We start from the raw sequence: 72,089 nt of genomic DNA on the forward strand, positions 1-72,089 counted from the left end.
AACCATAATCTATACATGAATCAAAAGCCCATAACAATCTACACATGAATTCATGAATATCAAAGCATAATCAATTCACCAATATTTTAGTGAAATTTAGAGATTTGAAAAGATCAAGGGATCATGGATAATTTCATTGTAAAACATCCATTATACATCAATTTCATCATATATAAATGTTTGGAAACCATTTGTGCAAGAACCCAAGACTTAGAGTAGAAATTGGACTTTTTCATCTTTTTGAAATCTTTGAAAATCATCTTCGAAATTGGCTCTAAGGTGATAGAAAGCCTTAGATGAAAAACTCTCATACCTTATTTGAATAATCCAAATCTAATTGAATACTAAACTCCATTGAAGATCGATCTTCAAGCTCCATCTTCACTTTGAAATCACATGGAGGTTTTTGGATTAACTTTGGAGGGAATGTGTTTTTATTAGGTGTTAGGGTTATAATGAGAGTTTAATCACTTATATACTCTTAAAATACCCATAAACACTCAAAAAACCCATCCTCCAATTTAATAAAACTTGGGGTGAATTTACAACTTTACCCCTCAACTTAATAGAAAGTAGGCAGAAAACAGACTGCCCCATCGACGAATGCATTTATGGTCCGTGGTGTCACCCACGTCCCATCGATTGGGATCTTGTGGATTGATTCAGAGACTCCTCAACCTGTAGGAAACTTGGCTACATCGACGAGACCCATCAACGGGTCGTTGCCTGGTCGACCGACCGTCATTTGGCCACTGCATGGTTGTGTTGAACTCCAATGTTGGGGTCCTCTTTTAGGGCCCCTTGCGGGTCATTCATGGAGTCGTACCCAGACATTTCCACCCAAATATGTTCATATACGAGTTAATGACCTACCACATAAGTTTCATCCAAAATGAACACGTAAAACTCAATGAAACATACATAGACACATAAGGTCGTCTCAAGGCAAGCTTTCGAACATCATGGACGTTCTTGGACGTTTGACCTTCAAACTTAATGAAACTCTACACACTGCCTATATACACTATAATAACCCCTTTAAAGACCTTAGAACCTCATGATCACACGTAAACACATAAAACCAAATATGAGGCACATAGGTGACTGAGTCGTCGAACTTCTTGGTTGTCCCTTGACGTTTGACTCCCAAAGAACCTAAACTCTTAGACACTACCTCAACCCCACATTATAAAAAAATTTAGGACCTTATACCATCATGACGAACATATTAGGGTCTAGATTCACCTAAGTCATTTTCAGGGTCTTACATCTACCCCTAAGTCCATCATTCACAAAAGAAGGATACCATTACAACTTTCAACTTCAAGGGTATCATATTCTTCTATCTAGGTTGAAGGTTCAACATAAATGACCCTCTTAATTATATTTAAGGTCATATTTCAATCATACATATACATACATGACAAAGGTGTTTTAGCCTACTAAGTCAAGGATTCATATTCATATGCTTCATGTATCAAGTAAGGGACATCGGTCTACCAAAACAAGACACACTTCATTATCATCTTATCACATATACATTATCACTCAAATAGCATACAGAGACAACCAAGTAATACTTCAAGTCACCCTATACGCTTCTATAGAATCATCAACATAAATCATCATAATGTTCATATAATTAACTAGGAAGATTCATACCTTAACTTCAAGTATACATATAGACCTTCACAATGATCACATATCAAGTTAAAACATGATAAAATCATAATTCATAAAGTAATGCTGACAAGGACGCATTCTTTCACAATTCATAAAGTAATGTCGACAAGGCCACATTTTTCACAAGTTTAACACATAAGCACCGCCACCATAGTGGACCATACCAAGCATCATAATTGAAATACCTATCCTACACAATATAGAGAAGGTTAGGTCAACATATCACCAATCCAATCTCAACAACTCCAATCCATAGTCAATTCAACCAACTCAATCCAAAAAGGCTCTTACCAATAGTCATAGTAACCAATTCAACCCAATACTCACAATATACAATGAACCAAGATAATACAATATGAATTCATCAATTTAGGACAGCCTACATACAGTCCTAACATGGTTCTTACAGAATTCAATAACCTAAATTAAACTACACAAGAAAGCAATACCATTAAGACAAGATCAAATCATCCACAATACAGTCAAAATAAGGAAATCGTGGTTTGCATGGTTCATGGAGTTTTTAGTCTAAAATCATCAAATTAACACCAATTCAATCACAATTCATTGATTCAAAACATTTTATGCAAGAACCCATGAACTTCAATTTAAAAAAAGGTCTTGGAAAAATACTTTTGAAGTTTGGCTCCTTAAAGAAAGAAGATTCAAGGATGAAAATCATACCTTAATTCATGATAAGCCACGAAATTGAATGAGAATTCATGGAGAAACCAAGCTCCAATCTCCCTTCAAGTTCAATGGAGTTCTAGAGAGTTGTTCTTTGGGTTTGGGGTTTGATTTTTGAATAATGACTTGACTTGGGGTTCTAGAATTATAAAACTACTTAAAATACCCAAAAAGCCCTTAAGGAACCTCGCAAATCATTTTTAGAACACTAGGTGAAATACCTAAAATACCCAAGGCTTGAGTTAGACACCTGCAGAAAATCTCATGTGCCAATCGAGGATCTACCTGCGACTGGCAACCGTCGATTGAGTCAGAGACTCAACAAATGGGAGATTAAGCTCCCTAGTCTAAGTGTAAACCTACGCCCCAATCGACGGGGCGTTGATGGACTTACGATCCGTTGACTGCCCCTCGTTGGTTGGGGCTGTTTTTGACAGCTTTTGCACACAAGTTGGGTCCTCCTCAAAGACCCTTAGGTTGGTACTTGGGGAGTCGTGCTTGGACGTTTCCAACTTAATACATTCGTATACAAGTTAGGAACATATCATATCAATTTCTACCAAAACGAACACGTAAAACATGCAAAGGCACACCTAAACATACACGCATGTCTCAAGGCAAATCTTTCGAACGTCATGGACGTTCTTGGGCGTTTGACCTCCAAACATCACCAAACTCTAGACACTGCCTCAAAACACCATTATAAACCATTTTAAGACTTCAAACCTCGTGACACACGTGTTAGGATCTAGCTTCACCTAAATCGTTTTAGAGGTGTTACATAGATCAACTTCTAATTAGACTCTTTCACAAGTAGGCCTAGTTTTATTCTACGTAGACAAATCCGCTTGCAAAAGATTGTCAACTGTCAATGCCAAAGAGAACATCGCTTCATTTCCAATAAAAATTGGTGGCATGATGGTAAGGATATTTAGGCTATTGTGGATCGAAACATGGATCCCACTTGTGTGTCAACATTGGATATGACCAATAATTATGTGTATGAAATTTCTGCTTGGATAAGAGATTCACATAATCATCCAATCTTGTTGCCCTAATTCGTAAATATCTATTGCTTAACTGCCCAATGTTTACCTCCCCATTTAGCTTGCATTGTTTCGGGATAAGTCGTCTCGAATCTTGAATATCAGGCACACATACGAAAATTTTCCTACTACAACATAGCAGATTTTCATTGATAATCATATTTACTTCTTCTTCTCTCACTATCCGCAGCTCCCCAATTGAACAAGCAATTTGTTTCGGTGGAATAGGTCTGTATTGGGGTTGAGTAGGTTTAATCTGTTTGCATAAGTCTTCTTCAAACCTCTGATCAATTGCAGTTGGCCGAGCCTCCACCGGAGGAGACTGACCAATGGCCAGCAGGGCAATGACTCCAGTGATTATGAATTCAAGAGGCAGTTTGAATAAGTCATTTTCATTGTTGATCCATTTCTGCTTACCTATTGAATGAATTATTTCGTGAAAAACATTTCACTTCATCCAAGACACACCCTAAATGAATTGTTAAATTCTTTTTTTTTAATGTTATTTTCCTTTTTAACCAGAACTGCACATTATAGTGCTCTTAGATCAGTTTGAAGTCTTAACCTTAACCTTGGAGGTAATCCAAATAAATTCTTTAGAACAGACTTAGTAAACTAACATTGACCCGCAGCTCCAGACTTGGAGCCTATATAGAATTTCAGTATTTAAAAGTGATTAGTTTGAAGGAATATTTCAAGTGAAAAACGAGTAAAAAAATCTTCAACTTTCAAGTGAAGTTCAAGTCGAACACAATTTCAGCTCTCACAATCATTCCTTTCAACTTCAAATATTTATTTTTTCCAAGTCCAACTCAAACATCAATCAAAAGCCTCTTAGCATGCATAAATCAAACATCTATATAGAATGCACAACAAATAAGAGAACACATGAAGAGATGATATTGCGTCCTATAATTATAATATAGAAAGATTAATGATCCATTTACAGCTGCATTCAAGGAATCTTGGAGGAAAAAAATTGGGGAGTGGGAAAGGACATGCAATCCTATTTAATCTTGTCAAGCTTCTTCCTCTTAGCTTTCTCTTCCTTTCTGATCTTTTCTTAAATTCATTTTTACAAACGTATATAAACCAAACATCTATATAGAATGCACAACAAATAAGAGAACACATGAAGAGATGATATTGCGTCCTATTATTATAATATAGAAAGATTAATGATCCATTTACAGCTGCATTCATGAAAACTTGGAGGAAAAAAATGGGGGAGGGGGAAAGGGCATGCAATCCTATTTAATCTAGTCAAGCTTCCTCCTCTTAGCTTTCTCTTCCTTTCTGATCTTTTCTTAAATTCATTTTTACGAACATGTGATAAAGCTGACCCGCAGCCAACAAAATGCACTTCATTCTCAACAGATCAGTCATCATCAGACACACAGACAACATCAGTTACATAAGTAGCTCCAGCTGAGGAAGTAGGAACTCCATGTACACTATCCAGTGTTTGAAAATCAGATAGGTCCAATAAATCAAAGTCAGGGTTCACATCTGGTAAAGGTGGCATAATGCTCGGCTTGTTTGCATGAGGTTGATTCTCCACATTAAAAAGCAATTCCTGAGCAGATATAGACGGATTTCGTGTAGCAGGCAATCCACCAATATCATGCTGCGGAGGCACATTCTGAGAACTAGAAAGATCTACAGCTAACTGTGGAACCAACGGTATAGGTATCTGATGTTGCGGACATTGGGATGGGGATGGTGATGATGTTTGTAGAGAAGGTAATTGGGGAACTGAGGGTGATGATGCAGCCATGTAAGGGGACTGCGGGTGATTTTGCATACTATGAGCAAGGGTTGAAGGACTGTTGCTAGAAGACATGGATGAAAGAGTCTTGAAAGGCTGAAGATGGGGGGCTGGAGCACGGATCTCGCTAGCTACCCTAAGATTCCCAGTGGAAGGGGTAATTGCACAGATGAGAGGTGGCCTGCCAGGAGTTCCTGCAGAATGTGTTGTTGAACGACTAACAGCAACTGTCTGCTGAGTAGGTGCAGGTTGGCCAGCTAAAGATAACCCAGTAACTGGTGTACATCTTACTGTAGGCTGAGAAATACAACCAGAATGAACTGAACGATTAGAGGGGACAGAAGTCTCCTGTCTAACCTTTGCTTGGCCAGCTGAAGGCAAACTGGTGATAGAGGAAGCTCTCAAAGAAACTGGGACAGAACTTTGTTGGCTAGCTGAAGATGAACCAGTCACAGGAGAAGACCTCAAATTAGGCTGCTGGGATACCTGATGGAGATGCTGCAAATAACTAGAAGGCACAACTACAAAGAACAATAATACTTCAGTACACAAGAAAAGATCTTTTTACTTGAGAAATTACTAGCCTGAATTGTATAACCTAGCAAAGTTGCAAATATTAGCACCATCTTTCTATCACCATGATGATATATGTAATGGGAGACCCCTATAAGGAAATTAAAAATGTACTCCAAGTAAAATCTGGACGCAACTGTCCGTTCAAAATTATGACAAGAAAAGTTGACTACTCTTTGGAAATGTATAACCAACATTAATTGCATACCTTGACGCATGCCTGAGAACCCCGAAGGTTTAAGATTCATGCATTTGCATCTAAAAGCATCTGCCAAGAGCTTATTCATGAGAACTTTGATCTGATTAACATCAAGTTCTTTCTTCTTCCTAAGAAATGCTGCCTCAGCTTCCTGAAGTTTATGATCATATTTCTTACGGATTTGGGCAATCATTTCCTCTATCTCCTTCTCGCAATCAGATCTCAGACGCAATTTCTGTTAAAAAAAGAGAACAACTTTAAGAAAGAAAGGACAAGGAGCAAAGAATCAAGAAAAACAAAATTGGAACTAACCATGTCCTCAAGTATCTTGGTGCTTTGTTCTCTTTCTTTATTTATCCTTTCCCAATCTTTGTGCAGAGGATCAGCATTGAAAGGAAGAGTAGAATTCCAAGTGGCCATCTGATGGTCAGGATGAACTGGTATATTCCTGGGTCCTTGAACAACAGCAGCATAACTGTTACGTTGCAGGACTGCTTGACTAGGAAGCTCAGTGGAACCTGGCACTTGAACTGGAGTTCCAATATTATGGGAAGATGCACCATGTTCTGAAATCGGTCGAGGATCCACTCTACTGACTTCTGAGAAATTCTCAACATCAACAGATTGATCCTCGTCCGAATTACCATCTGCCTGTAAAGGTTCCATCGTCTCCCCATCCAAATGATGAGAAGATCCAAGGTTTGGCATAAAGCTCCTTCCATCATTATGGGTATCATGCATAATGTCGCTCAGTGGATCGTGAGCAGCAAGCAGAAAACCATCAGAAGCTGGCTGCTGTTGCTCAGAACTACTAATTAACGCAGCATCAGAACTGATGGTTCCATACTGCCCGGCATCAACTTCCAATTGTGTTCCCCTCTGATTTTCTGGAAGTGGCATCTCATGAGAGAGATTATCTCCTGAAGACTGCAAACATTCAAACTGATTTAGCTGATCCAGTTTAAGTGCAAAATCATCATACAGAACACCCAATGTTTTTCCACAATATATCAGGAAAAAATCATGTGTTTTTTCGAGGGTAGAACTGCAAGTCACCGAACATATTGGTACAAGTTACCTAATCTACAGCTTGTAACAAAACTAAGAGACAACTTGTCAATTACTAGCTCAAAATGATCTAAACAGAGCATGTCTTTGCAATTTGAGACATTTTTTACTTTTCCTAGGAAGATCACATATACCTGTGCCCAGATTCTGCACCCAGATGTTCTACACAATAACACAATAATACAAACACCATATAAATTTCGAACAAAGGCCACTTACTTGATTTTGAGCTAAAGAACCATCATCAGAACAAAGAACTGCTTCTACCGAAGGCAAGTCAACTACCAATTTCAGAGGAGAAATTGGGTTTGTATCAGTGGATCGAACTGCATCTCTCGGGTCATCTTTATCACTTTGCATATGAGAATTATTTTCCAGACTATCATGTTCCGTATTCAATTCCTTAGTAACATTTACTTCTAAATTATCATTCCCCAGAACAACATCAAAACCCAGTCCAGATACCTCTGACAAATGTTCTCTAGGCGGATCCCCTAATAGAACCTCAGTATGTTCTTCATGAGGCAGAGGAAACACAGAAACAATTTCTGCTGAACTGCCACCTGAATCACCCACTTCATTAGGCCGCTTGGATCTAGCAACCAATGCTCCAGTGCTAGAAGTGATTTCAACTTGCTCCTCAGCTGCTGTCATAGTTAAAACATTTGAACCTTCAATGGGAAGAATATTCGACACATTGGAAGTAGATGCAGGTACATCTGGATCACCTACTTCAATAGCTTGCTTAGAACTAGCACTTAATGCTCCAATTTCCTCTGAACTACCACCAAAATCACCTACTTCATTGGGCTGGTTGGATTTAGCAACCAATGCACCAACTGTGGACGCGATCTCAAGTTGCTTTTCCATTGCTGGCGTTGTTAAAACATTTGATGTTTCAACAGGAAGAATATTTGACTCATTGGAAGTAGATGCTGGTAGATCTGGATAATCTACTTCATTGGGCTTCTTGGATCTAGCACCCAGTGCTCCAATTCCCTCTGAACTATAACATAAATCACCTCCTTCATTAGGCCCTAGCTGATTGGATTTAGCAACCAACACTTCAGCCGTGGACACAATCTCAACTTGCTCCTCCATTGCTGGCATTGTTAAAACATTTGTCGCTTCTATAGGAAGAATATTCAACTCATCATAAGTAGATGAAGGTACATCTGGATCACCCACTTCATAAGACCCCTTGGATATAGTAACCAATCCTCCATCGACAGACTTGACCCCAGATTGGTCCTCTGTTGCTGGAGTTGTTAAAACACTTGTAGAATCAATAGGAAGAATATCCGACTCATCAGAAGTAGATGGAGGTACATCAGACCGCGTGTTATCCAAAATTTTACCTGCATTCAGTTCCTTAACATGATGTCCAGTTACAGGGTGAACAGTCTTGGGAGAATTGAGTGAGACATTTACATTTTCCTGAGAGCACCCTATCCCATCTATCGGATGAGATCCAACACCCCTAAAGGAATTTGCTTCGGCCAACCACAAAGAAGCCTTTTGCCTTTCCTTGTTCTTCATAGCAGAGTGTTCTACCTCAAGCTCGTTAAGTTTCTGGTCCTTGTTGTATTTGAGCTCTTGCATTTTTCTTGAAAATTCAGTTTCTGCATCTTTTTTTTTATCCTTCATTACAGCAGTGTTACCACGTACAGTCCGAAGAACAGCAACCTGCAATCTGTAATCCTGCACAAGCTCTTCCTTCTTCTTTTCCCATATTTTCTGGAACTCCTCAATTTCCTCCTTTTGCTTTTGTACCAGGTTTGACATTCGCCTCTCACATCTACACTGGACTTCCTTAATGAAAGTTTCCCGTTCAATATCCACAAGTTCTTTTTTAGGTGTCACAATGCATTCCCCGTGTAACTTTTTACCTTGCAATCTTTCTTCCATTTCCTTTAGCACATTCAGCTGGGGAGATTCCACAACTTGTGACATGCTTCCTGTTGATGGCTTTTCTGCAACGGTTCTGGTAGCTAATAAAGAACACTTAGAAGAACTTGAAGCATTATTATTTTGATCCAACTGTTGCAGGAATAACTTTTTCAAGGAACGGATCTTCAGACAGACATTGTTTGTCTCTTCTTCAGTGCATCCAAATTGTAAGTACTGCTTGGCTAGCAAGAATGTCTCCTCTTTGTCAATCTTTTGCTTTAAGATTGAAGCTGCAACCCAACACTGAGAAATCACAGTAAATGTCAAACAACAAGAATCACAGCGACAGGAAGGATGATTTTTCTAGAAGCAAGAAGCACACTAAGCGTAGTTTGGTGTAGAGACAAGGTGCATAGATTAATAACGCAGGGATTGTGGATTAAGATGTGTACTGTTTTTTGTTATGCAGGTATTAAGATGTGTATTGCTTACTTATACAAAATGATGAAATATTTTAATACATGTTGCTTACTTTGGACATATAAGGAGTGTTTTAATAATTTAATCTGTGTAATACTAATCCTTGTATTCCTATTCCAACTTTTCTCCGACATAAAATAATAAAGGGAAAAAAGGCTCAAATATGTCATTGAACTTTCATAAAAAGCTCATTTAGGTCATCCATTAGAAATTTGGCTCATCTATGTCTTCGTTTGACAAAAGGCACATTAATGCCATTATTTGCTCACTGAAATAGCATAGATGAGCCAAACTTTTAACGAATGGCATAGATGAGCCTTTTCTCAAAGTTTGATGGCATATTTGAACCTTTTTCCTTTAAAAAAAAGATTAATTAATGATGTGGCCGAATCATAATGAACCACATGTCAAAAAAATGTCAGCAAAATCGATATATTTTTTCAGTTAACAAATAGTGGCATGGATGAGCCTTTTCTCAAATGGAAATGGCGTAGATGAGCCAAACTTTTAAAGGAAGGGCATAAAAGAGTCATTTCTCAAAGTTCGATGGCATGTTAGAGTCTTTTCCCAATACAATAATCCTACATATCTTAAGCATATAATTATGTAGGAAACAAAAACGCCAATCAAACAATATATTATTATTTACTGTTTTTCATAATCATGGTGACCTAGTCAGCTTGAGAACCTAGACTAATTCCATTGGCAGCTTGCTACCTCCCGCCCACATAGATATCGGGTCACTAAAGCTTGGATAGGTGGTAAGGATCCACCTAGTGTTTTTAGCTTGAGATTATTCACTTTCGGTGCCGCACCCGTGTCGACACATCATGGGTGTGGGATCCGTAACAATTTGGTCAACCAGTTTTGGATACTTTGACCAAATTCGAGGGAGAGATTTTGGACAGATTTAATGATTTCTGTAATCAAAACCTTCCTTTTATATATAAATTGAAATTGATGAAAATAGAATACCTTAAACATATAATATTTTGTTGTCAATCCCTTTCCTTTTATCTCTTCCAAGATTTTCCTCTTGATCATGATTTTCTCCTCCGAGTTCTCTTCATAATATCTCAAAATTTAGGTTGTATAACTCTGTTTTAGCCAAATCCCCGCACCCGTATCCAGACATGGATCCATATCACCAAATCTTAAAATTTAGTGCATAGAGGATCCGTCCTCTAGATCCACACCCATATCGGACACCAGCACCCGAGTCCAAGCAACTTAGCTTTTCTTATCAACTTTAAATTAATAAAAGGCTCTTAAATATAAGATATTGAGCTACATCAAATTTAAAAAATAATATCTTCTTTTTTTGGATTCCTAATTACTATGACTTGATAATTGTTTACTTGAACTATTATGATAGTCAATGAAGAGAAGAATTGATTCCACCAACAAATAATTTTTTAAAAAAAGATGCGAGCAGAAAGGATGAGCAGTGGAGACAAAAAGATACTGACCAGAGATAACTGGAAAGCTTGTAAAATTGTTGCAGGTTCCCTACTAACACGATGATTCTCCATCACATATTCCAGAAACTTACCCACTGTATGTTTGACAGCATCCTGCATTTAAATGTTGGTCAAATGGCCAGCAAGCCAAGAGCGAGACATAATACCTAGGCTAACATATTATTTAGGTATATTATAGTAGACAGTTCTCGCAAATAGGAAATGCCACAAGTATGTCAATCATTCCAGAAAAATCATTTTTTAAATTTACATAGAGGGTAATACCAAGTAGGGTTGAAGCCTGGTTCACACAAACAATTAGCAGTAAGAAATTTGGTAGGGATCAGAACCTGGTTATTACTATTAAAATTTGTAGATGCTAAAACAATTCCCAATAAACCACTGTTGTAACAATTGAATTACAGGATGAGATGGAGCATTAAAGCAAACAAGATGGCACACTATTAAATAAGAAAAAAAAAACAATTATGAATCAATAGCATACACAGAGAAAAGAACCAGGTTGAAAGGCCTCCAATAGAACGATGAGAAATCAAAGGCACTTTGTAAAACTAGCAGCAAACCATAAGAAATGTCTATAAAAGGTAAGGATGAAAGAGAAAATGCTCTCCCACATGAATTTCGAGGTCAGCCAACTTTCAACCTAAAGTCACGTCCAAGGGATCTGTTTCTGGCAACCATGGTCGGAACTGTATCAATGAGGGATAACACTATAACACGAGTTTCAAGTCTTATGAAATCATCAAACCTAAAGAAGGAGCAGATACATGATAGAGTGGACTGAACGCAGCAGGAATTTAACAAGGAGAGTGAAGATTAGCATTGAAGTGCTGAGATGGCTGAGATCAGTATTTATTGAGGCATCAAACATCCAAGGGAAGTCTGTTAAAAGATGAAATGTAAAGTACCTCTATTCAGAGTTCTTTTGTACCCTTAAATACAATTAAAATGGCAAATACGTCAGTTCTAATTGAAGGACAAAACAAAGCAGTCACTATTACACCGGAATCTTCATACAGAGGGGGATGGGGAAACATTGCTTATAAAATAGAAAAACACCTATGAGCCTACAACAGAGCAGAAAGTACAATTAAACAAAGGAAGCTGCTGGGAACATCCTTCAGCGAGGCAATACATAACAGTAGATGGACAACAGAATCCACAAAGAAGGTGCATTTACAGGCGGAAGGTGCTTGCATAAGAGTGAAGAATGGAACACCGACATCAGAGAGACCTTCTCAATAGATATGCTGTAGGCAAGTTCCAGAACCCACTTCGGGAGAATTGGCAATTCTCGATGATAGAAGGTCGGATTGCAACACTTGGAAGTCAGACATAGGGTCAGAGTCTTTGTAATGAATGACAGGCACTTTCTATCAAGTTTTCCCACAGAAGTGGCAACAGAGCATGTCATGCCCGGAACATGGGTTTGGAAGAAGATCAATCTAAACCTAGATCGGTGGAGGCCAACCACAGATTGCTGGCCAAAAGATAAAGAGAGAGACTGAGTGTGGATAAGAGTTTTAGGCTTACCCCTGAGACTATGGTCCCATAAGATTTCAAGGAAAACAGCAATCAGTGTGGGGGCTTCATTGAAACAGAGGAAGAAAGAACCCTCGAAATTCACCTACAGTGTGCAACGTCAAGGTGAAGGGACACAAGAAGACAGAATAGATTGAAGTCACCAGCGATGGCTTTGTGTACAAAGTATCGATCTGAAGTGAAGCGCTGGTGACTTTCAAAAAGGAGGAGAGAGGAACAATGCAATGGAATGATGGACAATAGGGGTTTCTTTTCTCCTTTAGGGGTCGTTTGGTAGAGTGTATTAGCAAATATAATGCATGCATAGTAATACCTTGTTTGGTACACTTTTTTATGCTATGTATAGCTATTGTGTATTAAGGTGTGTATTAGTATTTGCTAATACGATGGATTTCTAGGTATTAGTAATGTAAGGGAATTGAATGTATGCATTATCATAGTTAAAGACCCAATTACCCCTCAAAATTCTTTTTACATCTTTTCCATCATAATTGTGGAGGATATCATTGGAAATACACATTTTTATGCAATGCATGCTATTAATAATACACCAATCTAAACAATGCACAGGCAATAATCTATATATAATGAATGCAAGCATAAATAATACAAGCATAGTTAACGCAAGCATTACAAAAGGGATCAAGTGGATAGAGCATTGCATTAGCACAGTCAAATTCCCGTAGAGGTTTGAGACATGGCGATCCCTTGTCTCCATTTTTGTTCATAGTGGCACTGAAGGGCATGAGCAATCTACTGAATAAAGCACGAGGGGAAAGGTGAATTAGCATTTTCAAGTTGAGCGAGACAAATAGTATAGAAGTAACACACTTACAATATGCAGATGACACCTTAGTATTTTGTGAAACAAAAGAGGAACAAGTTCTGATACTGAGGGTCATCTTCATAATTTTTTGAAGCAGTATCAGGGTTACACAATCAGTGAGATAGATGCTCTAGCAAGCAAATTAGGAGGAAGAGTAGGGGAGCTTCCAACTACATATCTTGGAATGCCTTTGGGTGCTAAGTGTAAGTCCACAACAATTGGGGTGGTAGAAAAATGTACAAAGGCTTGCAAATTGGAAGAGTCAACAACTCTCCAGGGGAGGTAGACTAACCCTAGTAAACAGTGTATTAGACACATTGCCTTCTTACTTGATGTCCATTTTCCCAATGCCTGCTAGTGTTAGCAAGAAAATAGATGTCCAGAGAAGGAACTTTTTATGGTAGGGGAATGAAGATAACAAGAAGTACCACCTAGTCAAGTGGGACGAGTTGTTAGTGAACAAGAAAGCATGAGGTCTAAGTATCAGGAATATGAAAAAGCAGAAGCAAAGCAATATGAAAAAGCAGAATCAAAGCCTGATGATGAAATGGTAGTGGAAATTTGCTACTGAAGAAGGAATGTTGTGGAAAGAAGCCATTCTTGAAAAGTATGGTATGGAACATAATTGGATAACTAAGAATGTCACAACACCCTATGGATGTTCAATTTGGAGAGCTATTAGGAATCTTTGGCCAATGATGCAGATCAGAACTAACGTGAGGATAGGAAATGGGTAGAAAACCTTTTTTGGCATGACACGTGGGCAGGGCTTTTAACGACGTCCGAAGCTATACACTCTAAGCCAGCAACAAGAAGCCACAGTTGCCATGATGTGAACTGGACAAGGATGGAATTTATATCTAAGGAGAGATCTGGATGGTTGGGAGTTCGGGAGAATAACAAAATTCTATAACTCGGTAGCAAGATTCAACAATCTGACCGAAGAAGTGGACAAACTAGAACGGAACTGAAACAGTAAGGGAATTTTTTCAGTCAAATACAGTGAGTTAAATGTAAGAGTGGTGAATGAAAGAGATTGGCCTTGGAAGATGATATGGAAACCAAAAATTCCCTATAAAGTCAATTGTTTCATCTGGCTTTTTGGCCAAAGAAGCAATGTTAACTCATGATAATCTGAACAAAAGGGAGCACCAACTAACCGTTGGGTGCTTTTTATGTAGGGAACAAGCTGAGACAATCAACCATCTTTTTTTGCACTGCAAATGGACAGACCAGCTTTGGAGGATGTTCATCAGTTTGAAAGGGATTAGTTGGGTGAAACCTGTAAGCATTGCAGACGTTCTAAGATGCTAGAATATGGATGGTAATGTGAGCAAGAAGGAACAAAAATGGAAGATCATTCCGGCATGCATTTGGTGGTCAATTTGGATTGGTAGGAATAAAAGGTGCTTTGAGGGGACTCAGAACAACATTCAGAATCTTAAAATGAAGTGTTTAGGCCTTCTTTTATTTTTAGTGTGAGCAAAAACTATTAGCTCCAACAAAAGATATTTGTGATGTTTTACACTTTTTGTAAGGCACAGAATTCAATTACAATTTGTAAATTGTAATACTTTTGAAGGGGAACTACACTTTCGTTGTAGTATACATGTGGATATATAAAAGTAAAGTTACCATTATCAAAAAAAAATACTTGTGGATATATGGAGATAATTTATGTGTTTTGAGGAAAATCACTTGGGTGAAACCAACAAATATAGGAGTGTTAAAGTGTTGTATTAGAGTTTGTAATGCTACGGAACAGGCGAAGAGATGGAAGATTGTCCCATATCGTGGACAGTGTGGAAAGAAAGAAATCAAAGATGTTTTTAGGGCAAGCAGAGCAATTTATAGAATTTTAAGATGAATTGCCTAGCTTTGTATTACTTTGGTGTGAATAAAAGTGTTCGGACAGACAAGATATTTTTAATGTTTACACTATTTGTAACAAAAAATGCAAATAGGTTTCCCAGATTGTAACACTTTTGGAAGGGGACTACACTTAAATGTAGTATATATATGGATATTGTTAAAGAATGACAAAAGTCCCACATTGGAGGTCAATGAGATGGGTTACTTTTCCACATAATTCGGTGCCCTGAGGTATCAAGGAACGTGTGTTTCTTATTTGGCAAGCAACAAGAGTAATTTTGTTGGTGTTTTCTCTGTAAGGAAATGTAGAACAAGTCCTGATTCATTGTCGGTTGCTTTCGAGGTTATGGTGGTAAATCCTATGGTTTGGAATTTATTGTTGACGCCAGGCATTGTAAAAGGATTGATATTTAGCTTGAAATACAGAAGAAGGAAAAGCTGAAGGACTTGTAGTGTTGCCCCACTTGCACTGATGTGGGTTGTTTGGAGAGAAAGAAATAGGGAAGCTTTTGAGGTGGAGATGACTTTTGTAAAGTTAAGAAGTAGTCTCTTACCCCTTATTTCTTTTTGGTGCACCCATGAGGTTCCTTGTTGTATAGAAGATAGGGTATCGGTCATAAAAAACATAAAAAAATAGGGTGTCTTTCATAGAAAACCATCTCCTATTGTAGGTTTTCTATTTCTGCGGGTATACCTTGGGTTGCTTGCCCATTTTAATGAAATTTATTCACCATATACCAGAAAAACATGTTCTATACCATTTGTCAATGTGAATTGACTCTCTGCTTTTTGGTGAATTGACTAGCGCATTTCACCCTCGCCAAGGCAGAGGGATGGAGGTCTTATTAACCAAACTAGGTTTCCAAAGCTTGGAAAGGTTTGGATGTACAAGTACTGCAGCAAGGATGTTGTGGTGCTTACTGTTGTGCCAAAAACTGCAGAATAATATAGCCACTTGAAGAGAGTTTAAATAAAGGAAAAGATGCCAATTCAGGGGCAATCACAAGGCCAGGAACTCGTACATAAAAAGATTAAACCTTCAACAAGTTAATATCATACTTATTCACTAGAAGCTATCAACAAATGCATACAACTCTTTCATCATGAATATGAAAGGTATATTTTCCTAACATGAAGAACTTTATCTTTTAAACGTAACAGATATCATAGATTCAGAAGCCCTCACAAAACCAACGCATTATGATTAATCTGGGCAAGCGAAGATTGCCAATTTACCCTCACTGTTCATCAGAGCACCTGTATACTCTCAAAGACAACTACAACTTTGAAAAATTAAGCTTTTGAAAAAGAGCAGGCAGGAAATGGATACCGAAAGTTTTAGCACTTCAAACAGTTTTGCAAACTCAGCTTTCAGATGGACATGAAGGCTTTTCTGCTCATTGTACAGCATTCTCCCTTCTTCTGGCCTGACAGGTTTTGCCTCGTGCAACAGATGAGATGGAGACCTAGAAACGTGCTCCCCACCAATATCATCATTTTCATGAGCACCTGGATCCAACTAAGAATTAGCAGCTGATATTTCTCAACATATTTATATAAATGAGACAACTAAATCTAACAGGAAATGTATTGAAAATAGCTTATTGAAGGGATACCTCCTTTGGAGGCTGCAACTTCACCTCTTCCAGGTGAGGGGTGACCGGGGATTGCATCCACACTATGATTTACCACCTTCCTGCGCTTCTTTCCTGCTTCATCATCACCATTAGGTGGATCTGGTGATTCATCAAAGTATTGAACTCTCTTTCTGTTCCTTGGGGTTGCTCGGCTTAAATTTCTCCACTCTGGATTTCTTCCTTCGAACAGCCCTCTCCAAAAAACTTGAGGTTCTACTCCGATTTTCAACTCCATTTTTTTCTCACCAAGCAGCGGGATACTAGCACTGTAAGTTCCCGTGCTCATTTGAACTTTTGAAATAATGGAATGACATGTGTCCTTGTTGTCAGAGCTTTTAGAAATTATTGCAGAAAACTCACTAATAATGTCATTTAAAAGCAACTGCCCTGATGAGTTATTTGAAATTGTGGTTGGAATGCCTCCGGTGTGGTACTCATCCAATCTACTGAACAAATTTGAGGCTCCCCACATAAGGGAGTTATTGGGGCTCCGACTTACGCTATGCAAGTTACTATCATGATTTATGTCCTGTTTAGCAAGGACAAGGGCTCTTTCTTCTACAGTGAAACATGAATACAGTCGGAAAACGCTGATATACTTAGACTCTGAATCTATGGATAACTTCTGGAGTTGTCTCAAATCATTTGCAGGATTTGTCTCACTGTCATATATAATAACATTATCAACTGACGGTAGTTTAATGCTCGAATTGCAAACACGATTCTCTAGTAAAAGAACAAAGCGCCCACTTTCTTTGTTGTTAAACCTGTGAAGTGAAGCTTGTCTCTTGGACATAACAACACCTGTCTCAACTCTTTCATAAGAATCTTCACCAAACCTTTGACGCAGAAAATCGTCCAGAATATCACCAATAGATGCCCCCGAGCCAGAGCCAACAATAGACTGCATTCAAGGAGGAGGATTTTGACAATCAGGTGAAGAAATTGAAGATAAAGTGACGAAACACTTTCACAGAACTTCAGACATCATAATGATGTGTCCACTGTCCTTGTGTACGTCTATCAGTGTTATACACACACACACACACACACACATATATATACATATATGTATGTACATATATATATACATATATAGATATAGATATAGATATATGTACATACATATATGTGTGTGTATATATATATATATATATGTATATATATATGTAGATACATATATATGTATATACATATATATATGTGTATATATATGTACATACATATATATATGTGTATATATATGTACACATATATATATGTACATACATATATATATATATATGTATGTACATATATATATATCTATATCTATATATGTATATATATATGTACATACATATATATATATATATGTATGTACATATATATGTGTATATATATATATATATATATATGTATATACATATATGTATGTACATATATATACACACACATATATGTATGTACATATAATACATATACATATATATATAGAGAGAGAGAGAGAGGATGCTTGTGTCCTGATGTATGTTTGTCGGTGTGTGTGACACATATATTACATACTTTTCCACTTCTTCCCATCTATATAACCTTTGGCGGACACAGTTATGCTATACTTGAGTTGGTGGGAAGTAGAGGACTCAGAGGTGCAGCCATCTGGCCCAAACACCACCACCACCCCAAAAAAAACGCAAAAAAATCACTAGTGCAATAAAGCAACCACTATGCTTGACGGTACACATGGGATAGAAGCCCACTGTCATGCTTGTTCAAGTATGATAAGAATATAAACTTTAAGTTTACACAACCTAAAATCTGGCCCAAACACCACCACCACCCCAAAAAAAACGCAAAAAGAATCACTAGTGCAATAAAGCAACCACTATGCTTGACGGTACACATCGGATGGATGCCAACTGTCATGCCTGTTCAAGTATGATAAGAATATAAACTTTAGGTTTACACAACCTAAAAAGCTAACACGTGTGGTGAGAATTTACCAAGACCACATATGGAAACAACAACGCATCCCCTCAACCAATGAGGGACACTCTAACACAGCATACGCATGAAGAACTGGGTCAAAAGATTCCCAAAATCATAAATGAAACAATAATCCAATTCTCCCAACCAATGTAGGACATCCTAAACAAAGTGGACTTGTTCTTATTTAAGCCAGATTTTCAGATGGCATGTCTAAGACTTATAGGCTAGTAAGAAGGTCATTAAAGATGGAAGTAATCATAAAAAGACTCAAAAGAATCTAGCAGACAAATTTATAGGAGAATCAACTTGTTGATTCATGAAATTGCACAAAGGAGGACAGTCTACATTTTTCGTCCATAGGTAATTTACTAAGTTAATAATACTTTAGCATCTAAAGTCAAGTCCAGGCAGCAACCCTACAACTGCTTAAGGTATAACAAAAACATACCCGGTGTAATCCCACAAAGTGGGTTTGGGGAGGATAGAGTGTACACAAACCATATCCTACCTCAGAGGTAGAGAGGTTGTTTACGATAGACCCACGCCTCAAAAAAAAATCAATAAATAGTAGTGAAAGTACAAGAAAGAAAAGATAGAGACAAAAACAGTAGAAAGTTACAGTTACAGACGAGTACTACAACAAAATTCTACGACGGTATTAGTACAAGAAACAACACATAATAATAGAAACCAAAGACAAAAAACTACAAGAGTAATAATACGACTACTAGCATGGACAAACAACATGACAATGCACTCCTACCTAATAACCTTATATCACAATCTGTGTCTTCCACAACCTCCTATCTAAGGTCAAGGCCTCAATAAGCTAAAACTGCACCATGCCCAGTCTAATCACCTCTCCCAAAAACTTCCTCGGTCTACCTTAACCTTTTATGAACCATCCACAGCCAACTTTGCACTGAAGCCTCCATGCATCTCCTCATCTCATGCTCAAACCATCTCAACCTCACTTCCAGCATCTTGTCCTCCACTAAATTCACTCTCATCTTGTCTCGGCTATCCTCATCACTAATCATATCTCTCCTAAAAGTGCTTAAGATAGTCACTAGAATAGGAAAAGGTTTGAATATGCCATCATATGTAGAAAAGAATTGTAATATAGTGTCTATAAAACGGCACAGTGTAAAAGTGCAGATTCACATTTCAATAAAAAATTTATCCATTATTTCTAACATAATATCAGGGCCATTGTTGTACAATATAGCACCAAATTTAGGAGAAAAATTGTCACTATTTTTCCTCTCCGGATAATACGCCGACTTGTGTGTTGGAGTCTACGGGTCTCATGTGACCTCCTCACTCTTTAAAACAGTCGTCCAATCTAAGAGCTTCATAGTGCATCTCTAAAACATGAGAGTAATCCAAAATGATCTTCTCTTCACAAGCAATTACCATGGTCGATATTTCACTCCAAAATGATATAATAAAGATTGAACATTTATCCTCAATATTCACCTTTTTTGGGACACTTCTTTCATCTCCTTAAATATTGTCCATTTAAGGTGGTTTTTCATAGATGCTTCCCCTTTTGTTTCTAGTCGCCTCCACACTGCCCTCTGATTGCTTTGAAGATCCTATTTCTCCGTAGATGAAGGGTAAATATCATGGCTCTTACCCATGTCCACTCTCCTCATCTATTTGTAAAACATCCAACTACCGCAATCCACTATTCCAATGGAATCTTTCTTTTTTCCAACTCCATTCCCTTTTGGAGCACATGCTTCACCATGTATTTTGTTGGAAACTCAAATAAGAATTTATCATCCGCCATTTCATAAATGTTCACCCAAAAAGTACTCTTTCATGTTAATACGTCCATGCATCCTCTCATATTTGATAGTGTTCTCTTTGTCGAAATTGCCAAACAAACATCTTCCCAACACTCCATTCTCAGCAGTTGTGTCCACTCCAGTACAATAATTTTGTTGTCACTAGCAATGTTGTCAAAGACATGCTTAAGCCCTGAAGCAAGACTTAAAACATGTTGAGCGCTTCACCTAGCTTAATATGAGCTTTAGTATTATCTTAAAGGTCCTATGGCATACTTTTCCTTGCGAATGAGCCTCTTCATAGAGGTGACAATTAATGTTTGATATTTCACTTTATTAGAAATTGAATTTTTTTTCTCATATATTTGTCATTAATGCTTATAATTATTAGTCTTGGTGTTTGACTTAACATGTATATTTGTATTCTTTTGGCCTTTGCCTCTTTTCATTAAAGCTCACGTTTTGTCAGCCCCATTGCGCTTAAAGCCCTAACGGATCTTAGAGCTATTTTGCGCTTTTTTCTTTTGATAACATCGGCACTGTAATAAGGTTGACTCCTTCGACTTCCATTTACAGGTTCTCCATTAACTGGTTATGATAGTTTTAGAATATAGAATTTTTGGATCTGCCTTTAGGAAGGTGTTAGTAATAATAGGACTTGACTCTTCTTTTATGAACCTACTAATCTTAAATGTGATGTTCCTCCAACCAACATTAAAAGTAACTTCTGGGATTATGACAGATTTGTTGTCACCTTGTACAGCTACGATGCTTATAAAATCTGGCAAACTTGTTTTTACTTGAGCAGAAAATAGAGCATGCTCCTCTTTTATTTTACATGTTCTTGTCTGCGCTTCATTATCCTTGAAGCTTCCAGTAAGACTAGCATATCTACTCCATGGTTTTTCTGTTGAATGTAGTTCTGTGCATCAGATTACGGCCGTGCTCCACCCAATCGAACCAAACTTCCGACCTTGAATTAAGTCTAGTGATGTCATAAGAATCAAATCCCACCGCAAAGTACAATCTATTTTCCCCAATCTGATATCTTGCCTGTGCAGGTACACTGGAGAGCCCTCAGTGCTCCCAGAATGTGCACCTAGAAACTAGAAAGTGATATTATCCTGCCTTGAGTATGTGACAGCATTTTCCAGAGGAGGGACACACCCAGCAATAAGTTGCTTTTCATGGTGCTGATCTTAAAATGCTTTAAATTGCTTTCAACAATCCAACAATGATGATAACATAGTGAAAACTTTAGAAGTCAATTGAGTTAACAATTTCGAGAATATTTTCATGTTAGATGTGGCTGTCATATTCTAAATTTGATAGTTCAAACAATCCTTAAATATTCAAACTGCCAAATGCAAATGTTAGAAACACAATCATATTTGTAGTTGATACTATTATTTAGACGACTAAACCTTAAGAGACACTGTAAGGAGCAGAAATAACGAGTATGCACAACTTTTGTAGATACTCTAGCCAAGTGAAAATCAATATGCTCAATGTTAGACAAAACAATAACATTTAAGTTACTCCCGCCACATACAACACATTAGTTTAGTCAGACGATGACACATTAAAAGATAGTAAATAGGGAATAAGATTGTTTTACTCTTAGAGCAATTTTACATAATTATGTAGAACTTTCTATCTTTATTATTCTACTATATATACTACTCCATTTGCCCCACTTTATGTAACAAACTTTCCTCTTAGCTGGTAACAAATTGAATGAAACTTATTTCTATCTAAAAACTATTAAAAGTTAGCATCCCCGTTTTACCCTTTAAGACATGACTATTTGGGGCCACTTGATATAAAATAAAAGCTTGGCAAACGACTGAGCCCTGGAACCACATTTGTTGATATTACTACCATTAGTAAGAGTGAATGTGAGGGGCTTCCCGTTTATGGGAATTGACAGAAAAGTCCTAAGAGGCTATTTTGTAATTCACATGAAAGAAGTAATTCAATTGGTTAGTTAAATGAGTAGTGTGGTTGCGTTTCAACTTTTTGTATCTAATGGACTAATTTGTCCCTTGAAAATAAAAAGAATCCATACAACTTTCTGAAAGCATGGGGCTCACTTAAATTTTGCTTAGTTGTATTTCTTATTACCACAAGGCTGCTTTGGTGACTGACATATATTGGGATTAGATCTTTCTTTCAGTACTTTTCTCACATTAATTTCTCCCAGCACTCAATTAGTGGATCTTTAGTAGAATTAATTAGAGTACTGTTTAATTAATAATACACATAACGAGCAACAAGATGAAACTTTCGTTGGCCTGTTCTTTTAACGGTATGTTGCTAAACCATCAACACTGAAAGGTAGCCCTACCGATAATTGTGAAGAAAGCATATTAATGGATCTTCAAAAATCAAAGAGGTAATTAAACCTAAGACATCTAAAAGAAATTGATTGAAGTTCAAAATTTATTGGTGCCACATAAATTGGGATAGAGGAAATAACATATATTATTTGTAACATAAAAAATACTACAGATAACAATAATTAACAACTTCAAAATTTGAAGGACATCAAAAATTTGATTGACTTTCAAAATTCTACCCATGTCACATAGATTGGGATAGAAAAAGTAACACATTATTTGAAAATGACGAAAATGTACTATAACTCATAATAATTAAATACTTCAAAATCTAAAAGACATGCACAAAATTTGCTTGGCTTTCGAAATTCCATCAATGTCACATATATTGAGACAAAGAAAGTAATATATATATATATATATATATTAGTTATTGAAAATTACATAAAGTATTATAAATCACAATAATAGCAACTTAATATTTAAAGGAAATACAAAAAACTCGTTTGACTCTTAAGATTCTATTAATGTCATATGAATTGAAATAAAGAAATGTCATATGGTGGGACCGTGCTAGCACGAGCTACCATTACTAGTCTATATGAATAGATAGATAGTGATTCTTCCTCTGGATGACGAGAGACAGAAGAAGAATCTGCTTTTATTGGATTTCCCAATGTAAAAGGCATTACTAGGAAGGAAAAAATGAAACGACATGTGTAACTTTCACCACCGTGCATTTAATTACTGGTTGTAAGGGAAATTTGGTACTTTGCATATATTAGCTTAGGTGTCAAAAGTCTCCATTTATTTCTTGAACTCCGTGTCCAATCAAACACAAAGTATATTGCTTCATTTAGTTGAAAGTTCATTGTTTTATAGTTTTAAGATTTAAGATTCGTAAGTCCATTGGACTGGCTATTCCTGTGAAGAAAGAAGATATTCTAAAATACTTTCATCAGATTCCTGACATTTGTCAAATGGATATTTTATCAAATCGTCATGAAATTATGTAAAGCAGAACAATTTACTGAATTATTTTGTACACATCTAGAAGATGGTGATGAATTTGAATAAAATGTTACTGTTGCTACAGATAATATCTCTAGATGTGCCTATATTACTTATGAATGGTTTCAACAATTTACTTATGATAGCATGATTTAGTAAACATAACTTAACACAAAAGGTAAGGTATATGAAAATTTTAAAAAAGAAGTCGTGTTTAATTACCAGGCCCAGTTCAGCCTGCTAAAAATGGTTCAGAGGTTCAATTTTTGAATCGGGACCATTAAATATATCAGCAGGATGAACTCACAACTGTCCCTTAAGGAAGTTAACAGGACCAGCCCATGACCTGCAGTTCAGAAAATAAATGGGCTGGGTTGGCCTAGTTGTCTGGATTATGTATAATTCACATAAGCCTAGCCTATGTGGTTCTTGTACCAATTTCATTTTGTTCTTCAAATCCCTTCAATTCCATCTCTCAATATGTTCAAGCAACCGTCTTTAAATGGCTGTGAGATGCTATAGACAAGATGAGTCTATCTTACTTGATCCGTTCTATATAGGCACTCAAATATGACTCCACAAATAAATAGTTAGTTCTAACACAGTACCAGAGATACATACCTGAAAAAGGACAACCACTCTATGTTGTCGGAGTCTCAACTCTGTGAGCATCTTGTCAAGGAATTGTAGTTTTCCACTTGCTTTTATTCCTACTTCCAGCATTTCAGCAGGAGAAAGCCCTTTATTGAAGGGTTGCAGCAAAGGATCCAGAATATATGGATGATCACAACACTACAAACAAAAGCAAGCACATATAATTCAGAGAACTATCAATATAGCAGTCGCTTTCATTGACTTCTGACGACGAGAATGAACATTAAAAGTTAATATTGTCTATGGCAATGGAACACCAAAAGTTCAACGTAAATCGTAATTCCAAAACAGTGCTTTCACTTTCATTGTGCCACTAAGCTAGTTTTTTTATGACACTAGTGTCCAAGCATGTTTACATGCACCTCGACTATTCCACTGGATACCTGCTACCTTCCACCAGCACAGGTACCAGGTAACTCTGCCTTCTGCCTTCCGGGATTACACAGACAGAAAAAAATCACCTACTACCTTTTACCGCCTCCACTGTAATTTGAACCAAAGACCTCATGATTCTCCTCCCACTTCATTGACCACTACGTGTCACCCTTGGCAGCCACTAAGCTAGTTAGTTAATTATAGTCGAGATAAATGTTTTTGTTCAGAAGCTCTCTTTTTCTCAATGTTCAATGCCGCAAGAACCAATCACCTTTGCCATCTCGAAGAGAAAACGGAACAGAGAAAAAGGGTAACAACACTTACATCATCCATAAATGCAAAAATATCAAATGAAATGACACACCTAACCTTTCGCACAGAGAGAAGAATATCACGGAGAGTCCCAACAGGATCACTTTTAGTGAAAGTGCGAAGAGCAGTAGAATTTGTGAGTAATGTAGCACAATACTGCTCAAGCTGCAAGTCAGAAATCTGAACAGGAACCCAATACTCCACGAACTTGGAAGATTCAGGCTTGCTGCAAGGTGCAGTGACCTTTGTGACTCTCTTCAGTTTTCCAAGATGCTCATTGAAGTCAGATTCCAGGCCACCAGTCTTGTCCACGCCAATTTTACATTCGAGCAACGAGAGTAGATTAAGATACTCAGATGAGGTGATCTGTAAAAATTAGAGGGTCTTGTAAGGATGATGTATTAAATGAAAGCATTTCTACTAAGGAAAAAGGCAAGATATGGAAGATACCTTCATTGGACCATTGAAAAGAAGCACCCTTACGCCAGTAGCAAGCATTTTAATTTGCTCCACATGACCAGAAATTCCTACATTTTGGCAGTCATCAATAATAGTCACTTCCCAACTCAAGCTGCGCAATATTTCTACATCCTGCAGATACAAGAGAGAATAAGAAGCACAGCTACAGAACTTTGAAGCAGTAAGAACTTTCCAACTTTTGGGGAAACAGAAGAATACACTTCCATTTTTTGGGGAATCAAATGAAAACCAAATCAGAAAGAGAAACTCTAGGGCGGAATTCGAAACATCATCTGTGAATGATTTCTGCAAGTTTCATTTTCTGGCCCAGATCTAGGAAGTTCATCAGCCATCAGGAAATATAGTTTCCTTTTTCTTTAAAGTAAAGGCCATCAGGACTAGAGTTACAAGTTACAACTAAATAATTAGATGAAACTCAAACAACAAAATGTTTGTGGGACAACTGGAAAACACTAAACAGCAATTTACAAATTTCACCTCCTCTCCTAAGACTATATTCTAACAAACTCTTCAATCTCTGTCTCTATGATGTATGTCATCCCTAACTTACAGGTTGTGTTTATAGTTTATACCAATATTTCAGAGCCCAGCATCTCCCAGGACTTAATCCACCAGCTCAATCCACTTCAAGTACAGACAGCTCAGCAACCACATGATAGTGTAAGAAAACCCAACAGTTTTCTACCACTACCCCCCATCCACCCCCACCCACCACCCACCACCCACAACCCCAAACAAGAAGAGGAAATAGTTGCGAAGGGGGACAAACGCACCAATTTACAATGCATAAGAAGTGGAACTTCCCTCGACAAACTAATGAAACTTAGGATGGCTTAGAAGGACTACAATATTCTTGTTAAACCAGTGAAAATCCACACCAAAAGGTTCTAAAAAGATCAACCAGAATAAGAAGTTATATACAGAACCGGAGTGGAGGCCATCTGGAAATATTAGCAATCACCCTACCATTACAGAGGATTGTAATGAAGTATTGCAGGCTGCGTTTGAGGAGCAAGAAGTTTTTGAATGTCTAAAGATGTGTGTTGTCGAAAAAGCCCCTGGCCCTGATGGTTATGCTTTTATCTAAAATGCTGGAACATCATTAAACAAGACATTATGGGGGCATTCCACAATTTTCACTCAACTGGGATGTCTGAAAAAATCTATAATGCAACTTACATAGCACTGATTCCTAAAAAGACAGAGCAAAAGAACTCAATGACTTCAGACCCATCAGCTTAATTGGAAGCTTTTACAAGTTGATTTCCAAGCTACTGACAGAAAGAGTCAAGAGAGTTGTGGATAAATTGGTAGACAAGCAACAAATGACTTTTATCAAAGGCAGGCATATAATAGACGCAGTGCTCATAGCTAATGAAGCAATTGACTAAAGAGTGACCCAGAAAAAACCTGGTATATTATGCAAACTTGATATTGAGAAAGCATATGACCACGTGAATTGGGAATTTTTTTAAGTATGTTGAGTGAAATGGGTTTTGGTGGGAGGTGGACCGGCTGGATCAAGTTCTGTATCTCAACTGTGAAATTTTCAATACTCATTAATGGGTCACCGGAGGGATTCTTCAATGCACATAGAGGGAGGGATCAGGCAAGGAGATCTCCTATCCCCTTTCCTGTTCATCATAGCCACGGAAGTACTCAACAACATGTTGAACATAACTAAGATAACAGGAAGAATTCAGGGATTTGAAGTTAGCAAGGTTGCTGGAAACAGTGTAGAGATCACACATTTGCAGTATGCTGATGATACACTAATTTTTTGTGGGGCTGAGAAGGAGCAACTCTTGATAATAAGACTAATATTGGTGTATTTTGAAGCTATTTCTGGGCTCCATATAAATTGGAACAAAAGCCACTTGTATCCAATTAATGTTGTTCTAGAAATGGATCACCTTCCTCAAATCCTAGGAGGTGCTATAGCTATAGGCACTTTGCCATCAATATACTTGAGCATGCCTTCAGGGGCCAAGTATAGGTTCATAGATATTTGGAATCCAATTCTGGAGAAATGTGAAAAGAAACTAACCAGATGGAGATCACAATATCTATCCCTGGGAGGCAGACTAACTTTGATGAACTCAGTCTTAGATGCCCTCCCTACGTATATGTTATCTCTCTTTCATATACCCCAGTCAGTAGTGCAAAGGTTGGATAAAGTCAGAAGAAACTTCTTGTGGCAAGGCAGCAAGGAAAGGAAGGGTTTTTATTTGGTCAAATGGAAGAACATTAAATAACAAAGCAAAGCACTAAAGATCAAGTGGCCATGGAGGTACCATCAGGAGGACGAGTCCTCTGGTACAGGGCAAGTATGAGCAACTGAACACATGCGTAACTAAAGAGGTCAACACCCCCTATGGTATTAGCCTCTGGAAATCCATTAGAATATTCTGGCAGTTTCTCAGTAATCAATTAACTGTCAAAGTTTGAAATGGTAGAAAAACAAGTTTTTGGATTGATAAATGGGTGGGTACTGTGAGCCTCAAAGATCTCTTTCCTGACATCTTTGTTTTGTCTCAACACCAAGAGAAAACTGTTGCTGAAATGTGGTCACCACAAGGATGGAATATGATCTTTAGAAGAAACTTGAGTGACTGGGAAATTCCCAGAATGAACTTTTCAAACTACTGGAGAGTTTCCAAGGAATCCAACCAGGTGAAGACTATTTATGGTAGCATGGGCACAACAAAGGAAGATACAAGGTGAAGGAAGGATATAAAAATACCAGTCTTATGGAAAATCAAGACTTCAAATGGCCTTGGAAGCAAATTTGGAGAGTCAAAGTGCCACAAAAAGTGGCATGCTTCACCTGCTTCACTTGGCTGCTAGCCAATGAAGCAGTTCTGACATTGGACAATGTGGCCAAGAGAGGTATATCTCTATGCAACGGATGCTCCTTATGTGGTAAGGATACAGAGACAGTAAAACAACTCTTTCTACACAGCAATTTCACTGATCAACTGTGGCAGATTTTCCTTGATCTCAGAGGCATTTCCTAAGACTGATGAGACTCTTTTCAGTTGGGAGGAGGCTGGAGTTGGGGCTACAAACAGAGAAAGATGGAGGATGATACCTGCTTGTATATGGTGGACTATATGGAGAGAGAGAAATGATAGATGTTTTGGAAAAATAGGGGCAACAACCTGCAGGAACTCAAGCTTAAATGTATTTTGTTGTTCCGTTTTTGGTGTACAAATGTGTAATCCAATGAGACTGAGTCAATCATAGATGGTTTAGGGTCCATCTAGTTCCTGGTTTAGCATTGGAAGGACTTTAATCTTTTTCTTCTTTTTGTAATTATGGTTTTTCAGTACTACCTAAGTACTGACATACAATGTTACTAGTGTCTACCAAGGATTTCTTGTCAATAAGTTCACAGCATGAAGCATAGAACAACACTTGAATAAGGATCTTGGAATATATTTAAGATGAGAAAAGGCTACGGAGCCCAAAATACAGAATAAAGGACTACTCTAGGTGCAGAAGATGAAGAACTATTACCTAAGGTTGTTTGTTCTTGAACTTTTTCCTTATCATAAATCATGAGTACCAGAGAGTAATGTTTGGCCTCTCAACTAAGTCAACAATACACTGAAAACCCATTTGAATAATGGTATTAAAAACTAAGGCTATAATATTACAAGGGAATAAGCAAAAGACAACTTTTAGAAACTATTATAAACTCTAAAGTCACACCAAAGGATAGAATGACAACATTCCAAGTTTCTTTTACATACAGAAGAAAATTGCACTGTTTTGCACCAAAAGAATTCAATGCAATACAAGGGTACTACGGCAGAAAACCTTTTCAAACTGAACAACACCATACCCAGTGAAATCCCACAAAGTGAGGTCTGGGGAGGGTAGAGTGTGTGCAATCCTTACCACTACCTCTCCGAGATAGAGAGGTTGTTTCGGAGAAACCCTCGGCTCAAGCAAATCAAGCAGTAATTAATCCGAAAAAAGGAAGTGGAGACAAACATGACAACTAATTGTAAAGCAATGCGCCTTTTCGAACTGAAGCATTACCTTTATCACAAAAAAAAAAACATTTAGGTTACTCAAAACAAAGATTTGCCAACTCAGAGAGATCCCAAAAATGAATTGGAAGTAACTAGATTGCTGACTAATTCCTACATGACTTTAACATAACTACCAACCAAGAACATAACAAATTTTAGATCAAAAAACTTTTTAAAAGTTGCTTGGATACTAAGGGTGACCTTTGAGTTCAAAGGCAGCAACCCATGTTAAAAAATAAAAGAAAGCTTGCACGAGAAAGAAACCAAGAGATACTAGAAACACCAAAGCTCCATTTGCATTAACACAACTACTAGTTAATACACATTCTTTTGATTATATTTTAATAAAGTTAAGATCTTAATATTAATCCCAAGGACTATAGAGGTAGCTCTCTACTTCAAGTACCACATTTACATTATGACAGATTGGGCGGAATAGGTAAGAAAGAAACTGCATTTCTTCATTAACATATACTTGCTTATTATTTTGCCTTTACTTTCTTCTTTTTTTTGATCAAGTACAGATTGTTTAATTTCTTTTACATCATCACAAACTAACCCCAAATATTAGGTGAAATCCTATTCTTTGAAAACAAATAGTAATGTCTTATCCACAAAGCATCATATACAAGTGTTAGTAAAATTTTATAACTTCGCTTGGGATTTAAAAGTTGCTTCCTGATATAATTTAATGGTGCAATTAGCCAAAGGAGGAATTTATTCAGAATCACAAGAATCATGCAAGTGCACAAACTTTTAGGACATAGTTATAACTTTTTTGAGGAGAAGCATGTCGGCATGAATACAGGTCAATTTCCAATAGCTTCCAGCTCTCATCCTCTGAGAAACATGAATCCTCAAGAAATTGGGAACTAAAAATAACGACCAACTTAATAGGATAAAATAGAAAAGTTAAACAAAGAACATTTCATAAAATGATACAACCTTCAGTGGAATATCCAATAGCCCTGATGAAAACATCATCCCAAGCTACTAGTTAGCAATCTTGGCCCTGATTATATCTGTCAAGGTCCTAATATATAAAATTAAATCCAAAATAATCTATTTCAAGCCGTACCTCAATGGCGAATTCCAGAGATGATAAAAGTACTTGAAGCATCATGAAACCACCTTCATCATAGAACTCCAATGACTTGATTCTCCTCCTATAATCTCTACTTCCACTGTACACTACAACATCAATACTTGGTGCCAGTCGTGTAAATTCAGCTTCCCACTGGGGAAGTGAACTTGAAGTTGTGACAATAAGAAAAGGACAGCAGACATCGGACAAAGATAGAATAAACAAAACCATCTTCATTATCCGGTCCTGCAAAAAATATTATCATATTAGTCAAACCATATCTTATGCGCCCATAAATGATCATTTCAGGTTATTGTCTCGAACTCGAGAACTGAGTGATTGTTTAGTTTGTTGTATTGATGATACATGGATTGTTTGAATAGAGATTATTTACATGGGGATTATGATATTGATGTGTTTGTCAAAAAACAAAATAACAGACCCAAGAATGATTAATATTTCTGAATTATTGTTTTAGCTGTTTTAGTTGACCAGAACTTACCTTAAGTGGATTAGGATTACAACTATTTTAGTTTTATAGGACTTCTATAATTTCAAATTTATTAGGACGCTTGCTATTGTAAGCCCCTATTTAAGAGAGTTGACGTTATTAATAAAACAAGTTGGATTTTATAAAGTTTTAGAGATCCTGAACTTTCTCAAACAAGTTCCTAGGTCTGCAATTCTCTAAATGAATTGCAAATTTCAGCAATCATAGGCAAATCAAGGAACAAGAACAAGGGCTTAGACTTTGACTGTTAGGCCTGACTTTTCAGTTAATCATCCAGCAAATCGATCCAAAACTAGGGACCTTCACAAATTGGTATCGGAGATTGTCATCATGGACGATAATACGGTAGAAGCAAAGTTGTGAAATCTGGGAAGCCCAAACTCAAACTGAAGCAAAAGTAGCAATTTCAGAAGCAAGGTTGGATGCAAAATTCTATTAACTAACGCAGTATATTGAAACATTAATCCGCACCAAGGCACATTCGAAGGGAGCTGATTTTGAAGACAATAGCGCTGCCGCTGTCCAACGAACTGGCAAGGCAGGTGAACAACTAGAGGTTTGTCTTGGGAGGAATAAACAACAACAATATTTGGTACTAGTGACAACAATGGAGGAAGAGGTATTTTCCCAGATACACTAAATTAGATTTTCCTACTTATGACGGCAGTGAAGATCCTCTGATTTGGCTTCTTTTCACATGGTAGAGGAGGCGCAATTGTGGGTTTATCAACTAGAATAAGAGGAACCCAATTTAACATGGGGGGTCTTCAAGGAATATTGTACTTTCTGTTTTGGCCCACCAATGAAAAGAAATCCATTAGGAGAATTGATCAACTTGAAACACCTAGTTCAATTGAAGATTATCAGAGGAACTTCCAAAAAAATGTTGGCTTGTGCATCGTCTGAACGTATAGACCAACAAGTAAAAAGGTTCACAACAGGGTTAGTTGATTTTATTCGTCGAGATGTGGAATTGAACAATCCATCTAACCTAGTACAAGCAATGAGTCTAGTGAGAGCATTTCAGCAAAAAGATCCAAATTGATTATAGCACACAGAGAGGCTACGGTTCAATCTCAAACATTAGTGCAAAGGCTTCCACTACCCAGTATCTCTGAGTCCTACGGTAGGTGCTTCTAATCCTTTTGAAAAAAGTTGACTCGCGCCTAGATGGCTGCCCAACGTACTAAGAGATTGTGCTACAACTGTGATGATCCTTATGTTCCAGGCCATCGGTGCAAAAAGTTATTTTGGTTCGAAGTAGAGGATGGGGAATCTGAATAAGTACCAACGGTCCTTGGAGAGACTGCCATCTCATTCCATGTACTATGCAGTTGCAAGTTGTGGTCGATAAGAAGTTGTTGCTTAGCTTAGTGAATTCGGACAGTATACACAATTTTATTAGCTCAACGGCGGCCCAACGTTTAAACTTGCCTATCGCAGAGCGAAGAAATCTCAATGTATCAGTGGCAAATGGAGAGAAGATTTTCAATTTGCGCACTTGCACAGCAATGCAATTTTGTGTAGTTAATCATTCCTCCGGTGTTGATTTATATGTGATTCCTTTGGATGCTTTTGATATTATCCTGGGTATCAAGTAGTTGCAAACACTAGGGCCTATTCTGTGGGCTTTTGCATTATTGACCGTGAGCTTTCACGTAAAGGGGAAGTAGATCATTTTACATGGACAACAACACTACATCAACCACAACTACACCTTTTGCAGGATTCTAAGCAAGGTGAGCTCGAGAAGATGTTAGCCGAATTCAAGGAGCTATTCCAAGAACCTGTAGAGCTGCCTCCATTGTGGTGTTGTGACCATTGCATATGTTTGTTGCCAAGAACTAGTATGGTGGTAGTTCGGCCCTATCCTATCCTCACTTTCAGAAATATAAGATTGAGAAACAATGTGATCAGATGCTTCAACGAGGCATTATTCAACCCAGACGTTCTCCATTCTCATCACCTGTACTGCTAGTCCGGAAACATGATAAAACATGGCTCTTTTGTGTGGACTATAGGGAGTTAGATGCCAAAACTGTAAAAGACAAATTCCATATTCCGGTAATAGAGGAATTACTTGAAGAATTGCATGGAACACGATTTTTCATCAAGCTTGATCTTCGCTCTGGTTATCATCAAATCCGCCGCATTGGTCACTGATTTGTTTGAAGATACACGATGACCATAAGCTCAAAGGTAATCCCATGGATCTTATCCAGACTGCAATCTCTTCTTACTTCATTTGGCCCACATCTAGTGGTCGGCTTCCACCAGTACACGCTTAGGTTTTATCTTTTTCCATACTCATACCCCCGACATGACATGTTCTGCTGCTACTATTGATGGGAGTTCAAACAGAAATTGGCCGTCATTCATGGCAAAAACATTAACTCCTATGGCTGACTTCCAAGTATTGCAGGCCCATCTTCTTGCGTCGTTTAAAGCTGGGGTCTCCTGTAGTGTGTCATGGAATCTTCCAACGATGCATCTATTAAGAATATTTGTTTCTGCCAGCGGTGCTCCGCTTGTGAATTCTATGTGAGCCTCCTTCACGTGCAACTTGCTCCCTTCATAGAATCTGCCATCCACCTGCTGCTTTGAACTGCCTCCCTATAGGATGTGTTTAAATGTTTGCCCATGTTAACTTGGGGTTTTGGTTGCAAATTGGGTTCACAGATGAATCTGCCTATTTTGTGGACGATATTACTCCACCCCCACCCCATGTATGAACCTTCCGGTGTAATAGTTATAGACTTCTTCTGACCTTGGATAGCAATAAAACTGACAAATCTACCCTTCTCGTTGTATTTAAGAGAGCAGTAAAACTCAGCAAAATGCTCCTTGAACTTCCATCTCCTAATAACTTTCCCTTGTACCTTGGACGCCTCAATAAATATTGATACCAGCCACCGCAAAACTTTAATGCTAATCTTCACTCTTCTCACTAACTTTCTGCTACTCTCAGTCCATTCATACGAAGAGTCTATAACACCTTTACATTCTAGTGATTTTGTATGATTTAATCTCCGCATTGTAGTAAATGTTGTTGACCCCTGATGATGTGATTCCGGCCATATCTGCCGGAGAATAAGTCCCCAGATCGATTTTAGTTCAGACTAGGAGGACACCAATAAACATCTATTTTTAAATTGTAAGATCACCATTCATCTATGGAACCTTTTCCTCAACAAAACAAGCACTAGCTGGACAATGCCAGAGCACACATCGGATCTTTTGAGTTACTGGATTAGGAAAGGAGGAAGTAAAAGTCGAAAGAGATGGTGGAGATTAATACCATCATGTATATGGTGGTCAATATGGAAGGAAAGAAATGAAAGATGCTTTAAAGATAGGTCCATTTCCATACATAAAGTAAAATGGAATTGTATTGAAACTCTACTTCTTGGTGTAAACTATTTTATATAGAAGATGTAGATCAGATTGTAATGTTGACAGGAAGCTTGTAATTGCTCACTTTTGGAGGTAGCCAGCATATTTTTATTGTTGATGAATACACTTTACCAATTACACAAAAAAAAAAGATATGCCGTCGATAGGAGGCCGCGGTGGCAGCATGTGGCGACATCTATGACAGAGATTCCAGGTTCTATCTTTCTTTAGCTGGTTTACTTTGCTCACCTATAAATGTTCTTGTTCTTCTCCAATTTTAAGTAATTAAGTTGCTCTAGTTAAAGCTCTGTATTTTCTTGCTCGTCTATACTTTCGGGTGGCAAAATCATGACCTGCACAACCCGTTTACGTTTGGGCGGGTTAATGACTTGCTTATTTTATATTCTCAACTCATTCAAACCCACTTCATTTAAGGAGCAAGTTGTTGAATGCCTTGAATCGGACCCGCTACAAACAGAAAGGACGGGGGTCTTGCTGCCCGGTCAGCGAGTCGGGGGGTCCAGGGGGGCGACGCGCCCCCTGGCCTAGGGGTCCGGGGGGGCGGAGACGCCCCCGGCCCGACGGTATACAATGTTGTTGTATTGGGCCCTTAATTTTCTGTTGATTCTGTATGTTGGGCCCAAGCCTTTTAGGGCGTAGCTTAGCACTATATATAGACGCTATGGCAAACCCTATTCTGTAACTCTGTTTTTGCCTCTCCATAATAAAACTGCTCCCTCTCTTCCCGTGGACGTAGCCAATTTTTATTGGTGAACCACGTAAATCTGTTGTCTTGTTTTTCGCGTTTATATATTTTCTCGTATTATCTCAAATTCCGCACAACACAAGTGATAGAGGTTAGGATGAGGGTCATTAAGCTAGTTGTGGGAGGGCTGATTTTCAACATGATTAGTGCATATGCACCACAGGTTTGGACAAGGAGGTCAAAAAAGCATTTCTGGGAGGAATTGGACAAGGTTGTGAGAGGCATCCCGCACACCAAGAAGCTATTCCTAGGTCAGTGTTTTGGACGGCGAGAGGCGACAAAAGGCGACAAGCGCCTGCCTCGCCACGCCGCGAGGCGCTCGCCTTTTTGATTCAAGGCGCCAATTAATACCAAAAATTAAAAACATTTAATTGCACATATAATATTCAAAATTTCAATAGCAATTACATATATTACAAATACTATAATAATTACTATAGAAAAATTAATTTTTTTTCAAAAAAATAATGGACAGCAGTCACAACACAGTGAAAGCAGAAAGCATTTTACAATAATCCGGGAGAAAACAGGACAAAACAGAGAGTGAAGAAAACAGAGGGGAAAAAAGAGTAGTGAAGGCAGGGAGAAGTGAAGAGTGAAAGAGAAAGAGACGAATGGAGCAGCAACTCGAGGGAAAGAGACGAAAAAGAGAGCAGCGACTGAGGAAGAGAAGAAGAGAGCAGCGACTGAGGAAGAGAAGAAGAAGAATCGACTCGAGGAAGAGAAGAAGAGAAATACACGAAAGTCTGATGAAAGTTTGAAAATAGAAAAAAAAAACTAATATTATTAAGTTAAAACTTTTTGAAAAAAAAATCAAAATGGCGACGCCATTTACGTTGCCATTGGGTCGCCTCGTCTCGCCTATTTGAGGTCGCCTCGCCTCGGTGGATAATGGCGACACAGCCTCGCCTTGCCTCACCATTCGCCAAAGGCGCTATGGCGAGCGCCTTTCACAACACTATCCTAGGGGAAGATTTTAACGGTCACATAGGGACCACTATAAGGGTTATGATGTTGCACAAGGCAGCTTCGTCTTTGGTAATAGAAATGAAGGAGGAGCTCTACCATTAAAGCTCTCCATTTGGTCATATCTACTCGTGCTTCCAAAAGAGGGAGGAGGACTTGGTAACCTAATGTAGTGTGGTGGCTAAGACTTGAATAGATTACCTACTCCTTAGTAAGAGTGGTACATTTATGCAAACACTGCAAGGTTATCCCATGAAAGAATCTTACAGACTAACATAAGCTCGTAGTTATGGTTTTGAATATCAAGCGGAGCAGGAAGGGACATTTTATGACCAACCAAGGATCAAATGGGAAGATTTGACTAATGCCAAAGGTCGAGAACTTGGGGAGAGGTTGGTTTCTATGGGGGGCTTAGGTGTAGCGAGGACGCGAATAATATGTGGACTACAATAAAGGGTTGCATCATGGAAGCTACTAGAGAGAGGTGATAGGGGTCTCGAAGGAAGATGGACATAAATGAGAGTAGTGGGAATGGGAGGTCCAAGAAAAAGTGGAAGCAAAGAAGGCTACTTAAATGGCATTATTAGAAAAGCTTAGACAAGGAGGACAAGCGGAAGAATAGAAAGAAGTATAAAAAGGTGGAGAAGAAAGCAAAGGTAGTGGCTACAACGGCTACAACGACAACTTTTAAAAACCAGTATGAAGAGCTTAAGGGCAAAGACAATCATAAAAATTTATATAGGAAAATCAAAGTCAAGTCCATGATGTGGACCAAATAAAGTTTATCAAGGACGAGAATTGAGATATATTGGTGTGAAAGGCATACATGAGACGGTTTAGGGTTTAGGGTTAAGGGTGAAGTAGGTTTGGAGTGGCTAACTCGATTGTTGAATACCATATTCACCAATATGTTGTTGCTATCGCAAATAAAATAATACATTCCCATATAACTTATACATGTATTAACTATACAACATTTGGTCTTCCGTATTAAATTCGACACAGCTTATACAATTTATGCTCCAGGAAATCAAGCATGGTATAAAGCAGTACTGATTTATGTACCAACACTAACTTTTGCTTGTACCTCAAACCAAATCACCCCTTATTATCAACAAATACAAGCTAATCAATTAACAACGAACAAAGAGATTAATTATATATTTGTGAAGTCATACTACAATACAGGTTTGCACACATAACTTTGAAGCCATTTGATTTTGATGTGGATGGCATGTCAAGACATTCAAAGAGGACGGAGAAAGAAGAGAATGACTAGCAACTCTTCCAGAAACAAACAAGAAAAAAATGGCAGATGGGTTTCTCCTGTTTAATCAAAGATAAAGGATTTAAGGGAAGTGGACATGGAACAGAGCTATGGGTTCACTGATTAATATCTGGACAAAAAGAGTCTTCAAAGCCTTAAGAGATCCATTTGGCATATGGGTGGAAACAAAGGAGTAAGCTTTTCCAAAAGAATCATCTAAAATGGTGAGAATTAAAGCTAAAGGAAATGATGGGGAAGCCCGAAAAGAGATAACCATTGCAAATACAGGTTTAGTTTTCACTATACCCATTTGGTGTGAAACCCCGACGAAGGTGTTCTCCGTAAAAGAAGCAAAGCCTATGAAAGATAATTGGCCATAAAGCCATATATCGAGGAGGGCAGAGTATGTAGTTGTATTATGGATGGGGAAGGGGGGTGCATGAACATGTCTCTTAAAATTCAAGCTAAGTATAAGGCTATGTGGCAGCAACCAGAGAGCCATAAATTTAAAGGAGTAAAATTTTGGGCCAACTCAACAGGCCAAGTGACCCAAAGCAGCGGTGGAACAAAAGTTTCACAACAGGATCAATTTGATTCACTGAAGCCAATCTCTAATAGAATGGACATAGTGCTCATTGAAATTGAGGCAAACAAGTCTACTTTTGTGAACTCCCTACACAGCTCTGGAAATATGGAGAACAAAGAAAGAGTAGATTCTCCATCTACCTCAATTTCAAAACCAAAGCAGTTGGTGATTTTTTATTTATTTTTATGACTCAAGCATATCTGCTAACTTTCGCGCACCTCGACTAATTCCAAGAGATATCTGCCACCCCCCACCTGTCCACCAAGGCTAGGAGAGATGGGATGAATCACCTAGTGTTTTTTGTCTCCACTGAATTTTGAACTTAAGACCTCAAGGTTCTCAAGAACTTTATCGACCGCTAGGCCTTTGGTCATTTAAGAAGTTGATGATTATTAAGATGCCATGCCTACATCAAAAGAGACGCAACCAAAATTGACATTATTAAGGGGCAAAAAGGACATGCATATGCAAGTCTGCCTATAGTAAATTGAGGAAGCAAAACCATTTAAGATATAGTTGCAAGAGGAAATTGGTGAAGCAAAACCATTTAAGATATAGTTGTAGGAGGAGAAGATAGAGGGAGAAATGGATGCATCTTTAAGGATTCATCTGAATGTTATAGAATTGAAAAAGCAAATTGGGGTCGATCTTCATGGATATGAAAAGGACGCATTGCCTCTATTTAAGTAATCCAATAGTTGCAAGCAAGCAAAGAGACAAGAGACAAACCTTTAATCATGTGGGCTCCCAAGCAGTATATGGGAACTCATGGGAATAAGTATGGCCATTTGGAGGATAGTGGAACTACTGGGTAGTCTCTCTCTTTTTAAAAGAAAAAACAACAGATGTGGGGTAATATAACAATTTGAAATAGTAAAATATGGAAGGAGGAGATGATCATTACTAGTTCTTGTTCTTTGACATGCAGATTCGAGTCTCAAACTTGCGATTTCAATTCGCATATGACAGGGATTTATGCCCCAAATTGCAACAGAGAAAAACAAGAATTTTGGTGGGAAATTAGGGATTTAAGGGTTTCTCCACAAATCCCTGGGTGGTAGGTGGATATTTCGACATAGTTGGATTCCCCTCTGACAAGAGGAACTGTACTAGAAATACTAGATTTATAAGTCATTGAAGATATGGAGCTAGTGGATCTTCAGCTGGAAGGGGGAAATTGCACATGGATCATCAAGGGGAAGATTACATTCTTGCAGGCAAACTCAAAGCTATCAAAGGGAAATTGAAAGAATGGAACTAAAAATAACCATGGAAACATGGAGATAGGGAAATTATTTATTCAGAATGGATGTTATTCAACAATAAAGGTGTCTAAATGAGGTGGAGATGATCAAAAAAGCAGCTCTTTATGGAATTTGAAGAGTATGCTAAAAGGGAAAAAATAACTTGGAGGCAAAGATCCAGGGTGTTGTGGCCCATGCAGAAAAAGGGGAATACAAAGTTTTTCCAAAGATGAGTCAATGTGCATATGAAGAACAATAACATTGACCCAGCATTAAATGAAAACTTCAAAACTATCAATCAAACTCGACATTTAAATCCTTTTCAACTGCTTTGACGTGTATATATTATAATTATATAGCCATCCAATTTTTATTCCGCATTATATAGAATGTTGAGCACTATTTCCAAAGATGAGTCAATGCGCATATGAAGAACAATACCATTGACCCAGCATTAAATGAGAACTTCAGAACTATCAATCAAACTCGACATTCAAATCCTTTTCAACTGCTTTGACGTTTATATATTATAATTATATAGCCATCCATTATTTATTCCGCATTATATAGAAAGCTCAGCACTATCTCTTTTCCCACCTAGAAAAGCATTCCATGTAAATGAACTCACCTTGTCATCAACGACAGTGGTGTTTTGGCACTTAAACCAACATTCGCGTAGCTTGTTCACATTGTTCAGCAGATTAGAATCTGTTATAAGTGAACCTCCAGCAGGAAGTGTCGATAGTTTGACAAGTTGCCCCTTCTGATTCTGCAGAAGAAGACATACAAATAATATTACTAAGTTAACGACTTCCAATATATAACTTGAAGCACACAAAACTTAAAAAATTTCTTCTTGACTAATTATTCAAAATATCCTCAAACAACAGCCAAAATTTTATGTTTAGCAGGGAATGTCCTACCGTTTATGTCAATACACAGCAAGAAACTGAGGTTGCATAAAAATCAGAGCAATATATGAGTTACAAAACCAACTAGTACAAGACACCTTAAAGTACTTTAGCAACAACAAGATACTTATCACTTATCAGATTAAAGTGAAATTATTGACAGAAAGTCTTGCAATATCATGATAATAAGCACCTTGTCAATTCTCCTTTTTGCCTTTTTGCGACGAATATTGAAATCCTCGATGAGGCTTTCACCATGCTGTGAGTTCAGAAGATTAGAATTCCCCAATTCCCATGTAGCATATTCATAGCCAAGGCCCTTCCATTTCACAAGCCATTCAAACAGGCATTTGTTATTTTCACCTGCCTCTGGACCATGCAGCTTGGATAACATCAGTGATCTTTTCTTCAAGAGACGATGTGGCACTGTCCACTCTGAGATCCACCTTACATCCTAAAATGATGGAAAAGTTGCTACTTGTGAAAACTCCAAAAAAAGTATTTGTTATGATAAATGCATATGATTCTTTGCATGTGTTTGAACATATAACGATCCACTTAATCAACTTGGCAGAAAATGTGCGAGAAGAAAAAATAAAACATATAAGGAGTCATTTGGTAGAGTGTTTAAAAATCATGCTAAACCAAGCGTATTAGTTATGCTTGCGTTGATTATACATAGATGATTTCTTATGCATTGTTTGGTTTGGTGAATTAAAAGTAGCATGCATGGTATAAAAATATTTATTACAAAGATATCCTTCGTGGTGGAAAAGATGTAAAAAAAGATTTGAGGGGCAATGAGGTCTTTAACCATGTGAATGCATGTATTAAAACCCTTGCATTACTAATACTAGAAATCCATGGTATTAGTAATACACACCTTAATACACAATAGATTGTATAATTAATGCAGGCATTAATTATGCATAGCATGAATAAGTGTACTAAACAAGGTACTACTAATACACAAAGCTAATGCATGCATTAATTTTGCTTACACTCTACCAAATGACCCCTAAAAGTCTTCAGAAAAATAATTCTCACCTGATTCTTATGATTATAGTTCGCAATGAGCAATGGTGCATCAATAAGCAATTGTGCCTCTGCAACCCAATGATTGTGTGCATGAGCAAGACCATGGTATTTAACAAGATACTGCTTCTGCCTATGCGTTCCTAACATAAAAGCAAAGAAGAAAACAGAACAGTAAAGAGAAAGAATCAACAGAAGTCAAGCAACATTAAGAGATATGACACAGGTCAATAACTAGTTATATCACATATTCACAGCTCCAGTACAAATGTCTTATGCATGTAATATACTTTTACATCAAACCTTTGGCATCTGCTACTTCCACTTCTCTAACATCCAAAATTGATTCTACTCCTTCAGTCACTGAATGTACACCAGATTCAATCTTTTTCTTGACACACAAAGTACAATGCCAAGCTCCTGGTGGAAAATCATCTAGTGGAGGATCTAAGCAAGAGAGATGATAGCATCTCTTGCAACCTCTTCCATCGCAGATCCTGAAAAGTATGTTGAGAGCAAATGATAAAAATCAAGGCATTGACATGGACATTCTAATCCAGGCTAAACTACTACTTACAACTATTAATGCATAACCCAAATGGAAAAATCATTACTGGGTGTATCCACAATCCAGTAACCAGACAATGTCTTGGGAACAAAATAATAAAAACAGAAAAAGCAGATGTATTAGGTAGAGCTGACTTTTTTCTCAGTATGACATGAAAGAGCCTTATTGATCATCAAATAATTGTGCATAATTGCAAATGGTACCCACAGTATCTTTCCAGCTTGTTTGCATATGGCGCACATTCTTTCATCACTGCCCCTTTGAGAAACTGAAAGGGCCTCATTCAATTGTATATTGCATCTTTCTCCAGAATCCAAAAGAATTGCAGCTTCAGAACAAACTCCATCCTAAAATGGAATATATTTGAGCATAAGAAAATTATTAAATATTGAGAAAGCAATTGCATAACAATAAAATAGTACTCTGAACACTGGTGTATGCACAGCTGCTGGCCACAAAACAGAAATTCTTATTCTGGCATGTATCCCCTTCGTTAAATGAAATGGACCATAAACAGTGAGAATAACTTGTAATGGAACTAACATGACCCATTACATGTTAAGACAAAGTGGCAAGGACATGATGATACTCATACTACAAAGAAGAAAAGTATAATAGGAACAAACTGACAGCTAGTTGGCGATTTAGGACTTCCCAGTTTTTTGAAAACTGAAAAGTTTCTCACACTGACTACCATACAATGTGTTGGATTCGGCCGCTTCTATATTTTTGTCACATGTTCTATTCTCTAGTGTACATGTATAGTTGGTCTTATAATCTTTTTCCAAATCTAATAACCAATTAACGATCAACTGCTTTCTTTTGAAGTCACCGGAAAACTTGTTGCATACATTGCTTATTGATACTTGAGTAATTTAGATAGTTTATTGGGTCTTTACGACAGCCGCCTCTACATGAATACAAGCTGCTTCTACCTCTCCACATCTAAAGGCACGAACCTCGAGACTAGAAAGGTTACTACTAACCCTGCCTGTTCCAGCACATGAGCACAACTCCTCCTCTGCTGAATCATGATTTAACCTGCAGTTGTGAATGGAAAATAGTAAACAACTGCAAAAGTAAAAGATAAAAACTTTAAAGCATAATTCTGTCTCTGACATATGGAAGTACAGACTGTTAATCTAATAAATCTATCCAAGGCCCAAAAGTAACAATACATCAATAAGACTAGAGAGGGTTGATCTAGTGGCAAGCACCCTCCACCTCCAACCCTAAGTTTGTGGGTTTGAGTCAACAATGGAGCAAATTGGAGAGAACCAAAAGTAATAATACATCAAAAATATGATAAATAAAAAGCCATGGGACGATTTAGCAACAATGAGCAAAAAAACTAGGTGCAATTTTCCTTGCAAGGATGTATACAGACATATGAGACTAAAGAAGGTTTACACACATCATCAACTTGAAGTTGAGGCAAATATTAAATGGATTATAGTTTCTCAATGCATGCAATACAAATATCTAAGTTAAGATGCATGATACGTGAAGATGTAACACCACACAGAGACCATATTGGATAACTGAAACGTAAGTGTGCAAAGCATCAAGCACGTGGATATAGGACCTCCACAACCCAATAAATCCACAACTGTATCGCAGAAATGAGTCAATGACAATGTTAAGATGGATGTGTTATACAAAATTAACCATTATTAGAGATGTTGAGGTGTGTGAAGCTAGAGAGCTCACTTTTATTTACTTCATTATGTCTTTTAACACACCCTCGCATGCAGACTGATTCTTTTTGATGGCCGAGCATATGGAAATTCTTTTTTTTGCAACGGGTGGCGGAAAGACTCGAGCTCAGGCTCAGGATCTCTGTCTTCTCTAACTAATACAATGCTTGAAGTGCATGACAATCAAAGCTCAAGTTGTTAGGGAGAAACACTATTTTATTTACTTAATTAAGTCTGTAGCAGAAATTCTTGCATCCCAGCCTTAGTGCTGAAGATTTATGTACAAACTTGTTACCTTTGTCAAAAAAGAAAATTGAGAAGATGCAAAAAAAAAAGTCATTAGCAGAATTGATAACAACTGACATTAGGTTTAACCGAGTACACGAAGGACAAAATAAGATAATGTCGCCTGAAATGATTTTTTCATATCCTACGTAGACCTCTAGCTTATTGTGCTGGTCCAAAGGTGTGGACTGTAACTTAAAGGCTTTGAAACCTAAATCATATTGAGAGATTGTCTCAAAAGACCTACAAGCTCTTGGGATTCGTAAGGACTTGGTGAAAAATAGGTTATACTTAGAATTGAGGTTTAATCGTTTTGGGTACACTGTTGCATTAGGTTTAATGTTTGCCATGTATCCTTTTTGTTTGTTCATTTGATTAAGAGATTTGTATTTCTGTATAGGGATAAGTGAATTTCTTTCTAATAAGTAGGGATAAGTGTGAGATTTAGAAAATATTTGGTTTAAGAACCCGTATTTGTGATCAATGACGAATTATTGCATATTGGAATAAAAGTAGTCCCAATTGGAGTGTACTAGAATTAGAGGATTCACATAGCCAACCTCAAATAGTGTGGCAATGAACCATTATCATTGCTGTACTTGTTGTATAGGATACAGTTTTACCTAAGTTCGAACTTAATAACTTCTTGTTTTATACCAAAAAAGTAAAAAGGGTCAATTGGGAGTCTTCCTATTGGTTTTGGGGAACATACTGTTTTATATAATTGCTGAACTGATGCTTTGGAAAAGAAATAGCAGTCTTGATGAACAAAATAAAATCCCCAAAAGGATCAAATCCCGCTTACTGCCATTTGTTTAATTCTCAGGAAAAAAAACGACCCCCAAAAGACGCACAAAGAGAAACTAATCCACATTTCAACACAATATAGACAAAATAGTTGGAAAGAAACATCTCAACACAACTAAGGTACACATTAAAACATTTGACCACGTGAAATGGATAAGATTAAATCCTATAAGGGCATCACGAACTCGATGAATCGGTGGGTCATATGAAGAGAAAGAAATGCTCGAGTTTTTGAAACAGAAGGACAAAGTAGTTAATCTTAAACACAAGTGTATACTTTTGAAGTGGCCACGGCAAATGTGTTAAGATCAGGAAGCCTTGGTTGACTTCCTCAGTTCTTTACACACATAGTAACATTATTTTTTGGATGTACTATTCTCTTTTTTTCTTATGACAAGGGAAACCTGCAGCCACTACCCCCTTTGTGTGCCCACACCCTTTGTGTGCCCACAAGTTAAAACCCTCGCTCCTATGCAATAGCTCACAGATCACATAGGAGAGGTAACATGCACTAGGCAAGCCCGGTGCGACAAGCTCAACCAGAAGGCAAACCCCTTGCTTTTGCTGGCAAGGGATTTCGAGCTTGAGACCTCAAACATGGAAGTCCCAAGCCCCTTGCTTTCTCTTAATGCTGGTTTACACAATAATATTCTCACATAACATGACCTATAAAAATAAAGCACTATGAAGATAGAAATTTTGGGTATCCCAAGAGTACTATATAAGTCAAGTGCATGTAATACGTTTGAGTCTTAGCATAAGTGACCCCTAAATTATCTCACGGACATTGTGCTATTAAATTTTTGTGTGATGATTCACTATGCCAACGTCAAGTTATTATGGCTACGCAGTATTGGTAGAAACAAAATGTAAACAGAAAAAGCAGAAAAGCCACCTTATCTGTCTAGAGCATGAAGCACAAGCCCCACTGTAACCAAGCTTTTCAAGATCTCCTAGTGGTGGAGGAAACACTTCAGCCAAGTCACATGTATCATTATGCGTCTCAGGACAATTACCAGTGCCTAGTTCACCACTTTTCAAGATAATATCACCATCTGTAGAAGTAGAACACGTCAACCCAGCAATATGCAAATTATTCCCAGGCACAGAGCAGCTCTCTGGTAACCTTCCGGAATCTCCAGAAATTTCTCCCACTGTGCAGCCATTTTTAGATACTCCCGAACCATTTTCAGCAGGAAGAGCAACAGATTTTTCTGTAGAACAGCATCTGCGATTTGAAAGTGGCATTTCCCCTACATCATTTACCGAAGCATCTGCAGCAGAAGCTTCTAAGCTAGAAATGGACCTGGCAGAAGCAACCCCATCAGGATGTTCTTTTAACTTTGAGTATGGCAATTCACCTACATCATTTACCGAAGCATCTGCAGCAGAAGCTTCTAAGCTAGAAATGGAACTCGCAGAAGCAACCTCATCAGAATGTTCTTTCAACTTAGAGTATGGCAATTCCCCTACATCATTTACCGAAGCATCTGCAGCAGAAGCTTCTAAGCTAGAAATGGACCTGGCAGAAGCAACCGCATCAGGATGTTCTTTCAACTTCAAATATGGCAATTCCACTACATCATTTACCGAAGCATCTGCAGCAGAAGCTTCTAAGCTAGAAATGGACCTCGCAGAAGCAACCTCATCAGGATGTTCCTTCAACTCATTTACAACTCCTTGATGAGATTCATTACCCCCATTGATTAGCTTGCAGTCTGTCTCATCACAGGCAATGCTATCAACTCTTGATGGCTTCTTTGGGCTTTCCAACTTGTCATTATTTTCTGTTCAGGAGAAAACATCTACATTAGTATAGAAATTTCAGCAATTCCAAAACACCAAATAAGACAACGCAACTCAGTGAACTTAAAAAACTCACTCCAAGCATTGAAATTATTAAGAATACATAGATAGCCCCACAAAGTTGTCCGAATTTCTCATTTAGACACCTTATCTGAGGGTATGACCTATGAAAAACCTAATGTTAAGTCAAAAATGTGTCCTATTAACCACACAGTAATGACATGGTACAGTAATGTACTTTAAATTATGCAGATACATGTCCTAGACACATGTCAATATAAGAAAAATACACAACTATTTCATTTTTTTGTGGTTTTTTCTCATGCTTCTTCTCTCTCATCATTTGACTTTCATCTCCCAAAAACACCTAAAAGAACCAAGTGAAAATGAAAACTAAAAGATTCACCGTTTTTTCACTGCCATAAGAAGCCAACTTGAGGCTTTTCCAGCTTCTTCACTCATCATCATTTTTTATCAGAGACGAGAGGTCCTCCTCACTCAACCACCCAAAGCACACAGCATCACTAAACACTTTCTTTCCACCACCAGAAAATTCCTCACTGTTTCACTGTCCATATTCCAAACCCTCAACCAAAATACTCACCCTTCTCTTAAAGTAACACCCACATAAACCAAAGACTCATCTTTATAACTTCTTCACTATGCTGAAAGGGGACAATATAGACTCGCCTCCACTGCACCTTCTTGGAAACCAATACCACCTGAGATTCTCTTACCCTCCTTCACCCGTAGAAACTCTGAGCATAAAAATCCAAAACACCATCCTGCGACAGACCATATAGTACATAAAACAGATGCACACCCCCATTCACCTAAAAGAACATGACTGCTCCATATTTCTTGATAAAACCCTCCTACTTCACTAAATCTCACTCGCAGACCCCATAACCAATATAATTATGCACTGCACTACTACACAACAGAAACAGAGAAGGGAAAGCTTTTTTGGACTCATATCTTAAGGACAAGAACTTATCACTAGACTTCACTCCCAAAAAATGTAAAACTGAGATGAGAAAGGAAGAAAGGATGAGGGAAGGCAGTATCGTATCTAGGCTGGGCTAGTGTTCACGTGCACCCATGCTCCTCTCCCTAGCTCATGTATAATAATCAAAAATACTTAAATATTTATGTGTGTACCCAAGCTCAAAGAGTCATGATTATAGAGTAGGGTACACCTCTATAAGGGAGGTAGGGGGTTCAAATCCTATATCTTGTTGCATTTTCCTCTCTCTTTACAAAATTGGGCCTACCCATGCGAATGGACATGTCCTTGCATCAGTGTTTTGGGAAGCGAGAAGCGGAAAAGAGCGACGATGGCTCGCTTCAAGAAGTGAGAAGCGAAGCGCGCGCTTTTTTTAAAAAAGCGACATTAGTATAAAAATAAAAAAATGTTAAATAACTGAATAGAGGTAATATATTCTTAGATTAAAATAAAATAGATGGTCAATAATACTCACAAGTCATAACATATAAAGCAAAAAATCAAAAACATAATTAAATACTACAAGCAAAAAAGAAGTGTCAAAAAATAAAAAACAGAGCAACAAGCATACACACTGATCACAGTCAGTGTACAGAAATAAAAACAAAAAAGAGCAGTAAGAAAAAGACAGTAGCAGATCGCAGCAGCTTCGTAGAGAAGAAGAGAAGAAGAAAAAAAAACTTACCTCAGCTTGGCAGCAACCAACCAAAAATAGAAGAAAAAAAAATCTCAGAAGAGATTGAAGAAGCGAAGAGTCTGAAGAAGGGAAGAAGAGAAGGAGAAGAGAACCTACATAAGGAAGAGTCTAAGAAAGAGAAGCAGACGTAGCTCTTAGTCGTGAAGAAAAGACGCAGTCACACTTCTTGGTCGTGAAGAAGAGACGCAGTTGTGAAAGAAAAGTCACCTTATCTGTCTAGAGCATGAAGCCAAGCCCCACTGTAACCAAGCTTTTCAAGATCTCCTAGTGGTGGAGGAAACACTTCAGCCAAGTCAAATGTATTATTATGCGTCTCAGAACAATTATCAGTGCCTAGTTCACCACTTTTCAAGATAATATCACCATCTGTAGAAGTAGAACACGTCAACCCAGCAATATGCAAATTATTCTCAGGGACAAAGCAGCTCTCTGGTAACCTTTCAGAATCTCCAGAAGTTCTCCCACTGTGCAGCCATTTTTAGATATCCCGAACCATTTTCAGCAGGAAGAGCAACAGATTTTTCTGTAGAACAGCATCTGCGATTTGAATGTGGCAATTTCCCTACATCATTTACCGAAGCATCTATAGCAGAAGCTTCTAAGCTAGAAATGGACCTGGCAGAAGCAACCCCATCAAGATGTTCTTTCAACTTTGAGTATGGCAATTCACCTACATCATTTACCGAAGCATCTGCAGCAGAAGCTTCTAACCTAGAAATGGACCTCGTAGAAGCAACCTCATCAGAATGTCCTTTCAACTTAGAGTATGGCAATTCCCCTACATTTACCGAAGCATGCAGCAGAACTTCTAAACTAGAAATGGACCTGGCACAAGCAACCGCATCAAGATGTTCTTTCAACTTCTAATGTCGCTTTTTTATAAAAGCGCGCTGTTGCCTTTCTAGCGCTTCGCGCTTCTATAGTAGAAGCGAGTGCATTTTCCGAATCGCCTCGCCACAGGAGTTAGAAGCGCAGGAGCATCGCCTTGCCTCGAAGCACGCTTTTTACAAAACTGCCTTGCATTCTAAGGGGGTATTCGGTTTCTAAGTGACTTATAAGCTAAAACTAAAAGTCATATATTGGGAATACCCAACTTTTGACTTTTGGCTCTATTTTGAAGTACTTTTTTGGCCTAAAAAAGTGCTTTCAAGCACTTTTTGTGTTTCCCAACAACATCATACCCAATGAGGTCCACAAGGTATGGGGAGGATAGAGTGTACACAAACCTTACCACTATCTCGTGAAGGTAGAGAGGCTATTTCTGAAAGATTCTCGACTCAAATGCAACAAATCCAATACAAAAAAGAAAAACACAATGCAGATACCATAGCATCTAAACAGTGCAAAACCTAAGAATGGAACAAGAGCAACAAAAAAGTGCAATAAGTGAAACATTATAAACAACAGACGGTGATAGATATCAAAAGCAAGAACCATAATAATACGGCTATACAACGACAGTCCCCAACAAGCCTACACCCTCGAAGACCAACACAACAACTTCAACCCTACCAACCTTCTATCCTAATACGCGACCTCCAAACCCTCCTATCTAATTTCATGTCCTTGATAATCCGGAGTTGCGTCATTTCCTGTCTAATCACCTCTCCCCAAACACTTCAAAAATTAAAAAAGAGGTTAAGAGCCAAAAGCCATTTAAAATAAGCCAATCCAAACGCCCACTAATTTACTACTTTTTTCTTCTTTTTTTCTTCCTTTGTTTGGTTCTTCCAAAGAAAATCCAAGTCTAACACATTAAAAACCCTACTCTCCTTTTTCCACTCCAAGAGTTCACAATTATGCCAAATGTGAATATCAAAACTAGTATCAATTGAGGATGTAAAAAGAGTCAACGGGCTTGACAGATCCCAGCAGTTCTGACATGGAGTTTAGAAACATATGAAAGAAAATTATAAACCTACAAATTCAAATGTGTAATGAGTTCAATAGTAACATCCTAAAGGTACCCATCAGATTTATATCCTGAATTCACCTCTTCGTAATAGTGCACCCACCTTCTCGAAATCTTGGATCTGCCTCGAGGGGAAGGGGTTGTAACAATCATAGATGTTGCATTATTAGACAGTGAGTGCATAGATGCAAGAAGGAAGAATGGTATTCCTGGAATAATGTGTAAGCTTGACATTCAAAAAGCTTATGATCATGTGAACTGGGACTACCTCCTCAATATCCTAAGGCAAATGGGATTTGGAGATAAATGGGTGAAATGGATGGAAGTTTGTATCAAAACAGTTAGATTCTCTATTCTTGTGAATGGTAAGCCTATTGGGTTTTTTTTGCCTCTGAGAGGGGTTTGAGACAAGGAGATCCACACTCTCATTTCCTATTTATTCTAGCTATGGAGGGGTTTGTCAGTATGATGAGGATTGCAATCCAAAAGTGATGGATCACAGGTTTCCAGATGAACAACAGAATGGGAGAGGGTAAGGAGATATGCCATCTATTGTATGAAAATGACACCATCATATTTTGTGAGCCAACAGTGGATCAAATTAGGTTTATCAGACTAATTTTGATACTCTTTGAGAGTGCTTCAGGGTTGAGAGTCAATTGGGGAAAGAGCAGCCTTTTTAAAGATTTGGAGGTTCCTCAGTTTCAAAGCTTGGCCAACAAAAGATGCAGAATATAAAAGCTACCAACCACTTATCTTGGTATGCCCTAGGCTATAAACACAAAGCACTAGAGATATGGGATGGGATTCTAGAGAAAACTGAGAGGAAGTTAGCTAAGTGAAAGGCCCAGTACCTATCAATGGGGGTTACATTAATCTTGATAAACTCTGTACTTGATTCACTACCTACTTATGTGATGTCACTTTTTCCAATCCCAACAAAAGTGGTGAAAAAACTGAATAAGATGAGAAGGAAGTTTCTGTGGCAAGGTAATGAAGAGGGGAAAGGTTATTGTTTGGTGAAATGGGGAAGACTGTTGCTTAGTAAAAAAGATGGGGGTCTGGGAATCAGAAATCTTAGGCTGCAAAATGAGAGTCTTCAAATGAAATGGTTATGGAGATACATCAATGAGGATAAGGCTTTGTGGAAGGAAGTCATTGTGTCTAAGTATGGTGAAGCTAGACCCTGGTGCACGAAAATGGTATCTGATACCTATGAAGTGGGAATATGGAGAACAATTAGGAATTTATGGCAATTAATGTAAGACAATATTTGCCTTAAGGTTGGCAATGGAGCAAAGACAAAATTTTGGAGAGATAGGTGGTTGGATCAAACTCCTTTAAAGGAAGTTTTCCCTAACCTATTTCTTATTCCTGTAAACCCAGAGGTGACAATCCAAGAGTGTTGGTCCACACAGGGGTGGGATATATCTTTTAGGTGGCGTTTAAATGATTGGGAGATAGAGAGGGTAGCCATGTTACTGAGAAAAATCGGACAAGCTTCCATTAACAGTACAGAGGTTGATATACCTCTTTGGAAACACAATGGTAACGGGATATTTTCTTTAAAGAGTGCCTACACAAGAGGTCTCCAGGTAACTAATACAAATTCTCAATGCAAGTGGAATATTTCTGGAAAAGCAGCATTCCTACCAAAGTTAAGTGTTTCACTCGGTTGGTTATCAAAAGGGCCTGCGTTACCCAAGAAGTGCTACAGAAGAAGAAGAGACAATTGGTTTCTAGGTGTTTTCTGTGTATGGTGACTGAGGAGACAAACAAGCACCTTTTTTTGCACTGCAAGTACACTGCTCAGTTGTGGAATTTGTTTCTCAGCATTACTGGTTGTAGCTGGGCCATGCCTGAGCATACATCAGACCTTCTTAACTGTTGGATCAGAAAAGGGGGATGTAAGAGCCAAAAGAGATGGTGGAGATTGATTCCCTCGTGTATATGGTGGTCAGTATAGAGGGAGAGAAATGCCAGATGTTTCGAAGATAGGTCCAATCCCATTCATAAAGTCAAATGGAATTGTATTGTATCTTTACTCTTTTGGTGTAAACAATTATGTATAGAAGATACTGAACAGATTATAGATCTAATAGGGAGACTGTAGTTTAACTTTTTGGTCAGCATATCCTTAATACAACTTACTCAAAAAAAAAAGGGGGGGTGTAAAAGGAGATTTGTAATCTTTTTGGCTCAAAAACATCTTTAAAATAATTTGGAATGCCACATGTTTCAGTGGCTTCTTTTTCATGTAACAGCGTCTGAACTAAAGGCGTTTTATTTTTTTTACTTTCACAGTGTCTCCTATCTAATACACACATTTTGCACAGCCATCTGGTGGTCAATACGTCATGACTTCAGTTAAGGTGTTTTTGCCATGATAAAGCTATAGGCAATTCAGTAAGTCTTTCTACTCTTCCCACCATTCCAGGAGAGAATGCACTTCATGCTACATTAATTTGTTATTACAAGAAGGAAAAACAAGGAATACATTAACAAGAAAGAGTACCACGTGTTATAGGAGGATGAGAGCGACGAGAGAAAGATTAGTCAACCTGTAGTATATCTCTTTCTTTGCATTTTGAACAGTGCCTTGTAACTACGTGCATCCATTCTCTTCCTTTTCAAGCCAACCGAAGATTCACCGTTCTCCTTGCTAGTGTTATATCTTTCAGATTCCATTATCAGCTCCTTCACACTTTTCTCTTTTTTTTCCTTCTTGACACTGGATGAATCGAATTCTATTCCAACGTAATTTGATCTTGACGAGCTAGATAAGGTATGTTTCTTACCCCTGTCAGACCTTCTTAAAGGGCTTGGAGAATTTGGTTTCTTAATTAATGCAGCTCTCCTCTTAACAATAGGCGGGGTTGGTGACTGCTTCTCAAGACGCTTCGACTTCCTTATACTTGATGGGCTTGAAGCAACTTGCTTTGTTTCTCGACTTGACCTTCTTACATTGGACCCATCTGTCTTCCCAGAGCCAGAACTTAATGAACCTTTATCAGACTGTTTATTTTTTGATTTATTGCTCTTAGTATCCTTATTTTTCCTCCCAGACCGAGTTTCACTAGCCATCCGTTCAGCTGTGAACAACAAGCCATAAATTAAGTTAGATTATTCTTGTAGTACCCATTATCCACAGAATAAACAACAGGAAACTCGTGATCCCCTGATGACAATTAAAAAAGATAACATATGAACAGCATAATAGCTATCACCATCCCTTAATCAGATATATACAAATTACTGAAGTCTGCAGAAATATGCCATGTGTAACGGTCTAAAAAAAATAGTTAACCTATGAAGCATTTCATTCAGTTGGACCATTTAAACAGCTTTCCCCAACCACACCAGTTAGGCATCTACTATATACACTCAAAACAATTCTGACCTAGTATATACCGTGTAATTTTCCGGTGAAGGGGTTTGGATAAACCACCCTTGCGACCTTCAACCCCCCCCCCCCAAACACCCAAATTTCTGCCCATGCCTAAATGTCGTATTCTTCAAAACAAAGACAAATTACTAACTTCCTACATCCCAATACTTTCATCAGTAAAAATTAGCTTTAAACACGAATGCCTGAATTCATTGTTCTAACTCAATACAGTCTGACCTACAAGACAAGGTTTGACAGCAACAACAGTAATCAATCAAAACACATGGATTTCTTTTCTTCTTCCTAATATTAGAAAAGAACAGTGCTACAATAGCATTTGCATGTAAATTCTGAAAGAATTTAACAAAAATAACAACAGTAAACCGTAGTATGCTTAAACCCCATATCAGGATTTAAAACTTGGTCTCAGGTGAAAATATAGAAATAATTATCAATATTTTATCTAATTCACATATAATCCCAAACGCCAACTTCTGATGATTGAAATAAAAGCCAAAAAAAAATTACACCTTTAACACTTTGTGCAAAATGTATCATATATTATAATAATATGATTGGAACAAAATCAAATATCAGGGGTCTAAGATTAGCACAATTTCAAGAACCCGATTCCACTCAGACAGAGACAATGTAAGAATTACATCTTGAAGCAAAATTCTAACTTGTCACAAGATATATCATATTAACATCCAGTATTCGCATTAAAATTAGATTAGAAGAAACATCATAACTGAAAAGTCACTTGAAGAACAATGCATATTTTTTTCATCTTGGACCACTAACAATTAACTGATGGAAAAAAAAACTTGCCTCAAAAAAAAAACTTGCCTCAAAAAACCCTAAATCCTTAACAGCCTGAAACAAGAAGTGTTTCAGTCAAATTGCTCTGAACAAAACCCTAATTTCAACCTGTAAACTGAAATTTGTCGTCCGAATCAACAATTCGACAGTATAGAAGGAATTGATTTCTCCTCGAAATCAACGAGTCCCTTGAGCTGCAGGCATAAAGAGAAGAAAATAGTACACAACAGAAACCGAAAATAGCAAAGAGTAAAAAGAACTTTGGGCTTGTGTTGCTAATTCCAATTTTGACCCCATTAAAAACGTGGAAGTGGGACCCTTATTGAAATGTGTGCTTTTAGCCAAGGGCATTAATGTATTTTCTTTACTATTAAAAGTAAAAAATTCTCAAAGTTAAAAATAAAATTACATTTTATTTATGCAATAAATTGAAATGCCATAAAATATTTAATTAAAATATTAAATTGTATCATTTTATTAACTACATAATACAAATATTAATGACTATTGGACTTCTTGAATTAATTATTGATTAAGTAACTAATTTAATAGTATTTATCATTTTATAATCTATATTTATATATAATAATAATAATAATAACAACAATCAAAACGGTAGGTACATGCTCACATAATCTTGTATGTATTGTGTTACACAAAGTTATAATGATTTGATTGGACCGCAGAGAAGACTGGCAGGAACTAATCTCATTTGGTCAAGAGTAACGCGATCGAAACATAGATTTATTGTCTGGTTGGCTAACCAAAATAGGCTACTCACCAAAGACAGACTAACCAGGCTAAACATTCCAGTAAACAATCTCATATATAGTATGTGTTTCAGAGATCAACTAGAGACCCCGACTCATTTGTTTGCAGAGCGTTCCTGGATAGCTGAGGTTAGAATTGGGTTATTAGATTGGACACGCTTTCAGTACAAATAACAAGTGGTATCACAAAGCATAAGGTGGGTCAAAAGACAGTGTTGGAGTCAAATGTAGAAGGAGCTACTTGGGGCTATGATATATCATACTCGACAAGCCAGGAACTGAAAAAAATTCAGGAACAAAAGTGTAAATATCAACTTTGTTATTAGGAAGATTCAACAAGAGATGAGGAATTGAATAGATGGGTTGAATAGTTCTAAGAGAGTCTTACATAGCCAATATCTAATACAATAATTGAATTAGTTGTAGGTTTTGTTGTTTTTTTTTTCTGTTGGAGGCCTTGGTGATTGCAATACTATTCGGAAAGGTGGTTGTAATACTAGGGTGTTCCTTTCTGTGCTTTGTTTTAGAGTTGTAAACTTTTCGATTGTCAATAATAATATTCGTAGTTGTTATAAAAAAAACAATTACATTTAGCTTAAATTAATTATTACAAAAATCTCTATATAATTTATTCAACTTTTACTTTTTTTCCATAACATTTTCTATACTCCCATAAATATAACTAGAGAATGTAGTCCCACTTCGCACTAGGATTAAAATATGTGTTAGAATTATTTTCCTTTTGGATAATTATATCATTATATTGTCTTGTATTATTATTTCTTGACTTAATTGAATCATAAAATTTGCTTTGAATAATGATACATAGCGAAACTTATCAAATTAGCATCTACTAAATGATGAATGACACATACTTTTTATGAATAAGTCGAAATATATGCTCTATTACAAAATTATTTCATTTTTATTACACTGAATGTGGAATAGTTAGTATGTTTGTATGGTCTTCTTTGTTTTTTTAAAAAAATGAGATCTCAAGGAGATTGAACTTTTAAATTGTAATATCTATCATGAGATACTTTTTGTGAATGTGTTTGTATTTTTTACAAAGTAAAATAACAATTAAATAATAAACAAATACATCAACGACGTCCTATCATTCTTAATCATATAGAGAATAGTCTCTAATAAAATGTTATTACTTGAAATTAATACATAAAAATGTCATATCATTCTTTGTGAGATTGATCCACTGAAACTTCTCTCTATATTCTTTTTCAATCGCTCTTGTTTCTCTCTGAAATATGCAATTCGCGGTTGCATAATATTTTCATACATCACTTTATCTAAAAGTTTGATTCTTTAGTTGTATTTGCGTTCAGAAATAAATGTTTGTTGATTGTACAAACGAATAACGTAATATAATTACTAATATTATCATTAATATTTACCTTAATAATTATTCGAACTAATTTGATGTGGATGATAGACAATGCAAGAGAGAACTAATGACCTTATTTACTTGTAACATTTGTTATCAATTTTGTTGTTCTATAGACTACATTTATTGTCGTTAATATCATATGGATGGAGAGTGCTTTTTCTTTAAAGAGTCTATCCCTAAAATTTCTTTTGTTTGTTGTCATCCAAATATGACGTTTGTGATGAAATTTTATCTGATAAAAAAGAGGAAATATCTACTTTACATTCATGTAAAAAAACCAACCACTTATGTAGTGTAATTTCATTTTCTTTTTATTTGTAATTATGTGATTTTGGTTGGAAACGCAAGAGAAAGAACAAGAGCTTAAATGAGAAAAAACATGTTAAACAACAACCAAAATTTTCAGTGTGAAGTGATGATTTATCGTCTTTGAAATCTCGCTTTTATAAGATTCTATTGCCTAGATTTTTTATCTCGTAAGATTTTCTTCTCTATCGTCAGGTGGGATAATAAATGAAGGCGGCTATGCGCTTTATTAATGATACTATTCGAAATGACTTTTAAAGAAAATTTCTTCAAAAATACATGAAGTGAAACATGTCTCTACAAAATGTTCTTAAGAGTTGACAAATATTGTGTCCATTCATGCTTAGCATGCAGCGTACCTTCAACTTATTGAAGTAAAATCAACTGTTTTGTTTTGCTGATTGTAGTGTGCATATAAACAAATACTAACTCATTTCAAGTTTTATGTTATAATGCGTATTATGATATTAATTATAAATTTGTTGAGATTAAACCAAATGATTCTTCTTCATTCTTTCTATTAGGACTAAAACTCATGAATTTATATGAGTTTCACAATAATGAATCAACATTTCTTTTTCAGCAAGAACCAAGAAGATGAGTACATGCATTTCATATTCGAGTGCGGATTTACCCCGCAAGTTAGTTGATTCAATAAAACTCAATGGTTTCGACTTATACTTCATACTAGTACTTGAGTGATTCACTCAAGTATCAATATTTTATTTCAAATTCAAAACCTAAAAACTTAAACTCTTAAATTTGTCGGCCATAAACTAGATGATGATCTATACCACATATTTGAGAATTTTCTATCATCTTAAGACGTAAAAAATGTGGTAGAAATGATATCAATCAAACAAATATTTAGCAAAATGATACCACACATAATATACAATTATTGAAGGATTTGCAATTTACATACACATATTGATAGATTTTTGGGGACATACATAAGACACCGACCAATTTGCAGATAACACAGACAGTTCCTGACATATTTATGAATTAACTTTTATACAATTAGACCATCCTAAGCTATTATTCTATTAATTTTCGTTTAGTCATATACTATATTTGCATAATAAAATAATAAGAGATCTTTAGTTATAAATAAATGAGAATACAAATCCCTAACTTTCCTTTCTTTTCTTTTTCAAAAATCGTTCACATTTATCTTTACACAAAGATTTAACTATTTAACTCATTACTTAGAAGAATTAAATGAAAAGCAAACCGAAAAAATGAAAAAGGTGGTATAAATACTATAGTATAAATTAAAAAATTAAGACACATCACTTATCTTTATAGTCACCATCCCGTCAGAGTGATTAATTGAAGTTAGTTTTTCTAATGTTCAACATTATTATATTTAAGTATCATTTTATTACAACACTCTATCCTTAGTTTGAGTTTGAAATTATTTATAAAAGAGTACTACAATGGATACGAAAATTATGTAGGACATATTTAGTAATTTATAAACTTAATCAACCAGCTCGAAATGAAAATATCAATCATAAGTGTCACCCATTTTTTTTTCATCTTCAAAGTGTCATCTAACTGCAATAAGTGCCTCCCAATTGTTCCTCTCCATAACTACAGTATGGTGTTATGTTTTAGATATAAAGACAACTTTTTGAAGGCAATAACATGTAACTAAGTCATCCATGAGTTGACATCGACTTGAAAACTACTCCTCGATGTCAAGGATAAAGAAAAATTTGACATTCATATAAGTATGATATGATTAAAGGAAGAATCTTGAAGCAGGATCTAAACGAAATCTTGCCTAGTAGAATAATGGACACAAAAAGATAATTTAATGTTATTTTGCCTTGTTGAGATGACATAGAGAGACCAGCAATGAAGGAGTTTTTCCAAAGTAATCAATCATCTCCTTGGTAAAGATAAAGCTCTTAGACCCACGCTAAATCATCTTCTCTTATCTTAGATGATCTCTAAGTAGGGTCATTATTCACTCTTTCATACCTATTTATTTCTACCAATACTTTTACTTTATCCCTAAACATAATATTTCATGTGTTATTCTCTTCTATCTTCATTTTCACATATCTTAACTCACTAAAAGCTATATAGGGAATGCAAATTTGAATATGCGAAAAGATTCACCACCAAACTATATATACTGCAAGTATTAGGATTTTAAAGGGTACACATTTAAATTAATACACAATTTAAGACATCACAGTTACAAATAAGGAAGATAAAAATGATTTAATGATATTAGTGTCACGACCCAAATCGAGCCGCGACTGGCACCCACACTTACCCTCCTATTTGAGCGAACCAACCAATCTAAACCTTAACATTTCAATATAATATCAACAGAAAGTAATGCGGAAGACTTAAACTCATTAATAAAATCAATAACTATTATTATCCACAAAATCTGGAAGTCATCATCACAAGAACATCTATGATCAAATTACTAAACTAAGAGTATACTAAAAAGCTAAAACAAGTAAAAGCTAGTCCATGCCGGAACTTCAAGGCATCAAGACATGAAGAGGAAGACCCAGTCCAAGCTAGAAGCATTAGCTCACCCTGAAATCTGGTGTGATTGAAGACTGGCTAGAATTACGGTTGAGTTGAAGACGACGGCACGTTTGCTGCACTCCATAAATAACATAGAAGAAAACATAAAAGTAGGGGTCAGTACAAAACACGGGTACTGAGTAGATATCATCGGCCAACTCCAAATAGAAAACAGTATATAGTAGATAATATCATAAAATCAACTACAATACTCAACATGCGGCATTTACAGTTACCATAACCCTTGGTTACAACACCAAGCACATCAATGAGGACTCACACCTCCTCGTCATACTCATTTGGGAATTAGGTTCATTAGATTCAATATATTATCATCTTTCAAGATTCATTATCTTTATTCCCCTCGTGTCGGTACGTGACACTCCGCTCCTCATATACTATCCTGGTGTCGGAACGTGACACTCCGATCCTCATTCTATCCTAGTGTCGGAACGTGACACCCGATCCATATTCTATCCTGGTACAGGAACGTGGCACCCGATCCATATACTATCCTGGTGTCGGAACGTGACACTCCGATCCTCATATACTATCCTGGTACCGGAACGTGGCACCCGATCCATATTCTATCCTGGTACCGGAACGTGGCACCCGATCCATATACTATACTGGTGTCGGAACGTGACACTCCGATCCTCATATACTATCCTGGTACCGGAACGTGGCACCCGATCCATATACTATCCTGGTGTCGGAACGTGACACTCCGATCCTCATATACTATCCTGGTACCGGAACGTGGCACCCGATCCCCTAATCTCACTACTTTCGTTCATCAAGCCTTCTTTTACACTAAGGCATCATCATTAACAAAGTAGATTAGGGTTTCTTTTTCAAGATTTAAGATTCAATAGCTTCATCATGCTTATTCCATCACAATTATATAACCACAACATGCAAACACACAATTAAGCATATAGAAGGGTTTACAACACTACCCAATACATATCATTCGCTATTAAGAGTTTACTACGAATAGTGTAAAAATTATAACCTACCTCCACCGAAGAATTTTGATTAAGCAAGCAATTTCCCAAGCCTTTCTTTTCTCGTTTCTCCTCTTTGTCGTCGATCCTCTCTCTCTCTCTCTGTTCTTTTCTTTTCCTTATTCAAACCCTCTTTCTTTTACCCTAATTAGCATATAATTAAGAATAAAAGATGGCAATAATAACCCACTAATTTACTCAAGGTTACCTCTTTTAGCCCCCAAGTAATTGCGTTATTAATATTAAACCACTAACTTTATAATTATAAGCCGGAATAGTCAAAAACGTCCCTTAAAACATTAAAGAAATCCGACTCTGCTTGGGATTACGCAGCCTGTGATGGGCCATCGTACCTGCGATGGTCCGTCCTGCTGCTCCGTCACAGAGTTCAGAGACTGAAATTCTCTGAAGAGTCTGTGACGGTCCGTCACGCCTGTGACGGTCCATCCTGCTACTCCGTTACGAAGTTCAGAGAGTCGATTTCAGTACCCATTTTTCAGAATTTCTAAGTGTTTTGAAACGAGACCCCTTGACGGTCCGTCGTGCTCATGACGGTCCGTCGTGGGTTCCGTCGTCTCAGCCTGTTTTTTCAGAAATAAAATCTGCTGCTCAAAACGACTAAACAGGTCATTACAATAGATACCAATTTACCCATCGTTCGTCCCCGAACGATCACAAGAAGGAAAATAAGGGCGACAAGAAGTACCTGAATCTGTAAACAAGTGTGGATATCTTTCTTGTATATCAGCCTCTTTCTCCCAAGTGGCTTCTTCGACTGGTCGATTCTTCCATTGAACTTTGATGGATGCAATCTCCCTTGATCTCAACTTGCGAATTTCTCTATCTAAAATGGCAACAGGCTCCTCCTCATAAGACAAATTTTCATCAAGCAGAACTGAATCCCAACGGATAATGTAGTTTCCATCCCCATGGTATCTTTTCAACATAGACACATGAAACATCGGATGTACTCCGGACAGCCCTGGAGGCACGGCTAACTCATAAGCCACCTCCCCTATGCGCTTCAGAACCTTGAAGGGACCAATATACCTTGGGCTTAGTTTACCCCTTTTTCCAAACCGCATCACCCCTTTCATGGGCAAAACTTTCAGTAAGACTTGTTCACCCTCAATGAACTCCAAGTCTCTAACCTTTCGATCTGCATACTTTTTCTGTCTACTTTGAGCCGCTAACAGCTTTTCTTGAATAGATTTCACTTTATCCAACGATTCTCTCAGAAGGTCAGTACCCCAAGGTCTAACCTCAAATCCATCAAACCACCTAATGGGAGACCTACATCTTCTCCCATATAGTGCCTCAAATGGGGCCATATCAATGCTTGAGTGATAGCTATTGTTGTAGGAGAACTCTGCTAAGGGTAAGAAGCTATCCCAATGACCACCAAATTCTATCACACATGCACGAAGCATATCCTTTAACACTTGAATTGTTCGCTCAGACTGACCATCGGTCTGAGGATGGAACGCAGTACTAAGGTCCAACCTAGTACCCAATTCCGCGTGCAATGTTTTCCAAAACTTAGAAGTAAACTGCGTACCTCTATCTGATATGATGGAAAGTGGAACTCCATGCAATCGAACAATTTCTGAGATATAGATTTTGGCCAACTTCTCTGCATTATAAGTCACCTTGACCAGAATGAAGTGGGCAGACTTCGTTAACCTATCAACTATTACCCAAATAGAGTCAAACTTCCCCAATGTCTTTGGAAGACCAACCACGAAGTCCATTGCAATTCTTTCCCACTTCCATTCAGGAATGGGCATTCTCTGAAGTGTTCCTCCGGGCCTCTGGTGTTCATACTTTACTTGCTGACAATTTGGACATTTGGCAACAAAATCAACAATGCCGCGCTTTATTCTACTCCACCAAAAGTGTTGCTTTAGGTCACGGTACATCTTGGTGGCACCAGGATGTATAGAATATCCGGAACTATGAGCCTCTATCAGAATAGTGTTGATCAAATCATCGACGCGGGGTACACATACCCTTCCCTTGATTCTCAAAACACCTTCCTCATCGATTTGTGCTTCCTTAGCCTTTCCTCGCAATACTTTATCTTGGATTCTGCTTAGTTTCTCATCCTCAAACTGTTTTCCCTTAATCTTGTCAAGAAAAGAAGATCTTGCCTCCACACAAGCCAACAATCCTCCCTTCTCATTTACTTCTAACCTCATCAAGTCGTTAGCCAGATTCTGAACCTCTCTAGCCAATGGACGTCTAGAAACTTGCAAGTGAGCTAGACTTCTCATGCTCCCTGCCTTTCTACTTAGGGCGTCTGCCACAACATTAGCCTTTCCCGGACGATACAAGATAGTGATATCGTAGTCCTTCAGTAGTTCCATCCATCTCCTCTGTCTCAAATTCAAATCTTTTTGAGTAAAGACATACTGTAGGCTACGATGATCCGTGTATACTTCACACTTAACCCCATATAAATAATGTCTCCATTGCTTTAATGCAAATACTACCGCAGCCAGTTCCAAATCATGGGTCGGATAGTTATGTTCATGCACCTTTAATTGCCTCGAAGCGTAAACAATTACATTTTTCTCTTGCATTAGCACTGCACCCAAACCCGAATAGGATGCATCACAATAGACAATGAAATTATTACCTTCCACTGGCAAGGTAAGGATTGGTGCGGTAGTCAACAAAGTCTTGAGCTTCTGAAAGCTTTCCTCACATTCGTCCGACCATACAAATGGAATATTCTGTTTAGTCAAGTTCATCAATTTGGAAGCAATGGAAGAGAATCCCTTGACAAATCGACGGTAGTAGCTAGCCAGACCAACAAAGCTCCTTATTTCTGACACATTAGTAGGTCTTACCCAATTCTTCACTGTCTCAATCTTAGAAGGATCCACCATCACCCCGTCCTTAGAAACCACATGCCCCAAGAAGGACACTGCATCTAGCCAAAACTCACACTTGGAGAATTTGGCATAAAGCTTTTTCTCCCTCAACATTTCCAATACCATTCTCAAATGCTCCTCATGTTCCTTCTTGCTCTTTGAGTATACCAATATATCATCAATGAATACGATCACAAAGAGATCCAGATATGGCTTAAAAATCGCGTTCATCAAGCTCATGAAAGCAGCAGGGGCATTCGTAAGACCAAAAGACATTACTACAAATTCGTAATGCCCATACCTAGTTCGAAAAGCAGTCTTTGGCAAATCCGTTGCTCGTATCTTCAATTGATGATAACCGGATCTCAAGTCAATCTTAGAGAAGACACAAGCACCTTGTAACTGATCGAACAAGTCATCAATGCGAGGAAGAGGATACTTGTTCTTAACCGTTACCTTATTTAGTTGTCTGTAGTCTATGCACATTCGAAAGCTCCCATCCTTTTTCTTCACAAATAATACCGGAGCACCCCAAGGAGATGCACTTGGTCTAATAAAGCTTTTGATTAGCAACTTTTGAAGTTGTGCCTTTAACTCTCTTAACTCCGCGGGAGCCATTCTATAAGGGGGTATAGAAATGGGGCGAGTACCCGGTTCAAGATCGATGCAGAAGTCAATATCTCTATCCGGTGGCATACCAGGAAGGTCTGCGGGAAACACATCCAAAAACTCACGAACTATCGAGACCGACTCAATTGGAGGTACTTGAGTAGTATCATCCCTGAGATGTGCTAAGAACGCTAAACAACCCTTACTGACCATTTTCTTAGCACGAAGAAAAGAGATGATACAAACCGGATTGGAAGTGTAGTCACCATCCCACACTAACGGATCTGTCCCAGGCTTGGCTAACATTACAGTTTTAGCATTACAATCCAAGATCGCAAAATTTGGAGAAAGCCAAGTCATACCCAGAATTACATCGAAGTCAACCATTTCTAAGATAACCAAGTCTACATGAGTATTGCTCCCCATAAAAGTTACAAGACAAGACCTATACACCTTTTCAACTATCACAGACTCACCCATCGGAGTAGACACACGAATAGGCATGTCAAGCAATTCACAATGTAAATCAAGACCATTAGCAAATGCGGAGGATACATATGAAAATGTAGAGCCAGGGTCAAACAATACAAAAGCCATGCAATCACAAACCGACAGATTACCTGTGATGACAACATCTGATGTCTCTGCTTCTGACCGCCCAGAGAAATCGTAACAATGGGCCCTCTCACCTGTCTGTCCGTTGCCCCTACCATGTTGTGATGTAGTGGCTCCAGTTTGCCCATCACCCCGACCGTTTTGGTGACCACCATTACCTCGACCACCGCATCCTCCAGAATGACGACCTCTTCCATAACCACCTCTACCTCTAACATTTGGAGGTCTGTAACTCTGTTTTGGACAATACCTCTTGATGTGTCCAGTCTCCCCACATCCATAACACTCTCTGGATTCAAGCATAGGTCTCTCAGAGAAGTGTTGACCGGTCTAAGGTGGACCCCCAACACAGTCTGTAGTGAAGACTGAATTGGTCGGACTGAGTAACCTCCTGAACCCTGTCCTCTAGAGTAAGAACCATTAAACTCACCTCCCTTTCGAAACCTTTTTGATGTAGTTGCCATGGTGAAGTCATCTGGCTTCACTCCCTCTACCTCTATCACGAAGTCTACCACTTCTTGAAAAGATTTCGCCGTAGCCGATACCTGTAAGGCTGAAATTCGCAACTCTAATCTCAACCCCTTCACAAAACGGCGAATCCGCTATTGTGGACTAAAACAAAGTTGGGTGGCATACCTGGATAATGCACGAAACTTAGCCTCATAAGCAGTAACCGACATCCTACCTTGCTCTAGGCTCAAGAACTCATCTCTTTTCCTATCCCTCAAAGTCCGGGGGATATACTTCTCCATAAACAAGCTAGAGAATGATGCCCAAGTCATAGGTGGTGCCTCTGTTGGTTGACACTCAACATGTGACCGCCACCACATTTTGGCATTTCCTTGAAACTGATAAGTCACAAACTCAACACCAAATCGTTCTACTATACCCATCTTGTGTAGTAGCTCATGACAGTCAACTAGAAAATCGTAGGCATCCTTATATTCAGCACCCTTGAAGACTGGAGGTTTCAATTTCAAGAACTTACTGAAAAGTTCATGTTGATCATTTGTCATTATAGGCCCTGTAGTCAGACGAGGAAACGTGCCTATTTCCAATACCTCCGGAGCCTGAGGTGCTGGTGCAGAAGACACTAGGGGTGTCTGGCCTTGATCAGATAACCCGCTAAGATAAGCAAGAACCTGATTGATCATTTCTGGGGTAGGTTGGGGTGACAATTCTTCATTCTGCACTTGTTCATTCTCCTCATCCTCCCCTTCTCTTACTACTTCCTCAGTCGGTGGAGGAGTCACCGCCCTAGTACCAGATGGGCTAGGTGCTTGTCCTCTTCCTCTAGAGGACGTCCTCCCACGACCTCTTCCACGGCCTCTTGCCGCTACTCTTCCTCTAGCTACAGCCCCAGTGGCTGGTTCAGACGCATCCTGTCCCGCCGGTGCTGGCGTTGGCGCGGTTGTTGCTCTAGTTCTAACCATCTGCGAAATAGAGTGAAGATGGTCAGATACCAATTTGTATCACCTAGATACCAATTGGACCCAAGTAATAGCACGAAAGAAAGAAAGAATGGAATTTTCCTAAAGTCTTATAGCCTCTCAAAGAAAAGTAAAGGCGTCCCCCTACCGTTCCTTAAGACTCTACTAGACTCGTTCTTGTGTGATGAGACCAACGAACCTAATGCTCTAACACCAAGTTTGTCACGACCCAAATCGGGCCGCGACTGGCACCCACACTTACCTTCCTATGTGAGCGAACCAACCAATCTAAACCTTAACATTTCAATATAATATCAACAGAAAGTAATACGGAAGACTTAAACTCATTAATAAAATCAATAACTATTATTATCCCCAAAATCTGGAAGTCATCACCACAAGAACATCTATGATCAAATTACTAAACTAAGAGTATTCTAAAAAGCTAAAACAAACCCAGTCCAAGCTAGAAGCATTAGCTCACCCTGAAATCCGGTGTGATTGAAGACTGGCTAGAATTACGGTTGAGTTGAAGACGACGGCACGTTTGCTGCACTCCATAAATAACATAGAAGAAAACATAAAAGTAGGGGTCAGTACAAAACACGGGTACTGAGTAGATATCATCGGCCAACTCCAAATAGAAAACAGTATATAGTAGATAATATCATAAAATCAACTACAATACTCAACATGCGGCATTTACAGTTACCATAACCCTTGGTTACAACACCAAGCACATCAATGAGGACTCACGCCTCCTCGTCATACTCATTTGGGAATTAGGTTCATTAGATTCAATATATTATCATCTTTCAAGATTCATTATCTTTATTCCCCTCGTGTCGGTACGTGACACTCCGCTCCTCATATACTATCCTGGTGTCGGAACGTGACACTCCGATCCTCATTCTATCCTGGTGTCGGAACATGACACCCGATCCATATTCTATCCTGGTACCGGAACGTGGCACCCGATCCATATACTATCCTGGTGTCGGAACGTGACACTCCGATCCTCATATACTATCCTGGTACCGGAACGTGGCACTCGATCCATATTCTATCCTGGTACCGGAATGTGGCACCCGATCCATATACTATCCTGGTGTCGGAACCTGACACTCCGATCCTCTTATGCTATCCTGGTACCGGAACGTGGCACCCGATCCATATTCTATCTTGGTACCGGAATGTGGCACCCGATCCATATACTATCCTGGTGTCGGAACGTGACACTCCGATCCTCATATACTATCCTGGTACCGGAACGTGGCACCCGATCCACTAATCTCACTACTTTCGTTCATCACGCCTTCTTTTACACTAAGGCATCATCATTAACAAAGTAGATTAGGGTTTCTTTTTCAAGATTTAAGATTCAATAGCTTCATCATGCTTATTTCATCACAATTATATAACCACAACATGCAAACACACAATTAAGCATATAGAAGGGTTTACAACACTACCCAATACATATCATTCGCTATTAAGAGTTTACTACGAATAGTGTAAAAACCATATTCTACCTCCACCGAAGAATTTCAATCAAGCAAGCAATTTCCCAAGCCTTTTTCGTTTTCTCGTTTCTCCTCTTTGTCGTCGATCCTCTCTCTCTCTTTCTGTTCTTTTCTTTTCCTTATTCAAACCCTCTTTCTTTTACCCTAATTAGCATATAATTAAGAATAAAATATGGCAATAATAATCCACTAATTTACTCAAGGTTACCTCTTTTAGCCCCTTAGTAATTGAGTTATTAATATTAAACCACTAACTTTATAATTATAAGCCGGAATAGTCAAAAACGTCCCTTAAAACATTAAAGAAATCCGACTCCGCCTGGGATTACGCAGCCTGTGACGGGCCGTCGTGCCTGCGACGGTCCGTCCTGCTGCTCCGTCACAGAGTTCAGAGACTGAAATTCTCTGAAGAGTCTGTGACGGTTCGTCACGCCTGTGACGGTCCGTCATGCTATTCTGTTACGAAGTTCAGAGAGTCGATTTCAGTACCCATTTTTCAGAATTTCTAAGTGTTTTGAAACGAGACCCCTTGACGGTCCGTCGTGCTCATGACGGTCCGTCGTGGGTTCCGTCGTCTCAGCCTGTTTTTTCAGAAATAAAATCTGCTGCTCAAAACGACTAAGCAGGTCGTTACAATTAGAAGGTGAGATGCATATGTAATATGTACCTTATGAACTTCTTAATTTGAGCGGAAAAACGCCACAGACAGTACTTCAACCAAAATTTTAAAAAAAAATAACATCTAATAATCAAACCTATTCAATTGGGTCATGATGGTCATGTACGTGAGCTGGCTTTAGGCTTTAGTATCATCTGAATTAATTAGGTGACGAGTGGGCCGCAAGCAACTGATCAATTTATTTTGTGTGATCATTTTAGCTCATTTAATTACTTATTTTTTGGGGAGAAAATAAGAGAAGAATTCAAAAAAAAAAGAAGAGAAAAAAATAGATGCAAATAGTGTTCATAGAGAGGTGCCCACCTCATCTAGTTTACATTCAGTTTTATATAGATATATAGATTTATGTGGAAAAAGTATTATCTTTTATGATAAACATGAGTAGATAGACTCATGTCTTTGTTAGGGAGTGTTTTTATCTCCAATGGGAGATTTTACGGTGTGAATCCAAATTTAATCGAAATTTAATGTGAATATCAAATATCGAGTAAAAAATAGTTTCATGCATACAGAAAAGGTAATATTCCTATAACTTCTTATTTGTCATGATTATTGACATGTCACGTGAAACATCACTTTAAAATCTCTCTCTCTCTCTCTCTCTATATATATATATATACACATATATATATATATATAAAAGGTGATGTGACACCTCTCTTTGGTTTTCATTCATATTTATCTTTTTCCTCCTTTTTTTTAAAAAAAAATTTTGACCTCATTTTTCTTAAATGATTATGCATTTAATAATTAAGAAAATTATCATAATTATTATATCTAATTATATTTCACTAGTTACAAAAAAAATGTCTATCTATTTATATTTTCTACTTAAATAACATGTATATTCAATTTCCTTCAACCAAATTTTCCATAATTTAACTCACCTATAAATAAAAATCCTCGATGGAATTTTTAGCTACTCATTTTCATTTTCATTTTCTCATTCTTTTTTTAATCAATATATCTTCTTCCTTTTATTATTTTTCCTTGTTCATCAATTTCCTTCTACCAAATTTTTCATATTTAATTCACCTATAAATAACAATCCGCGATGGAGTTTTTAGCTACTCATATTCATTTTCTCATTCTTTTTTTCAATCAATATATCTTCTTTCTTTTATTTTTTTCCTTATTCATCAATTATATGGTTAATATTCAAAAGAAATCATAACATAGAAAAAGTGGTGTGAACTTGTATGATCATCTTGATGAATATTATACATATATTCTTTATTATTTCTTCTTATGTCATACTAGCGCCAAATACAAATTCATCAAGATAAAAACAAAGTTCGATAGTTTTGTAAAAATTCACCAAAGAGAAATGGTTAGATTATTTTATTTAAATTCATCAAGATATAAAGAATGATATTTAACGATGTTGGCGAAGATCATCAAGTGATAGTCCTCTATATATATATATATATATATATATATATATATATATATATATATATATATATATATAAACTTGTATCTTGATCCGTTTATGTGGCACGCTCCAATGATCAGCATTTGTCATTATCATATATTATTATAAGTGGGAAGGTTTTGTCTTTAAAGTTGAATTACATTTTTTCCCTTATTATTAATTAAAATATTTTTAAAACCTAATTAATTAAATATTAAGTAATAAAATTTTAGTTATTTTTTAGATTATGAGTTATTTATTAGCATGAAAATCAAATAATTATTTATTATATTGTATAATGAATTAGCCAAAAGAAATAATTACAAATTAAATGTAAGTGCATGTATGGTGAAGAACCCAATCACAAATTAATTATAAGTGCATGTATGGTGAAGAACCTAAGAGTTATTTGTATGACTTTAATTTTTTTCAGCATGACTTTTGAGTTTCTGTATGACATTATACATTGATTAACTTATAGATACACTTGTGTGCTTCATGAAAAGATACTTTTCTGTAAACTTTGTCATGAAGTAATGTTAGTTAATTTTTTCTTTTTGCTTGTTTTAAGATAATGAACCATGGAAATGCTAATGATATGTAAGAATTTTCAGCAGTTTCATTATCAAGGTGTGAGGAATAATGAAAAACAAGAGATTATTTTTATAAAAAAAATTCGTCACATTTCATTATTGTATCTCTTGATTCTTTAATTTCGATATTACTTCTCTTTTGCTTCTTGTATCATTTTATATGTGTTCTCATTTTTCAAGGTTTAAGTGATGTTGAATGAAAGAAAATCTACATATGCACACATATATTATGTTATGTTTATAGATTCTATTATGTATATTTTTACATCATATCATTTTATTCTGATTTATTCTATAACTTCGAAAGGAATTCTCTTGCATCTATGAGTTACTTTTAATGTACCATATTTTATGTCATCTTTAGAAATAAAATAATAACTTAAATTTATGAATAAAAGTGATTGCATATTTAGAGCTACAAGCTTTAAAGGAAAAAAGTATATTCAAGGATAGATATACTATTAGATAAATAGAATATCTTAATCTAAAGTAATTAAAAACTAAATAAATCCCATCAAATTGAACGACTACATAATGTTTAAAGACATATTTTTACTCTTCAATCAAATTCCTTCTTTTGGTATTTTAGTGGTATTTTATCCCCAGGTGATGTTTATTAGTAAAGTAGTTGTTTCTTTATGCTACTAAGCTTAATTCTGGTTACACTTGAATGTGTAATTGCATGAATTACTATAGATAATTTTTATTATGTATGAGATGATATATTGTAGATGAACTTGTATTTTAGAGGATTTATTCATTGTTTGAAGTTCTTTGTCTAATTTGATGTGGCATCTGTAACGACCTGTTTAGTCGTTTGGAGCAGCAGAGTTAATTTCTGAAAATCACTGTCTGAGTCGATGGATCCCACGACGGACCGTCATGGGCACGACGGACCGTCGAGGGTGTGTCGTTCCAATACACTTAGAATTTTGAAAAATTGGGTGCTGAGAACAACTCTCTGAACTTCGCGACGACATGGCTGGACGGACCATCATGGGCACGACGGACCGTCACAAACCCTTTAGTAAAATTCAGTCTCTGAACTCTGTGACGACTCACCAGGACGGCCCTTCGCAGGCAAGACGGCCCGTCACAAGCACGACGGCCCGTCACAGGCTGTGTGACCCTGACTGAGTCGGATTTCTGTTAAATATTTTAAGGGGCGTTTTGGACTTTTCCTGCTTATAATTATAAAGTTAGTGGTTTAATGTTAATAATTTAATTGCTTGGGGGTTAAAAGAGAGAACGTTGAAACAAGTAGTGGGGTATTTTATCATCTTTTATACTTAATTATATGCTAATTAGGGTAAAAGAAAGAGGGTTTGAATAAGAAAAAGAGAAAGAACAGAGAGTGAAGAGAGAAACGATCGAGAGGAGAGGAGAACGCAAGGAAAGCAAAAGTTTGGGAAAGTAGATTGCTTGATCCCGAATTCTTCGGTGGAGGTAGGTTATGGTTTATGCTATTCGTAGTAAACTCTTAATAGCGAATGATATGTATTGGGTAGTGTTGTAAACCCTTCTATATGCTTAATTATATGCTTGCATGAATGTGATTATATAATTGTGATAAAATAAGCATGATGAAGCTATTGAATCCTAAATCTTGAAAAGCCCTAATCTACTTTGTTAATGATGATGCCTTGGTATAAACGAAGGCTTGATGAACGAAAGTAGTGAGATTAGGGGATCGGGTGCCACGTTCCGGCACCAGGATAGTATATGAGGATCGGGTGTCACGTTCCGACACCAGGATAGTATATGAGGATCGGAGTGTCACGTTCCGGCACCAAGATAGTATATGAGGATCGGAGTGTCAAGTTTCGAC

At 37.4% G+C, this 72,089-nt stretch overlaps 1 protein-coding gene across 12 annotated transcripts; it reads right to left on the reverse strand.

The window, feature by feature from the left end:
* Positions 1 to 4,551: 4,551 nt before the first annotated feature.
* On the reverse strand, positions 4,552 to 54,749 carry LOC101255404 (helicase protein MOM1-like). Of its 12 annotated transcripts, none has more exons than XM_069299044.1 (20): positions 54,485 to 54,749; positions 52,827 to 53,357; positions 45,740 to 46,631; positions 43,042 to 43,096; positions 42,263 to 42,402; positions 41,791 to 41,984; positions 41,500 to 41,630; positions 40,646 to 40,906; positions 40,170 to 40,310; positions 30,803 to 31,054; positions 25,655 to 25,795; positions 25,262 to 25,570; positions 24,485 to 24,655; positions 16,756 to 17,656; positions 16,446 to 16,624; positions 10,864 to 10,968; positions 7,244 to 9,217; positions 6,269 to 6,883; positions 5,966 to 6,191; positions 4,552 to 5,705 (listed from the first exon to the last, which is right to left on the reverse strand). In XM_069299044.1, exons 2-20 carry the CDS (start codon positions 53,347 to 53,349, stop codon positions 4,795 to 4,797), a joined length of 8,121 nt encoding a protein of 2,706 aa, XP_069155145.1. In that variant the 5' UTR covers positions 53,350 to 53,357; positions 54,485 to 54,749; the 3' UTR covers positions 4,552 to 4,794. The 12 variants fall into 12 exon arrangements, with proteins under 12 accessions (XP_069155145.1, XP_069155140.1, XP_069155138.1 ...); XM_069299039.1 differs by having other exon boundaries at positions 16,732 to 17,656; positions 43,015 to 43,096; XM_069299037.1 differs by having other exon boundaries at positions 16,732 to 17,656; positions 42,991 to 43,096.
* Between the last annotated feature and the right edge of the window lie 17,340 nt (positions 54,750 to 72,089).

Source organism: Solanum lycopersicum, chromosome 6 (assembly GCF_036512215.1).
Source record: "Solanum lycopersicum chromosome 6, SLM_r2.1".
Taxonomy (NCBI): Eukaryota; Viridiplantae; Streptophyta; class Magnoliopsida; order Solanales; family Solanaceae; genus Solanum; species Solanum lycopersicum.

Coding starts and splice junctions, on each gene's coding strand:
- LOC101255404 (XM_069299037.1), bottom strand. CDS start 53,349: ATGGCTAGTGAAACTCGGTCTGGGAGGAAAAATAAGGATACTAAGAGC. Junction 40,907..41,499: donor ACTATAATCATAAGAATCAG/GTGAGAATTATT, acceptor CCATCATTTTAG/GATGTAAGGTGGATCTCAGA. Junction 16,625..16,731: donor AGTTGCAGCCTCCAAAGGAG/GTATCCCTTCAA, acceptor AGTTGGATCCAG/GTGCTCATGAAAATGATGAT.